At 37.2% G+C, this 72,089-nt stretch overlaps 4 protein-coding genes and 1 pseudogene across 4 annotated transcripts; 2 read left to right on the top strand and 3 right to left on the bottom strand.

Annotated features, from left to right (window-relative positions):
• Positions 1-23,082: 23,082 nt before the first annotated feature.
• On the bottom strand, positions 23,083-23,182 carry LOC113343572 (annotated as a pseudogene).
• A 27,259-nt stretch (positions 23,183-50,441) lies between these two features.
• On the top strand, positions 50,442-53,244 carry LOC113343547. The gene is made up of 3 exons (XM_026587703.1): positions 50,442-51,207; positions 52,691-52,754; positions 52,980-53,244. Exons 1-2 carry the CDS (start codon positions 50,570-50,572, stop codon positions 52,749-52,751), a joined length of 699 nt encoding a protein of 232 aa, XP_026443488.1. The 5' UTR covers positions 50,442-50,569; the 3' UTR covers positions 52,752-52,754; positions 52,980-53,244.
• A 1,485-nt stretch (positions 53,245-54,729) lies between these two features.
• LOC113343441 (transcription factor bHLH113-like) lies at positions 54,730-56,832 on the top strand. Its single transcript, XM_026587618.1, has 9 exons — positions 54,730-54,780; positions 54,913-55,065; positions 55,154-55,244; positions 55,336-55,457; positions 55,548-55,666; positions 55,782-56,039; positions 56,121-56,198; positions 56,269-56,400; positions 56,496-56,832. Exons 2-9 carry the CDS (start codon positions 55,032-55,034, stop codon positions 56,592-56,594), a joined length of 933 nt encoding a protein of 310 aa, XP_026443403.1. The 5' UTR covers positions 54,730-54,780; positions 54,913-55,031; the 3' UTR covers positions 56,595-56,832.
• A 13,820-nt stretch (positions 56,833-70,652) lies between these two features.
• On the bottom strand, positions 70,653-71,384 carry LOC113343479. Its single transcript, XM_026587646.1, has 2 exons — positions 70,933-71,384; positions 70,653-70,800 (listed from the first exon to the last, which is right to left on the bottom strand). The coding sequence occupies exons 1-2, from the start codon at positions 71,382-71,384 to the stop codon at positions 70,653-70,655; spliced, it is 600 nt and encodes a 199-aa protein (XP_026443431.1).
• LOC113343478 lies at positions 71,385-72,005 on the bottom strand. The gene has a single exon (XM_026587645.1). It carries the CDS (start codon positions 72,003-72,005, stop codon positions 71,385-71,387), a length of 621 nt encoding a protein of 206 aa, XP_026443430.1.
• Positions 72,006-72,089: the final 84 nt, after the last annotated feature.

The raw sequence follows: 72,089 nt of genomic DNA, 5'->3' as shown, positions 1-72,089 counted from the left end.
TGTCCTCAAGTAAAACAAAACTAAGAAAATCCTAACTATACCACTGTCGCTGGTCTCTCGAATGCATTTAGCGTATGCACTAAGCCTTTTAAACCACTAAGTGTCCCTAGTGGACGAGTTGAAGTCTCGTGAAGGTTTGCTTAGAACGTACCTACAAAGTTCTAGGTCAAAATATAAGCTCAGATTCCATCAAATGTGACATGTGCAAAACAGTTTAAGCTCACAGCAAAATGGAGATGTCAATCTAGCTATCAAAGGCACAATCCTAGCACTGATAACAAAAAAAATAGACATGTGATAAGAGTGTAAAGTGTATCTACACATGTGTAAAGAAAGATCTGAAGTTATGACTACTAATCACCAAGAGATAGTTTCTCAGGCTAAGAACTGAGGTCGAAATCTAGCTAGCTGTCCGGACTTTACGAGAATTGTGAATGAGTTGGAGGTATTTCACAATTACTCGCGTTGTACATCAATGGCATACACCCTCCTTGCTTATTACAATGAAACAACAAAAGATGACTCTTTACATGACTCTTATTTACATTGACTACTCTCTTTTATTTTTGGAACAAGAGATGATGGAATTGATAAATACTTGATTTTTTTTTGTATTTTTCTGATATTTTTTTCTGAATATATACATCTTTTTTTTTTTTTTTTTTTTTTTTTTTTTTTTTTTTTTTTTTTTTTTTTTTTTTTAACAAAGAAACACTTTTGATACAAATACAAAAGGAAACAAAAATTACATGACACTTTGCAAGAGGTAGCCCTTTTTGATGCACCAGTTAATTCGATGGTTGTCTTTCTTAATGTAACCTCACCTTCTATCCCAACCAACCAAAGAACAAGCAGTCAAGTTTCGTTCAGTATTCTAAAGTGATTGGCAATCGTAACTTCCTATCAAACACCTTGAAGATCGAGGCCATACATGTATTGGTAGATCGTGCGCGTGCAAATTTCTTATCACTATGTGAATTGTGCTAGAATCAGGGTGTCTAAATATCTAGACTAAGACTCCTAATAATTACATATTTGCACAAGAGTCAACATTTCAAGGTAAATGAGCTCCATTTTTATGATTTTTTAATTTTTTAATTTTTTTTTGAATTTTGATTTTTCAATTTTTTTGGAATTTTGATTTTTTTCAAAAAGAAGAAGGAGTTCGTTTTCAATTATGGCAAATTATCATGGTATCTACTCTATACCCCCAAACCTAAACTAAACATTGTCCTCAATGTTTCAAAATATGGAAAGAATTAAAAAAAACAATATATGGAAAGGGACATGTGATGAGTGCCAAATATTGTATATATTTATCCCTTTTTGTTGGCATTTTAACTCATCTTTTATGCATTAATTCTACATTTTATCCCATATTCTGTATTTTCATTGTTTTCAAGAATAAATATTTTTATTAATTAATTTTGCATTTTTAGGTAATAAATAAAGTTCGGATGAGTCGCGGAGCGAAAAGAGCAGAAAAGTAGTGAAAAGCCGGGAGAAATTACGCAAGGAAGCCGCGAAGAATGGTGCGCACAACCTCATTTTCTACACACAAAAGCGCCTCCGTTATCAGCCATCAGATCATTTCTCAGAAGCATCCGACGGTCACTCCTTGCTGATCATCAAAATCTGATGTCTCTGCCAAGCACCACAGCGCTGAAATTCCAAGCCTTCAGATTAGATGGTATTGAATCCAACGGTCTCTCCCTTGCTGTTCATCAAAGTTTGATATCTCCGCCTAACACTACAACACCTAACTCCATCTGGCATCGTTGATTTGTTGTATCATATAATCCAACGGTCGCTCATCGCTACCTCCGCATCACCGTCCGATCTACCTACCATCTTCGCATCTCGCGGCTCAGCGTCACAGAACATCAAGATTGGATGAAGCCGCCTAACACTCTATCACCCGAGCACCATCCACCTAACCAAACAACCCCTTCTCCCAACCATCGAACCCATTCTTCTCCACCGTACCCCTCTGCAGAGCCACCTCCTGCAACTTCCCCTTCCACCTGCTCCACCAACTCGCTGCCACCACCACCAACTCCACACAGCCCTCAAATCTTTCCATACGAAACCCATCACTACCCTACCCCTCTATCAACTTATTTCATCATTTCTCAACCCTTTTTCTCTGAAACCACTAGGATTAAGGGATGATGAAATAAGTTAGGTTAGAGAAGCAATTGAGAGTAGCAGGAGACACACTAGAGGAAATAGAAGCATGGGTCGAAGCTCTCAAGTGTTTTCAGATTAGGTATGCATTAATTTCAATTTCTTATAACCCTAATTTCATAATTTGGGGATAATTGGGGGAACATAATTGTACGTCTAATTGAAGCATGGGTTGGTTGATTGGGTTGATATCAGAAGGTTAGGTGAACCAATTTTGGGTTTAATTGTATTTTTTTCACCAACCCTAGCTACTGTCAGTTTGGGTGAGAAATTGGGTAGAACCCTAATGATGTAATGGGTATATAAATGGGTGTGGGTGTGTTGTAGAAATTATGTTGGGATTAGCCCACATCCAGGACTCTCATGTCCTGTTAACTGTTAATTTTCAATTTCAATTTACAAGCTCATTTCAGTTCATGTTGTTCTAATATTGTTTCCTGTTAATTACTGTCTTGTGATGTTTGCTATGTTATGTTATCTCCTGTTAATGTAGTTCACTTGTTATGATCATTTCAGTTCAGTTCAGTTTCACATTTCTGCTATGTTTATGTTCATGTTATAATTGCATTTATCTCCTGTTAATGTCTTAGAAGTTTGTATGTGTGCATTGTTAGTTCAGGTTATGCTAATTGTATGTAAGTGAAATTTCATAGAACTGATTTTATCTACTTGAATGACTGCATCTGTGATCAGTTGTGCTGTAAGAAGACTACTGATTCTAGGGGTGAAAGAATGATAGTAGAACTCAGTGTGAAACATGTTTAGATAGATGGAGTAAACCTTGCTGCATAGTGTGAATTGAGTAGTGGGAAGAAACTAGTGCTCACTAGTGACAATGAGCAAGCTAGCTCTCTTCCCACTCTAAAAGAGTGCTTTAGTTCAGCTCCATGTTAGCTTAACCTTCTTCCCCTGCCTAGGCTAACTGCCTTTGTGTTATTTTCATTTGCTTCTTTGTGTTTTGTTCACTGTAATTTTCATTTGCATCTTGTGTTATTTTGCTGTGGTTTGCTGTTTTCTTGTCTTCTGCTGTGCAGTCTTGCCACTGCTGCAATCTGTTGCTGCTGCACTGCTGTGCAGCTCTTCCTCTGCTGCCCTGCAGCACTGCTGCATTGCTTCCTGCCACTCTGCCAAGCCAAGTGCAGCTCTTGCTCCTGCTGCTGCTGTCAGGCTGCCACTTCTTCTGCTGTGCAGCTCTTGCTTCTGCTGCTGTTGCAGCCACAGTTCACCAAGTCCATTTCCTTCCCAAAGGCCTAGCTGAAGACTAACTGAGGCCCATTTCACTAAGGCTCAAAGCCCAGTTTAGGTTAAGATTAAGACCCAATCCAATTCAGGCTTAATCAAAAGCCTAAGTTTAAGGCCTAAGCCCATTTGCACTTCAAAGAACAAACTGAGCCCAAGCTCAGTTCCTTTTATTAAGAACAAACCCATTAGCACATTGAGCCCAACACTTCCAAAGGGCTTCTAAGCCCAAAGCAAATTTAGGAACCCAATTAGCTAAAACACATTTCCAAAACACACCCGATCTCTGTGGATCGACCCGTACTTGCACGAGCTACAACTGACGACCGTGCACTTGCGGTTATAATTTGTAGGACCTTTTAGAAGCCTACCAAGTTTTTGGCGCCGCTGCCGGGGATTGGTGCTGTGTTTTATCTGTGTTTTTCTTAGCTATTTTGTATTTCATTTCATAGCATTTGCATCTGCATCTGCTTCATTTCATTTGCTGTTGGACCTGCTAATCTGAACCTGTTTTTCCTCTGCTGGGACGCCGCCAAGGAAAAGAACCAAAACCCAACTGGGTTTTTGCAACAATATCAGAGCAGCTGGGCTGTGCTAAAAAGGTAAGCCTAAACCCATTCATTGAGAGAACCCAACCTGTGGGCTTCCAATTTTTTTAATTGTGGGCTTGTAATAATTAACCCAATTTTTTTGGGCTTTTTATTTTTCTATTTTGGGTTTGTAATAATTTATTTGTGGGCTTGTATTTATTTTTGTGGGCTTGTTTAAATTCTTTCATTGGACTTGTATTTTGAACTCTGGGTTTAAACCCAGCTGAGCTTGTAAGCATCAATTGGACTTGTATTCCACTCGAAAGTGGACCTCGAAACCAAAGTTTTAAAACAAACGTCGGGCCTTAACCAACTGGGCCAAATTAAACTTTCAAATTAAAACTTAGTGTTTCGTGGGCCGCAGCCTTCCATCCATTTCATTAGAGGCTTGCACAGTGGGCTTGCTCCCATACAAAAACCAAATTTTATTTTACTTATTTAAAAAAAAAAAAAAAAAAAAAAAATTTACTTTATTTTTCCCGTTTTTTTAAAAAAAAAAAAAAAAAAAAAAAAAAACCTTTTGTTCCTTTTGTATATATTTGCTAATCCATTGTGACTCGGCTAATATGTTGGATTTTTGCCTTGAATAACGGAGTTTTAATTCTGCTTTCGCCGACAATCGGGTATTCTCTCTCCTTTTACTCTACTCAGCATGTCCCTTTCATATGTTTTTTAATTCTTTCCATATTTGAAACATTGAGGACAATGTTTAGTTTAGGTTTGGGGGTATAGAGTAGATACCATGATAATTTGCATAATTGAAAACGAACTCCTTCTTTTTGAAAAAATTGAAAAATTCCAAAAAAAATTGAAAAATCAAAATTCAAAAAAATTAAAAAATTGAAAAAAATCATAAAAATGGAGCTCATTTACCTTGAAATGTTGACTCTTGTGCAAATATGTATTTTTATTAGGAGTCTTAGTCTAGATATTTAGGCACCCTGATTCTAGCACAATTCACATAGTGATAAGAAATTTGCACGCGCACGATCTACCAATACATGTATGGCCTCGATCTTCAAGGTGTTTGATAGGAAGTTACGATTGCCAATCACTTTAGAATACTGAACGAAACTGGACTAGCTTGTTCTTTGGTTGGTTGGGATAGAAGGTGGAGGTTACATTAAGAAAGACAACCATCGAATTTAACTGGGTGCATCAAAAAGGGCTACCTCTTGCAAAGTGTCATGTAATTTTGTTTCTTTTTGTATGTATCAAAAGTGTTCCGTTAAAAAAAAAAAAAAAAAAAAAAAAAAAAAAAAAAAAAAAAAAATCAGAAAAATACAAAAAAAAATCAAGTATTTATCAATTCCATCATCTCTTGTTCCAAAAATAAAAAGAGAATAGTCAATGTAAATAAGAGTCATGTAAATAGTCATCTTTTGTTTTTGTTGTAAGCAAGGAGGGTGTATGCCATTGATGTACAACGCGAGAAATTGTGAAATACCTCCAACTCATTCACAATTCTCGTAAAGTCCGGACAGCTAGCTAGATTTCGACCTCAGTTCTTAGCCTGAGAAACTATCTCTTGGTGATTAGTAGTCATAACTTCAGATCTTTCTTTACACATGTGTAGATACACTTTACACTCTTATCACATGTCTTTTTGTTATCAGTGCTAGGATTGTGCCTTCGATAGCTAGATTGACATCTCCATTTTGCTGTGAGCTTAAACTGTTTTGCACATGTCATTTGATGGAATATGAGCTTATATTTTGACCTAGTTTGTAGGTACGTTCTAAGCAAACCTTCACGAGACTTCAACTCGTCCACTAGGGACACTTAGTGGTTTAAAAGGCTTAGTGCATACGCTAAATGCATTCGAGAGACCAGCGACAGTGGTATAGTTAGGATTTCCTTAGTTTTGTTTTACTTGAGGACAAGTAAAATTCAGGTTTGGGGGTATTTGATGAGTGCCAAATATTGTATATATTTATCCCTTTTTGTTGGCATTTTAACTCATCTTTTGTGCATTAATTCTACATTTTATCCCATATTCTGTATTTTCATTGTTTTCAAGAATAAATATTTTTATTAATTAATTTTGCATTTTTAGGTAATAAATAAAGTTCGGATGAGTCGCGGAGCGAAAAGAGCAGAAAAGTAGTGAAAAGCCGGGAGAAATTACGCAAGGAAGCCGCGAAGAATGGTGCGCACAACCTCATTTTCTACACACAAAAGCGCCTCCGTTCTCAGCCATCAGATCAGTTCTCAGAAGCATCCGACGGTCGCTCCTTCATAGAGCATCAAAATCTGTAGTCTCTGCCAAGCACCACAGCGCTGAAATTCCAAGCCTTCAGATTAGATGGTAGTTGAATCCAACGGTCGCTCCCTTGCTGTTCATCAACGTTTGATATCTCCGCCTTACACTACAACACCTAACCCCATCTAGAGCCGTTAACTTCGTTGTATCAAAAAATCTGACGGTCGCTCCTCGCTTGCCTCCGCATCACCATCCGATCTACCTACCATCTTCGCATCTCGCAGCTCAGAGTCACAGAACATCAAGACTCGATGGATTCGCCTCACCCTAGCGACCGAACCCTACACCTAACCAAACACCCCCTTCTCCCATTCTATCGACCCATCTCCTCCATCACCCCCCCTCTGCAGAACCACCTCTTCCCTGCCGCACCACCATCATCACCACCACTCCCTGACGCCACCAAACACCACCAACACCCAAACCAAACCCATCACTACTATCATCACCCCCCTCTTTCTAGCCCCCTATTTGATTGATTTTTCTTCTCACCCTTTCTCTGAAACCCTAGAAGAAAAATCAATCGATTAGGCGAGTCTAGAGTAGCAATTGGCGCGTGGGAATGGAGCAGGAGAGTCAGAGGAAGGATGGGTCGACGTCAATTTGAAGATTAGGTGAGTTAATTTCACTGTTGGAATTTGGGGATTTTTCTATAAACCCTAATTGTATAATTTAGGGATTTGGGGGTATAAATATGTATTGTGGGTTGAACTGTAGACATCTCTGGGCTAGCCAGTGAACAATGTTTTAGTTTTCATTTTATTTCATATCAGTTACATTTTCAGTTCATGTGGAATGTTGTTTTGCATAAAATTGACTGTGAAGTGTGTACTGTTATAATGTGGAGCATGTGTGTATGTGTTAATATCATGATTATAAGCATGTTCATGTTCTAATTCTTTTGCTAGGGCTTAGAGGAAGCTCTTGATCATATGCTAGGATAGTAAATGTATATGTATTGTCTTGAATGCTTTAACTGCCTTAGGATTAATGAAATGCCACTTGAGTTACTTCACTTGTGATCAGCTGTGCTGTTAGAAGACAGCTGATGCTAGGAGTGCAGCTAGGTCAGTGTGTAAGAATTTAATCCATTAGAGAGATTGCCTTAAGCTCAGTTAGCTAGTTGAGCTAAATACTTGTGATCAGTTGTGCTGTTGAAAGACAGCTGATGCTAGGGGTCATTTAGCTAGGTTAGTTACTCTATTCTTCTTGTAATCTTTCATGAAAGAACAAGACATACATTGCATCACAATTTCCTTAGCCTAGGGTCAGTAGTGGAATCAAAAGCCTTAGTACCCTCCCTTGAACTCAGATAATTAGAAACTCCCCAAAGAGAACTTTAGCAAATCCTCCAAGTCCCTGTGGACAAACCCTTTCTTACTCCACCTATCTACAACAACTCTGTATACTTGCAGGCTAGTTTGTAGGTTCTTTTCCCTTCACACCAAGTTTTTGGCGCCGCTGCCGGGGACTCGGTAGCGGTTTGCTTGTTTTCTGTTGTTTCCTGTTTTGTCTTGTTTTTGCTTCACTAAGTGCATTGCCTTGCACTACCTTGCACTGCAAGTGCTGCTGCTGCTGCTGTGCAAGTGCAAGTGCTGCTGCTGTTGGTGTGCAAGTGTTGGTTTCTGCTGCTTTTTGCTGTGTTGGTGTGCAAGTGTGCAAGTGTGGTTTCTGCTGTGCTGCTGCTGCAAGTGTTGCTGAAGCTGCTGTGTGCTGCTGCAGTGCTCTGTGCGCTGCTGTGCTGCTGCTGCTGCTGCTGCTGTGGAGCTGCTGCTGCCAAAGCCAAAGCCAAAGCCTGCTTTCTCTGCTGCTGGGCTTGTGCCAACTCTCTGCTGCTGGGCTCTGAACCAACTGAGCTGGGCTTGAACCAACTGCTGGGCTTCGCTAGATTCTGCTGGGCTCTGCTCCACCTTTGCTGCTGGGCTTGAACCAACTGAGCTGCTTAGGACGATCCTAAAGCCCAACTGGGCCTGTGCAACCAAAAAGGGATAAAAAGCCCAAATTTGGGCTCCCTCCAAAAATCAAGTAAGCCTAACCCATGAGCTAACCCAACTGGGCCTCATTAAATTTATCTGGGCTTGTATTTAAGTGTTTATATTTGGGCCTGTAATAATTTTATTTTTCTTTTTCTTTATTTTCTATTTGGGCTTGTAATAATTTTTTTTTTCTTTTTCTTTTATATGCTTGTAATTATTTGTTGTTATTTTTCTTTTCTTTTGTGGGCTTGCATTTTATTTTGGACTATAGGTTTATACCCCAATCATTGGGCTCCTAACCTTACAAAAAAAAAAAAAAAACCAAGAACCAAAAGCCTTTTTTTTAGTTGTTTGGGCTTTTTGTCCCAATTAATCCAAAATTTCTCTAAACCCATTGTGAAACCAAAACCCAACAAAACCAAATTTTAGGTCGTGTTTTTCATTGACTGTGGGCTTGTTAGATGTTAGTTCATCGATCAATGATCTTGTTAGGATATGGTTGTGACCTTTAGAGACCAATCAAACCGACTAATTAGAGTCAATCCAATAGACCCAATTGACATACCCACATCCTCTGAGGAAAACACACCGGACCAACCTGAGATAATGGAAGAACCCCGTAGCCTCAAGGATTACATGTACCCCACAAGGACAAGCCAACCCTCGTGCATTGTTTTACCAGAAGCTACTGGTCATTATGAGCTAAAATCGAGCACAATACAAATGCTTCCCGTGTTTAGAGGAATTGAAAATGAAAACCCTTACCATCACGTGAGAGAATTTGAGGAGATTTGTGGAACTATACGTTTCACTCAGATGTCTGACGAAACCCTAAAATTGAGACTATTCCCTTTTTCTTTGAAGGAAAAGGCCAAGTCATGGCTGTATGCCTTACATCCACAGTCAATTAGGACATGGGACAACCTCACGAAAGAGTTTTTCAAAAAGTTCTTCCCTAATCACAAGACTGCGACAATTCGTCAAAATCTGAACAGCTTTGTACAATTAGAAGGTGAAACCTTAGCTAGATATCTTGAGAGATTCAATGAATTGTTGCTTAAGTGTCCCCATCATGGTTTTGAGAAATGGAGACTTGTGCAAATTTTGTATGAAGGTTTAGATGTCTCCACCCGAACAATTGTAGAGTCTATGTGCAATGGACTCTTCACAGATAAAAGTGCTGATGACTCTTGGGCTTTCCTAATTGAAGTTGCTGAAAAAACTCAACAATGGGAGTCCATTCGTGAACCTAGAAAGACTACACCTGTAGATAAGGTCCATAGAATTGAGTCTAAATTTGAGGAAAATGCAAAAATGGCAGCACTAGCAAGAAGAATAGAAGCATTAGAACTTCAGAAAAACGTAAAACCTTCTACCACTGCTTTCTGTGAACATGTCGAAATGGCTATCTGTGATATATGTAACGGTTCTGACCATCAGGTCAGTGATTGTCCGGAAATGCATGCATTCCAAGAATCTAGGCTAGAACAGGCACATGCTATGTTTCAAAAACAAGAGCATAACCCTTATTCTCAGACCTACAACCCAGGATGGAGGAACCACCCCAATTTTTCATGGTCTAAAGGACCCATCCAAGGAGGACCATCTCAACCCACTCAAAGCTATCAAAACAATCAAGGCTATCAATACCCTAAAAATCCTCAACAGCAGTCGTACCCTCAATACACTGCTGACAAGAAATTGTCTAGCATTGAAGAGAGTATCAATCAATTGACCCAACATCTGATGAAGAATGAGAAAGCAACTGATCAACGAGTCTCCGCTCTAAACAGATGGGTCAAATTTGCGATGCACTGAATACAAGAGAAAAGGGTAAACTTCCTAGCCAGCCCCAACAAAATCCAAAGAGGATATTTCAAGCAGGAACATCATCTTGCAATGAAACCTCACCCGATCAAGCCCATTCCATCACCACTCTCCGAAGTGGTAAGATTGTTGAGAACAATGTAGGCATACCACAATCAAATGAGTCTGAGCCAAGCATATCATTGCCTACACCACCAAAGAACACCTCCAACTTAGAAAAGGAACCTGAGTACATTAGCAAAGCCGACAATCCCACTGTTGTGAATACCCCTCTAACTCCTAATGTTGATGTTGCTCCATATCCTCAGAGGTTAGTTCGCCAACAGATAAGCACCCACTACAATGAGATGTTAGAACTGTTCAAAAGAGTCAACATCAACATTCCTTTTCTTGAGGCAATTAAGCAAATCCCTGCATATGCCAAATTCCTCAAAGACTTGTGCACTCAAAAGCGCAAGATTAATGTGCACAAACGTGCTTTCTTAGCTGAACAGGTGAGTTCCATCATTCTGAACAAAACTCCACCTAAGTTTAGGGACCCAGGTTGTCCAACAATTTCTTGCACTATAGGAAACCACATGGTCAGTAAAGCTTTATTAGATCTAGGTGCAAGTGTGAACCTCCTGCCATATTCTGTTTATGCGCAGTTAGGTCTTGGAGAATTGAAGCCAACACCCATAACTCTCCAATTGGCGGACCGATCCGTCAAAGTCCCTCGAGGTGTAGTTGAGGATGTCTTAATTAAGGTTGATAAGTTCTACTTTCCTGTAGACTTTATTGTCTTAGACACTCAACCTGTACAAAACCCGGATAGTCACATTCCTGTCATTTTAGGACGTCCTTTCTTGGCGACATCTAATGCGATCATCAATTGTCGTAATGGAGTGTTGAAGCTGTCTTTTGGGAACATGACTGTCGAGCTGAATGTGTTTAATGTTAGTCAACAGCATGTGAATCTTGATGAGGATGTACATGAGGTCAATATGATTGAGAGTTTGATACAAGATTCATTGACTGGCATTATGTCAAAAGATCCCTGGCAAGCATGTTTGGAAGATGTTAACTTGGAGTTGTATGATGATGAATACATTGGTGAAGTCCAATCTTTGCTCGAATCTGTACCTCAAATGGACATCACTAAATGGCAGACTACAGTGGAACAACTCCCACTTTCTGAGAAGTCTGTTATATCTTCGGATGAGTCTCCTAAGGCCAAACAGGAATTGAAACCATTACCTGATACTTTGAAGTATGCATTTCTAGGTCCTTCTGATACTTTACCTGTTATCATTTCTTCACGATTAAACATAGAACAGGAAAACAAGCTTTTAGGAGTACTTGAGGAGCAGAAAGAAGCCTTAGGATGGACCATCTCAGATCTCAAAGGGATAAGCCCCACCATTTGCATGCATCACATTAATCTGGAAGAGAATGCCAAACCATCTAGGGAAATGCAAAGGAGACTTAATCCTAACATGAGAGACGTTGTTAAGAGTGAGATCTTGAAGCTACTTGATGCGGGTATCATATATCCGATTTCAGATAGTAAATGGGTTAGTCCCATTCAAGTTGTGCCTAAGAAGTCAGGCATTACTGTAGTTCGGAACGAAAAGAATGAGTTAGTCCCTTCACGTACAACCACAGGATGGCGAGTATGTATCGACTACAGGAAGTTGAACACAGTAACAAGAAAAGATCACTTCCCCCTTCCCTTCATAGACCAAATGCTAGAACGTGTGTCTGGACACAGTCACTACTGTTTTCTAGATGGCTTTTCCGGTTATAACCAAATTCACATTGCACCGGAAGATCAGGAAAAACTACATTCACGTGTCCATTTGGGACATTTGCTTTTAGACGTATGCCCTTCGGGCTGTGTAATGCACCTGCTACTTTCCAGCGTTGCATGATGAGCATTTTTTTCAGACATGATAGATAGTTTTCTCGAGATCTTTATGGATGATTTTCTCTGTGTTTGGCTCTTCTTTTGACGAATGTTTGGACCATCTAGTCCTTGTGCTATCAGATGTAAGCAAAAGAATCTGATTTTAAACTGGGAAAAATGCCACTTCATGGTGAAATCCGGCATAGTTCTAGGACACATCGTATCGAAAAAGGAATTGAAGTAGATAAGCTAAAGTCGATCTCATTCAACATTTTACCCAACCCACCTGTGAAGGGGATTCGATCATTTTTAGGTCACCGCCGGATTCTACCGGAGATTCATCAAAACTTTAGGCCAAATCTCTCGCCCTTTGTGTAACCTACTTGCCAAAGATGTTGTCTTTAAATTTGATGCTGCGTGTTGAAGGCGTGGGAAGAACTCAAGACTCTCCTCACCTCAGCTCCTATTGTCCAACCACCCGACTGGGAATTACCGTTCGAACTCATGTGTGATGCCTCTGATTACGCCGTTGGCGCTGTTTTAGGACAGCGTGTTGATAGACTACCATATGTGATATACTATGCTAGTAAAACTCTTAATGATGCTCAACTCAACTATTCGACTACCGAGAAGGAGTTACTGCCGTGGTATTTGCATTAGACAAGTTTAGATCTTACTTGATAGGATCTAAGGTCATCATATACACTGACCATGCGGCTTTGAAGTATCTTCTTCTAAGAAGGATGCTAAAGCTCGCCTTATTCATGGATACTCTTATTACAGGAATTCGACATCGAAATCCGTGATAAGAAAGGTTGTGAGAATGTGGTTGCTGATCACTTGTCCCGATTAACTAGTGAGTCTATTGATGAATCTGAGCTGATTAGAGAATCATTCCCTGATAACACTGATGTCTGTGACAACCTTCCTTGGTTTGCCGACATGGTTTAACTACCTGCTACAGGTAGAATGCCCTCACATTGGTCGAGACAAGACCGCTCCAAGTTCTTGGCTGAAGTTAAACATTTCCTTTGGGACGACCCATGTTTGTTTAAGTACTGCCGAGACCAAATCATTAGGAGATGTGTACCCAACATGGAACAGAAAGATGTGATATCTTTCTGTCATGACCAAGCATGTGGAGGCCATTTCAGTGCCAACAAAACCGCTGCAAAGATCTTGCAGTGTGGATTCTATTGGCCATCATTGTTCAAGGATTGCCATGATTTGTGTTGCGTGTGAACGCTGTCAAAGCTAGGAAGCATTTCAAGGAGAAACATGATGCCATTGAACCCCATTTTGATTGTGGAGATTTTTGATGTTTGGGGGATAGACTTCATGGGTCCATTTCCCATGTCTGACAGCAAGTTGTACATCCTAGTCGCAGTTGATTACGTTTCTAAGTGGGTAGAAGCCATAGCAACCAGAACAAATGACCACAAGGTGGTACTTCATTTCTAAAGGAGAACATATTTTCACGTTTTGGTACCCCTAGAGCTATCATCAGTACGGCGGTTCACATTTTCGTAACAAGTACTTTGAGTCTTTAGTACGCAAGTATGGCATAAGTGGAAGTGTTAATAGGCGTCCTACGTACCACCCTCAGACTAGTGGACAAGAAGTGTCCTAATAGGGAATTAAGCCATTCTGAGAAGACGGTCAACCCGTCCAGGAAAGATTGGTCATTGAGATTGAATGATGCTTTTGGGGCCTATAGAACGCTTATAGACACCCAATTGGCATGTCCCCCTATCGTCTAGTGTATGGAAAGCCGTGCCATCTACCTGTGGAATTAGAACATCGTGCCTACTGGGCAATCAAAGAGCTGAACTTCTCTCTGGACGAAGCTGGAACTCAACGGAAACTCTCAACTCAACGAGTTGGATGAATTGAGAAATGAGGCTTATGACAGTGCCAAGCTGTACAAGCAAAAGATGAAGATATTTCATGACAAGCGTATTCTACGCAAATCCTTCACTCCTGGTCAGAAAGTCTTGCTGTATGACTCCCGATTACATCTTTTTCCAGGAAAACTGCGTTCCAGATGGAAGGGTCCGTACCTAGTACGCACAGTTTTTCCTCATGGAGCTGTAGAGTTGGAGGATGTCTCCAACAAGAACGTTTTCAAAGTCAACGGGCAGAGATTAAAGCCATTCCTTGAGCCATTTCCACCCGACATTGAAACAACCAACCTGGAAGACCCAGTCTATGTGGACTAAACTGGTCCACTTTTTCCCTAAATAACCAAACAGTTTTCCAAATGTTTCCCTAAAAACCAAAATTTTTCGTTTTCCCATCAAAACCAAATGTATCCCAACAAAACCAATTTTTTTCCAAAAAGTCCAATCCCATTAAAAACCAAATTTTCTTGTAGATAATGTGTTAGTTAAATTTCCTTTTGTATATATTTTGTGCTCATCCATTGTGAATGCTAATATGATGGATTTTTGCCTTGAAATAACGGAGTTTTAATCGAGCTACCACCGTACAATCGGGTATTCTCTCTCCTTTTACTCTACTCAGCATGTTCCTCTTCATATATTGTTTTATAATTCTTTCCATGTTTTGAAACATTGAGGACAATGTTTAGTTTAGGTTTGGGGGTATAGAGTAGATGCCACGATAATATGCTATAATTGAAAACGAACTCCTTCTTCTTTTTGAAAAAATTGAAAAATTCCAAAAAAAAAAAAATTAAAAAAATCAAAATTCAAAAAAATTAAAAAATTGAAAAAAAAATCATAAAAATGGAGCTCATTTACCTTGAAATGCTGACTCTTGTGCAAATATGTATTTTTATTAGGAGTCTTAGTCTAGATATTTAGGCACCCTGATTCTAGCACAATTCACATCGTGATAAGAAATTTGCACGCGCACGATCTACCAATACATGTATGGCCTCGATCTTCAAGGTGTTGGATAGGAAGTTACGATTGCCAATCACTTTAGAATACTGAACGAAACTGGACTAGCTTGTTCTTTGGTTGGTTGGGATAGAAGGCGGAGGTTACATTAAGAAAGACAACCATCGAATTTAACTGGGTGCATCAAAAAGGGCTACCTCTTGCAAAGTGTCATGTAATCTTTTGTTTCTTTTTGTTATGTATCAAAAGTGTTTCCTTATTCAGTGAAAAAAAAAAATCGATGTATATATTCAAAAAAAAAAAAAAAAAATCAGAAAAATACCAAAAAAATCAAGTATTTATCAATTCCATCATCTCTTGTTCCAAAAATAAAAAAGAATAGTCAATGTAAAAGAGTCATGTAAATAGTCATCTTTTGTTGTTTAGTTGTAATAAGCAAGGAGGGTGTATGCCATTGATGTACAACGCGAGAAATTGTGAAATACCTCCAACTCATTCACAATTCTCGTAAAGTCCGGACAGCTAGCTAGATTTCGACCTCAGTTCTTAGCCTGAGAAACTATCTCTTGGTGATTAGTAGTCATAACTTCAGATCTTTCTTTACACATGTGTAGATACACTTTACACTCTTATCACATGTCCTTATTTGTTATCAGTGCTAGGATTGTGCCTTCGATAGCTAGATTGACATCTCCATTTTGCTGTGAGCTTAAACTGTTTTGCACATGTCACGTTTGATGGAATTTGAGCTTATATTTTGACCTAGAACTTTGTAGGTACGTTCTAAGCAAACCTTCACGAGACTTCAACTCGTCCACTAGGGACACTTAGTGGTTTAAAAGGCTTAGTGCATACGCTAAATGCATTCGAGAGACCAGCGACAGTGGTATAGTTAGGATTTCCTTAGTTTTGTTTTACTTGAGGACAAGTAAAATTCAAGTTTGGGGGTATTTGATGAGTGCCAAATATTGTATATATTTATCCCTTTTTGTTGGCATTTTAACTCATCTTTTGTGCATTAATTCTACATTTTATCCCATATTCTGTATTTTCATTGTTTTCAAGAATAAATATTTTTATTAATTAATTTTGCATTTTTAGGTAATAAATAAAGTTCGGATGAGTCGCGGAGCGAAAAGAGCAGAAAAGTAGTGAAAAGCCGGGAGAAATTACGCAAGGAAGCCGCGAAGAATGGTGCGCACAACCTCATTTTCTACACACAAAAGCGCCTCCGTTCTCAGCCATCAGATCAGTTCTCAGAAGCATCCGACGGTCGCTCCTTCATAGAGCATCAAAATCTGAAGTCTCTGCCAAGCACCACAGCGCTGAAATTCCAAGCCTTCAGATTAGATGGTAGTTGAATCCAACGGTCGCTCCCTTGCTGTTCATCAACGTTTGATATCTCCGCCTTACACTACAACACCTAACCCCATCTAGAGCCGTTAACTTCGTTGTATCAAAAAATCTGACGGTCGCTCCTCGCTTGCCTCCGCATCACCATCCGATCTACCTACCATCTTCGCATCTCGCAGCTCAGAGTCACAGAACATCAAGACTCGATGGATTCGCCTAACACCCTAGCGACCGAACCCTACCACCTAACCAAACACCCCCCTTCTCCCATTCTATCGAACCCATCTCCTCCATCACCCCCCCTCTGCAGAACCACCTCCTTCACCTGCCGCACCACCATCATCACCACCACTCCCTGACGCCACCAAACACCACCAAACCAACCCTAAACCTAAACCCATCACTACTATCATCACCCCCTCTTTCTAGCCCCATATTTGATTGATTTTTCTTCTCACCCTTTCTCTGAAACCCTAGAAGAAAAATCAATCGATTAGGCGAGTCTAGAGTAGCAATTGGCGCGTGGGAATGGAGCAGGAGAGTCAGAGGAAGGATGGGTCGACGTCAATTTGAAGATTAGGTGAGTTAATTTCACTGTTGGAATTTGGGGATTTTTCTATAAACCCTAATTGTATAATTTAGGGATTTGGGTATAAATATGTATTGTTGGGTTGTAACTGTGGACATCTCTGGGCTAGCCAGTGAACACATGTTTTAGTTTTCATTTTACTTCATATATCAGTGACATTTTCAGTTCATGGGGAATGTTGGTTTTGCATAAAAATTGACTGTGAAGTGTAATGTTATAATGTGGAGCATGTGTGTATGTGTTAATATCATGATTATAACCATGTTCATGTTCTAATTCTTTTGCTAGGGCTTAGAGGAAGCTCTTGATCATATGCTAGGATAGGAAGTGTATACGTATTATCTTGGAATGATTTAACTGCCTTAGGATTAATGAAATGCCACTTGAGTTACTTCACTTGTGATCAGCTGTGCTGTTAAAAGACAGCTGATGCTAGGAGTGCAGCTAGGTCAGTGTGTGAGAATTTAATCCATTAGAGAGATTGCATTAAGCTCAGTTAGCTAGTTGAGCTAAATACTTGTGATCAGTTGTGCTGTTGAAAGACAGCTGATGCTAGGGGTGATTTAGCTAGGTTAGTTATTCTATTCTTCTTGGTAGTCTTTCATGAAAGAACAAGACATACCTTGCATCACAATTTCCTTAGCCTAGGATCAAGTAGTGGAGTCAAAAGCCTTAGTACCCTCCCTTGAACTCAGATAACTTTAGAAACTCCCCAAAGAGAACTTTAGCAAATCCTCCAAGTCCCTGTGGACAAACCCTTTCTTACTCCACCTATCTACAACAACTCTGTATACTTGCAGGCTAGTTTGTAGGTTCTTTTCCCTTCACACCACAGTGCAAGTAGTGGTGGCACTAAGCCAAGGTAACAGTGGTAATGAGGCAATATAGCAAAGGCAATGCAGTAAATAAAACAAGACAATGAAGACAATGAAGAAAACAAGCAGAGAACAGTGCAAATGAACCAAGGCCTAAGCCAAGGGCAAGGGAGATGGTGAAGCTAACAGAGCAAAGCTAAGGCATTCATCTAGAGTGGGAAGAGAACTAGCTTGCTCATTGTCACTAGTGAGCACTAGTTTCTCCCCACTACTCAATCAACACAATGCACCCAGGTTTTAATCTAACATTCCACTAAACTAACATTACATGGAACACAAACATCAACAGGAACATGCACATTTAACAGGAACAACAATTTTAACAGAACACATGATTAAACAGGAGCAACAATTTTAACAGGAGCAACAATTTTAACAGAACAATTTTAACAGAACACATGAAGAGAAAAAAACATTAACAGAACATAGTTCTGGACACTGGCTATTCCAGCATCAGTCTTTACATCACACCCACAGTCCCAATTTATACCCAATTACAAAATTAGGGTTTTAACCCAAAAAATCCCCAAATTGAAAACATTAAAATAATTGGGATTTCTCACCTAATTCACCTAATTCGGCCATACCCATATCATCTTTGTTCTTCTCTAGGCTTTCCCTATCAAAAATTAGGTTTGCTAGAAAAACCCTAAAAATTAAGAAATTAGGGTTTGAAATTAAACTCACCTAACATGTGATTTGACGAGTCTTCTTTCGACCCATTCTTCTCCTTAGTCTCCTGCTCCTCTCCATGTCTTCAATTGCGTCTTATAGCCTCACCTAGTTTATTGATTTATCACCTAGGGTTTCAGTGGTGAAAAATCAATAAGTTAGATGGCTATAGAGGTAGGGGAGGTAGCTACGGCGTGTAGATGGTGTTTGGTGACAGTGGAGGAAGTGGCGATGGCAGGGTGGTGTGGTTCAGCGAGGTGTAGCTGGTGGAGGTGATGGAGTTGCAGAGCAGCTCTCTGCAGACGGAGTGGAGGAGAAGAGCTCGATGTTTTTGGGAGAAGGGTGCGTTTGGGTAGCTGGTATAGGGTTTGGTGCTCTAGTGTGTGGCGGCTTCATCAAATTTTGATGTTTTGTGACTCTGAGCTGCGGGATGCGAAGATGGTTGGTAGATCTAACGGTGAGATAAGAGATGAATTGATGCAACCGTTGGATTTTGAAACACAACGAAGTCAACGGTGTTAGATGATGTTAGGTACTGTAGTGTTAAGCGGAAGTATCGAGATTTGATGCGCAGGCAAAGGAGCGACCGTAGGATCTAAATGTGATCTAATCTGAAGGCTTGGAATTTAAGCGCTGTGGTGTTTGGCAGAGACTTCAGATTTTGATGCTCTATGAATGAGCGACCGTAGGATGATGAGTTGGATCCAATCTAACGGTTGAGAATGGAGGCGGGTATGGATATAGAAAATGGGTTTGGGTAAGGGTTTTGGGCCTTGGGTATGCCAAGCCCATATCTTCTTTAAGAACAATTCTTCCTTCTTGAGCCCATTTCCAGCTTTTTGGACGTGCGCTCCATTCTTTGCGGCTTCCTTGCGTAATTTCTTCCGGCTTTTCACTACTCTTCAACTCTTTTTCCGCTCCGCAAGTTATCCAGACTTTATTTATTACCTAAAAATGCAAAATTAAGTAAGAAAAATATTTATTCTTGAAAACAATGAAAATACAGAATATGGGATAAAATGTAGAATTACTGCACAAAAGATGAGTTAAATGCCAACAAAAAGGGATAAATATATACAATATTTGGCACTCATCAAAGGGTACCAGTGGTCGATAATCCTAACTCTAGGTCAACACAACTGGCATATACAAGGGTTCCAGTGGTCGACTTTATTGAATGTATTCCAGTTGGTCTGATGGTCTGGTCTCAATTTCTCTTTTTTTTTTTTTTGTATCTCAATCACTCTAATTCACCCTATCATTGGTAACAACTTGAATCCGAGCCCCATCTAATCACTTAGAGAAACATAGTTTAAAAACAAAACAAAATAAAAACAGAAGTGAAAAGGACTCAACGAGATATAGTGAAACTATCATGTTATTTCTAACACCTGAGCTCTGTTCTTTTATGAATAGACTCTTTAGATGTTGCCATCTAATCAGATTGGTTCCTCAACTCCTACAACCAAAATGCTTCCATCCACTTAGATTGGTTAGTGCCATCCTTAATAGGGATAAATTTCTAGGCTCTGGAGTTTATTTATTGCAACGAAAAGGTAACAAAAAGTTCTACCCCACCCCCAAACTTAAATCTGCTGATAGACACATTTTTGTGTCCGATTTGTCTCGATTCTACATACTGTTAGGGCTCATTTTTGTACTTATTATGGTGTTTTATTTATTTGTAGGTATTTTTGGCCAATAAACATTTTTGGAAAAAATTGGCTCGAAAAGTTGTTGGAAAGCACCCGGAGGACATTTGCTATTCGGACTCTCACTTTGGATAAGGGGTAACCTAATTACTAAGGGCATCCCATTTCCAGGCAGTTGCTAATTGCATCCCTACCCTGGATAAGGGGCAATCATCTTCAACTTTTCAAAAACCAGTTTTTGGCTGGAAAATAGGTGCAGCGAAGAACATTTTTGGAAATCGTGATTTGGAGGAGTTTGAGGTCGATTAAACCTCTGATTTTCATAGGATAGACTCCTTATGGGTCTAGGAATCTGATATGGGTGTTTAAATCGATTAGACTGGGCTCAATCGACGGATTTTTCTCACAACTGAAAATATGGAAAGTCACGTGTGTGTGACCTGTTTTAGGGAATTTTAGAGAGATTAAAGTGTTGTAAACTTTCCCAAAGATTTGTATTTATCTAAGGAAGAGTTTAGAATAAAAAGGAAAGCTCAGAAACGCGTAGAAATTTTAAAACAAGAAATTGCCGCAACTAGGCCGTGAAGAGAAGGAAAGAGATTTTGGAAGATTTGAGACAGATTTAATCGGTATTTTTGATATAAATAGATGTCTTGGGTCATATAGAAGAGGTGTCGAGAGTTTGGGAACCTAAGGAGAGCCAGAGAAGAAGAAATCAGAGCTTTACCAAACTTTGTTTCTGCTGCTGCTGCTGCTGAAGAGGAAGAGCGCGAAGAACATTGACGCACGGGAAACAGTCGCAGAACAGTGTCGTTGTTTAACAGCTGAAGAACATTAAGCTGTGCAGGGCAGTCGTATTCTAGGGTCTTAAAATCAGCGACAAAGCAACAGTACTTACAACAGTTTTCTGTAACAGTTCCATTGTAACAGCTGTTTTGCAACACCAATACACTGTTGCAAACAGTCTGTGTTATTACTTTTCACTCTTTTAATCATCTTTTGATCAACGAACACATATTTTGAGATCATGATTAATATGAGGAGCTAAACCCCATTGTTGAGGCGATAAAGGAAGCTATTTTTCCAACAAAAAGTGGTATATTCTATTTTATCTTTTTATTTGCAATAATTATATGATTATTTGCCTTGAACTATTATTGAATATGATTTTTATTTGAGTGATTGTGATCTATTTTGATGGAGTATGCTTAGTTTTAATACTTTTGATGCTTCATACTTGGTATTTACAATTACTACTTTTGAAGATCTACTTGTTGCAATATTTTAGAATCAAATTAAACGAGAAAATTGCATAAATATAAGTATTGGTTTAATCACTTTGAACTTGGAAAATAGTGGAATCTTAGCCTCAGTGTTTCTTTTAGTATTGATATCATATTTGATTGATTTTGCTATAATTTTTAGTGAGTTTTCTATTATAATATTAGAATTCAAGTATAATTAATATCCTTCACAAGTCTGAGAATAGAACCACTTTTACCACTATCTACAAATCACACCAATTTTTGCCACCACCGACGCGGACTTGTTTTTAGGGTTTTATATTTATTTTTATTTATTTATTATTTTTGTCCTGTTTTTATGTTTTTGGGTATTTATCATAAAGAAAATTGAGCCAAAGAGTTTGGTGATTTCATAAAGACTTGGAGCAAAATATTAAAGCAAAAAGAACAGAAAAGAAGACAATTTTATTTTAGACAATTTTAGTTTAGGGTTTGTTTATTTTATTTAAAAAAAAAAACTGTATTAGGGTTTATTATTTTTGTAAATTTTCTTTATTTTTTTGGACTTTTGGACTTTGGTACATTATTTTTTTTACTACCCTACGGAAGGGTACTTTAAATATAAACTGTTTGCAGAGAAGGAGGACAATTACGATATTTTCTCTGCACCTTGGGTTCGTACATTAGACATCGAAGTCAGTGGCCCGAGTCGACTACAACCGATTCATCCCCCGTCTGGAACGGGAGGTAAGATTCTAAACACTCGCGAATCCCCTGTCAGCGAATTACTGGACTCCTTCGTATGCATATATGTTGAGGACTGAATACGGACATTTATTTTTCTTGGAAAGGGCAAGGCCTGGCCATACAAGATAAGGGTTCGGATTTCATCACAGTTCTCTTCTTGCTCGCTTTAGGAACACGTAACCTACGCGAACCTAAGCCTAAAATTTTGACTAGAACGAGACCGATAGGGTAACGAGCTTCACAGGAAAGTCATTCGAAAAATATTGGTTACTCTTTTAAGCATACTTCGAAGTTCTTGACGGTTTCTGTAAGTTGAATGCGTGACTGCGCCGCCTTGTAATACCGGTGAGGCCTTGGGTATCAAAGCTCCACCGAGCTTCCCTCGCCTCTATTCAACTTACGTTAACTCGGATTAATTCCAGAGGGGTTTTCTTAAATTGTAACGAATTCCCGTTCGAAGGATTAGAAGCTGGTCTAGAAACAATCTAAGTGGAGCCATCATGCTTTTTGTTTGCTAGAAATCAATAGGTTTGATTTGGTTGAGTCGGCCTTGATCTGTGTTTGCTTACCCTTCCAATTTAGAAAATTCTATTGTATGCCTGAACGTAAAAGAGACGCACTAGGTAGATTTGTTAAAGAGAACCTAGTAGTTCGAAACGTCTCGATTACCTTAATCTAGAAAGTCCGACTTTTTAAGAGTCTGTTTTTGAACGTCCTTTGACTGAGGAGAGAATCCATGTTGCTCCGATAGCGCCAGAAATGGCAACTTTGAAAGCTTTGTTCCAACTAGGACTACCCGTCCTTCGTGTATTAAGTTAGCTGAAACGGAGGCACCCTATGAACTGAAACCTGGGACCTTACAGATGCTCCCAATCTTTTTAGGGAAAGAAAATGAAAACCCTTATTACCATGTTAGGGATTTTGAGGAAATTTGTAGTACTCTAAGAATTAGAGGCTTAGATGATGATGCTTTGAAACTTAGGTTATTCCCATTTTCCCTGAAAGATAAGGCCAAGTCGTGGCTGTATAGTTTGGACTCCGAGTCAATTGAGACATATGAACAACTTACATCTGCCTTTTTCAATAAGTTTTTCCCTAGGCACAAAACATCGTCTATTAGGACGCAAATATGCACATTTTCACAACAAGAGGGAGAATCTTTATATAGGTATTTGGAAAGGTTCAATGATTTATTATCCCAGTGTCCTCATCATGGTTTAGAAAAGGTTAGGCTAGTTCAGATCCTTTATGAGGGTTTAGATTATTCCACAACGACCATGGTTGAGTCTCTATGCACTGGTGGATTTGAAAACCAAACTGTTGATGCGGCGATGGAATTTTTTAATGAAATCGCCGAAAAAACCCAGCAATGGGAAAATAGTAGGGCACCCCAGAAAACAATTCTTTTAAGTAGAAAACGTTAATAGGGTAGAAGGAGGCTATGAATCAGATGCCAAAATTGCTGCTATAGCAAAAAGGTTAGAAGCCTTAGAAGTGGGCCAGACTAGTGGTAGAGTGGAGCCTTTTTGGGAAGGCCAGAATATTGAAGAGCAGGCCAATGCTCTTTATAATAACACTAGATTTGATAACCGTCAAAAGATTGACCCATATTCAGAAACCTATAATCCTGGTTGGAGAAACCATCCGAACCTTTTGGTCTAAGGGCCAAAGTCAAGGTCAGTTTAGTAATTCTAATGCTCCCCCAGGTTTTGGCTATACTAAGAATCCTTCAGGACTAGCTCAGTTTCAGAATCAGTCAGATAAGAAAATCCTAAGTTTAGAGGAATCTCTCGCCTTGTTAACTCAGCAAACTGCAAAATTCCAGTTATCCGTAGAACAAGTCTACAAGCTAGTAACAGGATAGGACAAGAAAATAGTCAGGCTATTTCCGAGTTAAAAACCCAGGTTGGTCTGATAAGTGATTCTTTGAGAGAAAAAGGTAAGTTTCCTAGTCAAACACAACCCAACCCTAGAGGAGTTCATGAATTAGGTGCAAAACCATCGAATCAATTGAATGCTGTTAGAACCCTTAGAAGTGGTAGAGTTGTAGACAATAAGGTAACCATGCCCTAGTGAACATACTGTAGTTCACCCCTCAGGATCTCACCTCTCAGGACCAGTAGCTGAAGAGACTGATAAAGTTTCTGATGATGTGAATTCGGTTCCTGAAAGGTCTGATTTTAGGCCTAGAGCCCCATTTCCTCAGCTATTAGTACCAACAAAGAAGGAATCGAACTTTAATGACATAGTGGAGGTTTTTAAGCAAGTTACCATAAACCTTCCCTTATTAGATGCAATTAGGCAAATTCCTGCTTATGCCAAGTTCCTTAAGGATATGTGTACGCGAAAGCGAAAACTTAGCGTCCATAAGAAAGCCTTTTTAGCTAGTCACGTAAGTTCAATCATTCAGAACACCACAACTCCAAAGTACAAAGACCCAGGTTCTCTTACCATTGCTTGCACAATAGGTAACTTCCGGGTAGAAAAAGCTTTACTTGACTTAGGAGCCAGTGTGAACTTACTGCCATTCCATGTATACTTACAGCTAGGACTTGGTGAAATGAAACCTACTCAGATGACACTGCAGTTAGCTGATAGGTCTGTTAAAATCCCTCGAGGTGTTATCGAGGATGTTCTTATTGAGGTCGACAAGTTTATTTATCCAGTGGATTTCGTGGTCCTAGATACCCAACCTGTCCCTGACCCAGAGAACCAGATACCTGTGATTTTAGGTCGCCCATTTTTAGCTACGTCTAATGCGATCATTAACTGTCGAAATGGTGTGATGAGTTTATCTTTTGGTAATATGACTATGGAGATGAACATTTTTAATGTCAGTAAGCAACCTCATGAGCTAGATGACACATGTGTTGAGGAGGTGAACATGATAGAAGCCTTAGTTCAGGAGTCATTACCAAACATCTTGTCTGAAGACCCATTAGAAAGTTGTCTATCCCATTTTGGTTTAGATTTTGACGACGATAGCACTATTGAACAGGTGAATGCTCTATTAGATTCTACCCCGTGTTAGACACTGATAGGGAAAGCTAGGTTCGAACCGTTACCAGTTTCTGAGACTACCCTAATTCCTTCTTTAGAAGAGCCCCCAAAGTTGGACCTTAAACCGATACTCTAAAGTATGTGTTTTTAGGCCCATCTGAGACTTTACCTGTGATTGTAGCTTCCAATTTGGATAGTGATCAGGAAAGTAGGCTAGTAAATGTACTTCAAGACAATAAGGAAGCTTTAGGGTGGACTATAGCAGACATTAAGGGTATAAGTCCTACTGTGTGTATGCATCAGATTCATTTAGAGGAAGACTCCAAACCTTAGGGAGATGCAACGTCGACTGAACCCTAACATGAAAGAGGTAGTTCGAAAAGAGGTGCTTAAGTTGTTAGATGCGGGTATTATTTACCCAATTTCAGACAGTAAGTGGGTCAGCCCTGTTCAGGTTGTCCCCAAGAAATCAGGTATCACTGTAGTCCAGAATGATAATAATGAATTAATCCCAACCGGAGTGACCACGGGATGGCGTGTGTGTATTGACTATAGGAAATTGAACAAGGTCACAATGAAGGATCACTTTCCCCTTCCTTTTATCGACCAAATGCTAGAGCGATTAGCTGGACATAGTCACTATTGCTTCTTAGATGGCTACTCCGGTTATAATCAGATCGTTATTTCCCGAAAAGACCAAGAGAAAACCACTTTTACCTGTCCCTTTGGTACCTTTGCGTATAGACGCATGCCTTTCAGCTATGTAATGCCCCTGCGAGTTTTCAACGTTGTATGATGAGCATATTTTCTGATATGGTAGAATGGTTCTTAGAGGTCTTTATGGATGATTTTTCAGTGTTTGGTTCATCTTTCGATGAGTGCTTGCATCATTTGACATTAGTGTTGACTAGGTGTAAGGAAAAAAATTTAGTGCTTAATTGGGAAAAATGCCATTTCATGGTTAAATCAGGAATTGTGTTAGGGCACATTGATAGACACATTTTTGTGTTTAATTTGATCTCAATACTATATATTGTTGGCACTTGATTTTGTACTAATTTTGGTGTTTTGTGTGTTTTTTAGGTATTTTTTGGAAATAAACATTTTTGGAAAAATCAGCTCGAAAAGTTGCCAGGGGCACCCTTGAAGGTCATTTGTTATTCGGACTCTCATCATTGGTTAAGGGGCACCTCATTTACTAAGGGTCACCTTATTTACTATTTACACCCTAGGACAGCAACTGCTATTTGCACCTCCAGTTTGGTTAGGGGGCAGTCATCTTCTTCATTTGAATTTAGATTTTTGGCGGGAAAATATCTTTTCTCTTAGGCAGATTTACCAATTGATTTTTGGGCGTGCTGGAGATCGATTCAATGGCTGGAATCTTTTGGAAAGATTTGATTGATATTAACAGAGTTAACATGCATGTTGGAATCAATCAAAATGGGTTGTACACGCTGTTTGATTCAAAACAGGAAATAATATTTTCATAAAACAGAGGAAGAGATACAGGGATTTTTTTGGTTGTATTCCGGGAAATATATATGCAGTAAAAGCAAGATATTGATTGTGGATTATACATTATTGATGGGGAGATATTTTGAAGTACTTTCCAGCGTAAAAATGATTCTCGTGAACTGGCAGGAGAAGAAAATATTGAAAATATTTTCTATAGTAAAGAGGATGATTCTCGAGTTATTGTGAATGATTTCTTCCTCCTATTGTGTATAAATAGCATCTTGGGTTGGTAGAGAAGGTCTGTCGAGAGTTTGGGGAAGCTTTGGAGGCTACAGAGTGAAGAAAAATCGAGTTGCAGAGCCACCATTTCTGCTGCTGCAACTCAAGAACACGAAGAACATTAGACAACCAGAGACAGTCGTTCATGCTACAGTAACAACGACTGTCACGTGAGGGTCGTAGTATTCCTATACTACAACACTTTTCATTTATCGTTCTTTGTAACGGTGTTTGCAACAATTATAAAGTTGCAAACACCCGATTTTCATTATTATCTCCATTTCATCGTTTGTACACCTCTTTTGAGCAATGAAAAATTCCTTTGAGCGCGTTTCCAATATGCGGAGCTAGAACCCATCACTGGGACAACGGAGGAAGCAACTTTTCATGATTGTGGTAAATGAATTAATTCTCTATATGAATTTTTGCATAGATTTAATTGTTTAATGATTTTTATTAATCATTTGTTATTTTGTCTGATGTCACATGCTTAGTTTAAATTACTTTTGATGCGTCATGCTTACGACTTACAGATAATGTTTTATGAATCTAGTTTTGGCAAAGAATTAGAGTCACAACTTCTTTTGTTTGAGCTATATTGTCTAGAGTTAATGACTGAACCACAAGAATATGAAAAGTAGTGAAATCCATCGTCCTAGTGTCTCTCACCATTGTTAATATTTTTGTATATATAATTTTATCAAATCTTTAAATTTAATCTTCACAAGTCCGAGAGTTTGAACCTCATTACTACAACCCACAAAAAATTATTAATCAATTTGGCGCCGCCGACGCAGATTTGTGTTTAGGTAGAATTTTTAGGTTTTTATTATTTTTTATTATTATTCCATTTGTTCTTTTTACGTCTCTTTGGTTGTGTCTTTGTATTACAGGTTTGAAGTTGGATACTAAAGACCTTGGAATCAAAGCTTAAAGCTAAAAGAGAAGTAAAAAAGACAAAGCAAAAAAAAAAAAAGAAGAAAAAAAGAGAGAAAAAGAAAAAAAAGAGAGAAATATTTTTTTTTAAGAGACTTTCCATTTTTTTTTGTAATTATTATTATTTTTTATTTTTTTTTCTTTTCTTTCGACTGGACAATCGGGACATTATTTTTATTTATTTTTTTAAACCCTACGGAAGGGTACCCTTAAATACAAACTGTTTGCAGGGAAGGACGACGATTACTATATCGTCTCGGCCCCTCGGGTTCGTATATGACATAAGAGTCGTGGCCCGAGTCGACTTCAACGGTTCATCCCCCTCTGGTACGGGAGGTAAGTCCATCGAAACACTCGCGAATCTCCTGTAAGCGAGTTACTGTATTCCTTAAGGTGATTCATTGATTGAGGATGAATTTGGACTGTTTTTTTTAAATTCCTAGTAAAGGGCAAGGCCTGGCCAATACAAGATAAGGGTTCGGATTTCATCACCGCTCCCTTCTTGCCCGCCTTAGGAAAACGAAACCTAACGCGAACCCAAGCTTAAAATTTGATTAGAACGAGACCGATAAGGTAACGCGCTTATTAGGAAAAATTTTCGAAGGATATTGGTTACTTTCTTAAGCACACCTAGAAGTTCATGATGGTTTCTGTGAGTTGAATGCGTGACTGCGCCGCCTCGTGATAGCGGTGAGGCCTTGGGTATCAAAGCTCCACTAAGCTTCCCTCGCCTCTATTCAACTTACTTTGACTCGGATTGATTCCAGAGGGGTTTGCTCAAATTGCAACGAATTCCCTTTCGAAAGGTAGAAGCTGGTCTAGAAACAATCTAAGTGGAGCCATCATGCTTTTTGTTTGCTAGAATTTATAGGTTTGATTTGGTCGAGTCAGCCTTGTTTGTGATTGTGTAGAATTCCTCTGTAGTTTGTGTTTCCTCGGTGATGAATCCTTTTCAGGAGACGCCACCTGAGATGATGTTACGAGAATATATGAGTAGAAATTCTCATTATCAAGAGACGTCTTCGAAAATGACTCTTGGTGAATATATGCAAGGGAAATGACATTGGGATGTTCCAACGGTTAGCGATGAATCACCTCTAACGATCTACGAGAAGTATTATAAAAATATACCGCTTAGTTTGGAACAAAGATTGAGAATTATTAAATGTTAAAAATTATATTATGATGATGAAGATAGTGCTGATGAAGAATCGGAAATGTGTGGGAATAGTGATCAGGAATTTGTTACCCCAGTTGAGCCTTATAATGATTATATTATTTCTGGTTCAGATCCTAATAATTTTAAAAATTATTCACCTATTCAAAAGGACGAGGATTTGACTAGAGATACCCCCGTTTCAGACGATGTAGTATGTCTTGTTTACGAAACCAAGAAAGGTTTAGAGGAACCGATTTATCCTGAGAATACTGTTTTAGAGTCATACGATTTAGAAACAATAGTCTTAGATGAACTCGTAGAGGTGAGTGAGGATGCACCGCAAGATTACAACTTAGAAGAATCAATTGCCCATTTTCAAGAATCTGATGACCTAAAAACTAGGGAAGTTGTGACTAGTCTATCTAGAGACACTGAAAACTCTAAGTTTGGGGGTGAGTATCATCCTCCATGTGCTTTAACTCTTAGTAAGGTCCCTCACTTGGGACTTGACATCAATGCCTCAACCATCTTACAAGATTATCTTCATACTCGTTTTCCAGAACCTAATGATATCCAACAAGAGTCTCAACTGTTAGAAACTCATCCTCTGGTTGATGTGGTTAACCCAGGCAATAATACCAAGATTGATTTTGTTTTCCCACCAAATAGTTTTCTTCCAAATGTGGGAACATATAGATTTAAAATGTGTTGAATATTAAGTTGTGAGACTAAACCTAAATGCCTTAGGAAATTAGAATCGACACATTTGCTTAAGAATGACCACTACTCTCACTATGGTCAATTATGTAAGTCAAACCTGATTAACTTAGAGGATCCTCAGTTATTTAGGTTATTATTATTTTGTGATTCTAAGTTCTTATTTGAGTTTTTCCAGACTCTAGGACCTAATAATTTGGATCCAACCTATGAGGAAATGCATCCGAGGAAAATATTTTATTTAGACCCTTTCATAGAACCTGAACCTGAACCACAATTAGCGATAGTTTTCAGGAAACTAGGTAAGGGCATGCTATTCTTGTCCACTTTCTTGGTTCATTGAAGTTTCTTTTGGTCATCTCTATTTAGTTTTGAAGACCCACAGTTATTTCGACTGTTACTTTATGGTTCGAGTTGACTAATCCTTTCCTAAGTCTGGCTGAAGACTTTAAACTTAGCACTTCTTGGGAGGTATCCCATGCTCATGCAACACGGTAATATCTTTCCTTAACTCTTTCGCTTCAAATGGTAACAGTTTCTCCTTATTCATGCTTTTAGTTTCATCTTTAGAACATTGAGGAAAATGTTAGATTTAAGTTTGGGGGTATGGGATAAATTTTTTAGTTGCAATTAGTAAACTCCAGAGCCTAGAAATTTATGCCTATTAAGGTTTGCACTAACCAATCTAAGTGGATGGGAACATCTTGGTTGTAGGAGTTGAGGAACCAATCTGATTAGATGGAAACATCTATAGAGTCTATTCATAAAAGCACAGAGCTCAGGTGTTAGAAATAACATGATAGTTGCAACATATCTCGTTGAGTCCTTTTCATTTCTTTTTTTCATTTTATTTTTTCATTTTAAACTATGTTTCTCTAAGTGATTAGGTGGGGCACACGATTCAAGTTGTTACCACTGCTAGGGTGAATTAGAGTGACTGAGTTACTAAAAAAAAAAAGACCGTACCAGTTATACCAATCGGAATAAGTATTAACACTTGGATAGCAATATGCGTGTGTTCTCCCTGTTTCCGTCGCCTAAGCAAGCGTGGAATGCATGACCCGTGGGAACTATCGTGTAATCTGCTGACAAGAAGCATGTGCTTGGATCAAAAAGATCTATTCATGCCGTTAAAAAAAATGGTTATTGTTCTGTGTAGTCAACTGCTGGTTCCCTTGTATTTTCCAGTTTGTTGATATAGATTTAAGTTATTGACCACTGGTTCCCTTGTATATGCCAGTTATGTTGATACTAGTCAGACTGATATCTCAGTCCATTAGGATAGGTTCATTCTGGCAGTGGCCCTTCAGACAGATATGTGAAACATCGATCATTTGGTTAACATCAAAACCATCTACATTTTTCTATTTCCATCTCCTTTTTCTATCTATATGATTAGTTTGACTCCGAATATGATGTCCATAGTGCAACTATCTGAGTAGAACTCTGTCACTTTATATGAATTTTAGTATGCTTGAGTGCAAACTCGTGTACAACAATTGGAATTTCGCATCAGGGTACTTCCTCCTATAGTCAATAAGTATGCCAACCAAGGAGATTCTTTAGTGCCTTCCAAGGTTCTGCATAGATAAGCTAGGGTCTGGAGTAATGGATTTGTGGGCACACCTCTGGTAAACCCTCCCGAGATTAACTCGGTTTTATTTATTTTTTATTAGTTTTTCTCGAGGACTAGCAAATAATAAGTTTGGGGGTATTTGATAGACGCATTTATGTGTCTATTTTGTTGTCAATTTTCTGTATTGTTAGACTCGATTAAGTCTTTATTGTGTTATTTTATGTCTTTGTAGAAAATTTTAGAGAAATAAGCCCTTGCGGCGAAATGGGCTCAAAAAGTGGTGTTTTACACCCCGGAGAAAATTACTAAAGGCACCCCAGAAATGCACCGGAAACGGCCCAGAAATGTGCTTGAGGAACCCAGAAAAATTACTATTTCCACCCCGATTGCTATTCGCACCCCAGCTCTAGTTAAGGGGCACCCTTCTTCTCAAATTCAAAAATAAATTTTGGCGGGAAATTTTCTTTATACACTGGTAGATTTTCCAATCGATTTTTGAAGGTGTTATAAGGAGATTAAATCGCTGAAACTTAAGGGGTATATGTGATATGGATATAAGAAGATATTGTGGTGGTTGGGATCGATCAAATTTGGCCAGATAATCGATTCTAGATTAAAGCAGGAAAGAAGAGATATCGGTTAAACTTGGAAAGAAAATTACGTAAAGATGCTGCATGGGTTGTGGAAGTTAAGTGCAGATATTCTCCTAGGTTGCATATCAACAGATTGTGGAAATTATCAAGACAATTAACGCATGCAGAGAAAAAAAATAAGAAATTATTCCCAAGAATAATTTTCCTTTACTGTGAAGATTTTGAGGAATTAACGGCGAGATTTGATGCGCCTGGAACGTATAAATAGGAGATACATGAGTCCTAGAAGGGGTGTCGAGAGTTTGGGGTCGAGAGGAGGTCCAGAGAAGCAGAAATCAAGAGTTGATGAAACTCTGTTGCTGCTGCTGCTGATGATGATGAAGAACACCTAGAACACGAAGAACTGACCAGCTACAACAGTCGTTTTTCTACAGTAATAACGACTCACACCTGTGGATCGTACATCAGGCAGTCTTATTTTCCACAGCGTTTGCGACACAGCGGCAACAATCTTATTTTGTCACTGAGGGTCGTAGTTCTCTGGTTTTATTGTATTTCTCATATTCTCATCATTTGTAAACCATTTTTGAGCCATAATAAATTATTTGGAGAGCATTTTTACTATGATGAGTTAAACCCCAACACTGGGACGATGGAGGAGGCTGAGCTTCATACATGGGTAATTTTATTAATTCTTTTTAAGACTTTTTCATTAAAAATTAATCGAAATATGATTTGATTAAATTAAGTGTTATTTGATTAGATGGGTCATGCTTAGCTTAGGTGATTTGATGTTCCATGCTTAACATTTACAATCAATGTTTTGAGAATCTACTTTGGCAAAATAAGAGTCCATATATGTTTTGAGCGATTATTGTTGAGAATAAATCATTGAGCCCTATGTTATGAAGATTGGCCGAATCATTAGTCCCAGTACCTCTCTACCCATTGTTAATATTTTTGTATATATTTTTTCTATTAAGTCTAAAAAATTATCCTTCACAAGTCCGAGAGTTTGAACCTCATTACTACAACCACGAAATATCTTTAGTGCTTTCCAAGGTTCTGCGTAGATAGCTAGGGTATGGAGTAAAGGTTTTATGGGTACACCTCTGGTAAATCCTATGGAGACAACACTCCGCCACTAGGGATACCTAGGGGTTCAAATGATTTTCCTTTCAAGAATAAATTTGCTCGAGGACTAGCAAATAATAAGTTTGGGGGTATTTGATAAACACATTTTTGTGTCTAATTTGATCTCAATACTATATATTGTTGGCACTCGATTTTGTAATAATTTTGGAGTTTTGTAGGTATTTTTTGGAAATAAACATTTTTGGAAAAATCAGCTCGAAAAGTTGCCAGGGACACCCTTGAAGGTCATTTGTTATTCGGACTCTCATCATTGGTTAAGGGGCACTCATTTACTAAGGGGCACCTTCTTTACTATTTACACCCCAGGACAGCAACTGCTATTTGCACCCCCACTTTGGTTAGGGGGCAGTCATCTTCTTCATTTGAATTTAGATTTTTGGCGGGAAAATATCTTTTCTCTTTGGCAGATTTACCAATTGATTTTTGGGCGTGTTGGAGATCGATTCAATGGCTGGAATCTTTTGGAAAGATTTGATTGATATTAACAGAGTTAACATGCATGTTGGAATCAATCAAAATGGGCTGTACACGCTGTTTGATTCAAAACAGGAAATAATATTTTCATAAAACAGAGGAAGAGATACAGGGATTTTTTTGGTTGTATTCCGGGAAATATACATGCAGTAAAGGCAAGATATTGATTGTGGATTATACATTATTGATGTGGAGATATTTTGAAGCACTTTCCAGCGTAAAAATGATTCTCGTGAACTGGCAGGAGATGAAAATATTTTCTATAGTAAAGAGGATGATTCTCGAGTTATTGTGAATGATTTCTTCCTCCTGTTGTGTATAAATAGCATCTTGGGTTGGTAGAGAAGTTCTATCGAGAGTTTGGGGAAGCTTTGGAGGCTACAGAGTGAAAAAAAATCGAGTTGCAGAGCCACCATTTTTGCTGCTGCAACTCAAGAACACGAAGAACATTAGACAACCAGAGACAGTCGTTCATGCTACAGTAACAACGACTGTCACGTGAGGGTCGTAGTATTCCTATACTACAACACTTTTCATTTATCGTTCTTTGTAACAGTGTTTGCAACAATTATAAAGTTGCAAACACCCGATTTTCATTATTATCTCCATTTCATCGTTTGTACACCTCTTTTGAGCAATGAAAAATTCCTTTGAGCGCGTTTCCAATATGCGGAGCTAGAACCCATCACTGGGACAACGGAGGAAGCAACTTTTCATGATTGTGGTAAATGAATTAATTCTTTATATGACTTTTTGCATAGATTTAATTGTTTAATGATTTTTATTAATTATTTTTATTTTGTCTGATGTCGAATGGTTAGTTTAAATTACTTTTGATGCGTCATGCTTACGACTTACAGATAATGTTTTATGAATCTAGTTTTGGCAAAGAATTAGAGTCACAACTTCTTTTGTTTGAGCTATATTGTCTAGAGTTAATGAATGAACCACAAGAATATGAAAAGTAGTGAAATCTATCGTCCTAGTGTCTCTCACCATTGTTAATATTTTTGTATATATAATTTTATCAAATCTTTAAATTTAATCTTCACAAGTCCGAGAGTTTGAACCTCATTACTACAACCCACGAAAAATCATTAATCACACATCGTCTCTTCAAAGGGTATAGAGGTAGACAAAGCCAAAGTTGACCTTATTAAGACTTTACAGGTCACAAAAACCGTAAAAGATATTAGGTCATTCCTAGAGCATGCAGGTTTTTACCGTCGATTCATTAAGGATTTTAGATTGATTTCTAGACCTCTTTGCAATTTGCTTGCAAAAGATGTTAAGTTTTTCTTTGATGATGCTTGTTTAGAGGCTTTTGAGAAGCTTAAAACTTTACTCACTACTGCCCCGATAGTCCAGACACCTAACTGGAAATTACCCTTTGAGATTATGTGTGATTCTTCAGATTGTGCTATAGGCGTCGTTTTAGGACAACGAGAAAACAAATTACTTCATGTGATTTATTATGCTAGCAAAACTCTGAATGATGCCTAAATGAACTACATAACTACCGAGAAGGAACTTTTATCCATCGTGTTTGCCTTGGATAAGTTTAGGTCCTACCTATTAGGTTCTAAGATCATAATCTATACAAATCATGCTTCTTTGAAATACCTTTTATCTAAGAAGGATACCAAACCTAGATTGATTAGATGGATCCTATTGTTACAGGAATTTTCCCCGGACATTAGAGACAAAAAGGGTGCAGAAAATGTAGTAGCAGACCACTTGTCTAGGCTAGTTGTTAGTTCCCCTAGTGATTCCCTTCCTATAAGGGATAGCTTTCCTGATGAACAATTGTTCTCTGTTTCCCAATCACCTTGGTATGAAAATATAGTGAATTATCTTGTTACTGGTCGAACCCCTCAACATTGGGGTAAGCAAGATCGTTCTAAGTTTTTAGCCGAGGTTAAGAATTTCTTTTGGTACGATCCTTATCTGTTTAAGTATTGTCCGGACCAAATTATTAGGAGATGTGTATCTGAGAGTGACCAGTCTAGTATTATCTTCTTTTGTCATGAACATGCATGTGGGGGTCATTTTAGTGCTAAGAAGACTGCTGCTAAGATTTTGCAGTGTGGATTTTACTGGGCTTCGTTGTTTAAAGATTCCCATAGTCATTGTGTTTCTTGTGAGAGTTGCCATAAGTTAGGAACCATTTCCCGTAGAAATATGATGCCTTTGAACCCTATTTTAGTGATTGAGGTCTTTGATGTGTGGGGCATTGATTTTATGGGTCCATTTCCTATTTCGTTTGGTTATCTTTACATACTTGTCGCTGTAGACTATGTGTCTAAGTGGGTTGAGGCGGTTCCGTGTAAAACGAATGACCACAGGGTCGTAGTCCAGTTTTTGAAAGAGAGTATACTTACACGTTTTGGTACGCCGCGAGCTATAATTAGTGATGGAGGTTCAAACTTTGTAATAGATGATTAATGATTTTTCGTGGTTGTAGTAATGAGGTTCAAACTCTCGGACTTGTGAAGGATAATTTTTTAGACTTAATAGAAAAAATATATACAAAAATATTAACAATGGGTAGAGAGGTACTGGGACTAATGATTCGGCCAATCTTCATAACATAGGGCTCAATGATTTATTCTCAACAATAATCGCTCAAAACATATATGGACTCTTATTTTGCCAAAGTAGATTCTCAAAACATTGATTGTAAATGTTAAGCATGGATTATCAAATCACCTAAGCTAAGCATGACCCATCTAATCAAATAACACCCAATTTAATCAATTCATATTTCGATTAATTTTTAATGCAAAAGTCTTAAAAAAAATTAATAAAATTACCCATGTATGAAGCTCGGCCTCCTCCGTCGTCCCAGTGTTGGGGTTTAACTCATCATAGTAAAAATGCTCTCCAAATAATTTATTATGGCTCAAAAATGGTTTACAAATGATGAGAATATGAGAAATACAATAAAACCAGAGAACTACGACCCTCAGTGAGAAAATAAGATTGTTGCCGCTGTGTCGCAAACGCTGTGGAAAATAAGACTGCCAGATGTACGAACCATAGGTGTGAGTCGTTATTACTGTAGAAAAACGACTGTTGTAGCTGGTCCGTTCTTCGTGTTCTTGGTGTTCTTCATCATCATCAGCAGCAGCAACAGAGTTTCATCAACTCTTGATTTCTACTTCTCTGGACCTCCTCTCGACCCCAAACTCTCGACACTCCTTCTAGGACTCATGTATCTCCTATTTATACATTCCAGGCGCATCAAATCTCGCCGTTAATTCCTCAAAATCTTCACAGTAAAGGAACATTATTCTTGGGAATAATTTCTTATTTTCTGTCTCTGCATGCGTTAATTGTCTTGATAATTTCCACAATCTGTTGATATGCAACCTAGGAGAATATCTGCACTTAACTTCCACAACCCATGCAGCATCTTTACGTAATTTTCTTTCCAAGTTTAACCGATATCTCTTCTTTCCTGCTTTAATCGAGAATCGATTATCTGGCCAAATTTGATCGATCCCAACCACCACAATATCTTCTTATATCCATATCACATATACCCATTAAGTTTCAGCGATTTAATCTCCTTATAACACCTTCAAAAATCGATTGGAAAATCTACCAATAAAGAAAATTTCCCGCCAAAATTTATTTTTGAATTTGAGAAGAAGGGTGCCCCTTAACCAGAGCTGGGGTGCGAGTAGCAATTGGGGTGGAAATAGTAATTTTTCTGGGTTCCTCAAGCACATTTCTGGGGCGTTTCCGGTGCATTTCTGGGGTGCCTTTAGTAATTTTCTCCGGGGTGTAAAACACCACTTTTTGAGCCCATTTCGCCGCAAGGGCTTATGTCTCTAAAATTTCCTACAAAGACATAAAATAACACAATAAAGACTTAATCGAGTCTAACAATACAGAAAATTGAGAACAAAATAGACACATAAATGCGTCTATCAATAGACCGTTTGCTCTTTTAATAAAACAATACTGTATTACCCATAAAGTAGCAACCCCATATCACCCTCAGACTAGTGGTTAAGTAGAGGTTTCCAATAGGGAAATTAAACGTATTCTAGAGAAAACAGTTAATCCAGATAGGAAAGACTGGTCGTCGAGGATTACTGATGCCTTATGGGCTTATCGTACTGCGTTTAAGACCCCCATTGGAATATCACCTTATCGTTTAGTGTTTGGAAAGGCATGTCACCTTCCTGTTGAGTTAGAGCATCGAGCCTATTGGGCTATTAAGAACTTAAACTTTTCACTTGACAAGGCAGGAGCTCAAAGAAAGCTCCAGCTCAATGAGTTGGACAAGATTCGTAGAGATGCATACTATAGTGATAAGGAGTATAAGAACAAAATGAAACTTGTGCATGATAGGAATATTTTACGAAAGTCATTTTCTCCAGGTCAAAAAGTTCTCCTGTATGACACTTGTTTGCATCTATTCCCCGGGAAGTTGCGCTCTCGGTGGACCGGTCCTTTTGTGGTCCGTACTGTTTTTCCTCATGGCGCTGTTGAGATTGAGACACCAGATGGTAGTAGTTCTTCGAATGTTAACGGTCAGCGATTGAAGCCATTTTTAGAGCCTTTTCCTACAGGTGATGTTGAGGAGGTCCCTCTGTAGGACCCTGTTTACCTTGATTGACCATCGAGGCGATTTTGTATGTTGTATAATATTTTTGTAGGCTTTTGGTTACACTTCACCCAGGTACTATCTTTCCGACTTCTCTCTTTACTATTTCCTCATGTTACTTATATTTTTGGTACTGTTCTTTGATTAGAAACATTAAGGACAATGTTAGATTTAAGTTTGGGGGTGGGGTAGAACTTTTTGTTACCTTTTCGTTGCAATAAATAAACTCCAGAGCCTAGAAATTTATCCCTATTAAGGATGGCACTAACCAATCTTAGTGGATGGAAGCATTTTGGTTGTAGGAGTTGAGGAACCAATCTGACTAGATGGCAACATCTAAAGAGTCTATTCATAAAAGAACAGAGCTCAGGTGTTAGAAATAACATGATAGTTTCACCATATCTCGTTGAGTCCTTTTCACTTCTGTTTTTATTTTGTTTTGTTTTTAAACTATGTTTCTCTAAGTGATTAGGTGGGGATCACGATTCAAGTTGTTACCAATGCTAGGGTGAATTAGAGTGATTGAGATTAAAAAAAAAAAAAAAGACCAGACCATCAGACCAACTGGAATAAATTCAATAAAGTCGTCCACTGGAACCCTTGTATATGCCAGTGTGTTGATATTAGTCAGACCGGTATCTCAGTCCATTAGGATAGGTTCATTTTAGCGGAGGCCTTCAGACAGATATGAGAAACACAGTTCACCTAGTAAACATCAAAACCATCTATGTTTTTCTATATCCATCTTCTTGATCTATCCATGTGATTAGTTTTAACTCCGGATATTGATGTCCATAGTGCGACTACCTTAGTAGAGCTCTGTCACTTCATACGAATTTTAGTATGCTTGAGTGCAAACTCGTGTACAACAATTGGAATTTCGCATCAGGGTACTTCCTCCTATAGTCAATAAGTATGCCAACCAAGGATATTCTTTAGTGCCTTCCAAGGTTCTGTGTAGATAGCTAGGGTCTGGAGTATAAAGGTTTTGTGGGTATACCTCTGGTAAGCCCTCCGGAGACAACACTCCGCCACTAGGGACACCTAGGTGTTTAAAGGCTTATTGCATACGCTAAATGCAATCGACGATGTCTGCGACAATGAGTTAGGATTTTATTTCTATTTTATTTTTGCTCAAGGACTAGCAAATAATAGGTTGGTGGGTATTTGATAGACACATATTTGTGTCCGATTTGTCTCGATTCTATATATTGTTAGGGCTCATTTTTGTACTTATTATGGTGTTTTATTTATTTGTAGGTATTTTTGGCCAATAAACATTTTTGGAAAAAATTGGCTCGAAAAGTTTTCGGAAAGCACCCGGAGGACATTTGCTATTCGGACTCTCACTTTGGATAAGGGGTAACCTAATTACTAAGGGGCATCCCATTTCCAGGAAGTTTCTAATCGCACCCCTACCCTGGACAAGGGGAAACCATCTTCAACATTTCAAGAACAGTTTTGGCAATCGTGATTTGGAGGAGTTTGAGGTCGATTAAACCTCTGATTTTCATAGGATAGACTCCTTATGGGTCTAGGAATCTGATATGGGTGTTTAAATCGATTACACTGGGCTCAATCGACGGATTTTTCTCACAACATAAAATATGGAAAGTCACGTGTGTGTGACCTGTTTTAGGGAATTTTAGAGAGATTAAAGTGTTGTAAACTTTCCCAAAGATTTGTATCTATCTAAGGAAGAGTTTAGAATAAAAAGGAAAGCTCAGAAACGCGTAAAAATTCTAAAAAAAGAAATTGCCGCAACTTGGCCGTGAAGAGAAGGAAAGAGATTTTGGAAGATTTGGGAGAGATTTAGTCGGTATTTTTGATATAAATAGATGTCTTGGGTCATATAGAAGAGGTGTCGAGAGTTTGGGAACCTAAGGAGAGCCAGAGAAGAAGAAATCAGAGCTTTACCAAACTCTGTTTCTGCTGCTGTTGCTGTTGAAGAGGAAGAACGCGAAGAACATTGACGCACGAGAAACAGTCGCAAAACAATGTCGTTGTTTAACAGCTGAAGAACATTAAGCTGTGCAGGGCAGTCGTATTCTACGGTCTTAAAATCAGCGACAAAGCAACAATACTTACAACGGTTTTCTGTAACAGTTCCATTGTTGATAGACACATTTTTGTGTCTAATTTGATCTCAATACTATATATTGTTGGCACTCGATTTTGTACTAATTTTGTTATTTTATGTATTTGTAGGTATTTTTTGGAAATAAATATTTTTGGAAAATTCGGCTCGAAAAGTTGATTTTGGCACCCGGAGGACAAGTGTTATTCGGACTCTCACTTTTGGATAAGGGGTAACCTAATTCCTAAGGGGCACCCCCAGGTCACCCCAAGGCATCTGCTATTCGCACCCCAGTTCAGGATAGGGGCATATCATCTTCAACCTTTTTGAATTTCAAATTTTGGAGGGAAAAATGGTAACAAAATTAGGGTTGAAGATTTGAAGGTGTTCCAGTGAGATTCAATCGCTGAAATTTAATGGGTTTCTTATAATTGACCTAACAGAGCTGGTATGGGTGTTGGTTTTGATCAAAATTGTCTGGATAATCACCAGGTGATGAAAACATCAAGAACAGTTTTGGCGGGAAAAATTGTTCTTGAACTGCCGTGACTAGGGTTGAGGATTTGAAGGTGTTCCAGTGAGATTCAACGGCCCAAATTAAATGGGTTTGTTCCTAGGGCCTAGACAGAGCTGGTATGGGTGTTGGATTCGGTCAAATATGGTTAGATAATCGGTGGGAATCAAAACAGGGAAGATATTCTCAAATAGGGAAGATATTCTATTTTTGGAATTGTTGGATGGAAGAGACGTGCATGGGTTAACTCTATTGGCTGGAAACTTCTCCTACAGCTAAGAGATGATGCGTGAAAGAGATAAACCAGGAAACAATCCGTAACAAATCAGAGAAATAAAGAAAAAATATTTCGGAAAATATTCTTTTTATGGCCGGATATTCTTGGAGTTATTACAAGGATTGGAGTGACCTGTTGTGTATAAATAGGTCCCTAGTGTCGAGAAGAAGGAGTTAGTCAAGTTTAGGGAGAGTTTGGAAGAGAATAGAGGCGTAAAATCGAAGAACCAGGCGCTGGAAGAAGAAGTTGTTCTGCTGGTGCTGCTGAAGAACACGAAGAACATCAACCCACGGTCAACAGTCTCAGAATACTGTCGTTGTTCCACAGCACTTCGCTATACGACAGTCTTATTTCTTCTGTGTCGTTGTTTCTGGACGCCTTTTGTGGGTCGCAGAATCCTGTTTTATAACATTTACTTATCTTTCTCTTCATTGTAAACACTTGTGAGCATCAATGAAATCTTTTGAGATGAATTACACCATGATGAGCTAAACCCAATCCCAGAGGTGACGGAGGAAGCCATTCACACAATATTTATGTGGTAATTGTTATTTATTTAATTTTTACAATATTTTTATATGATTAATTGCATTGAAAAAAAATGATTTAAATGGTTTTTATTAATCAATTGTATTTTCTCTTGATAATGCATGCTTAGTTTTATACTCTTGATGCATTATGCTTGCGACTAACATTTGATATTTTGGAAATCCGCTTTTGGCAATTATTAAGAATCAAATCAATTGTTTAATTTGCATAATTAAAAATTAAATAACATTACATAAATATTATTGAATGGTGGAATCTTCACCTCTATTTTTCTCCTAAAAATTCACATCACTTTATTTAATTTTGTTACATTTCTAAGTTTTAAAAAAAAATCTATGTTCACAAGTCTGAAAAGAACCCTGTTTTAAAACCACTATCTACAACAACTTTTGAAAATACATCAATTGTAACAGCTGTTTTGCAACACCAATACACTGTTGCAAACAGTCTGTGTTATTACTTTTCACTCTTTTAATCATCTTTTGAGCAACAAACACATATTTTGAGATCATGATTAATATGAGGAGCTAAACCCCATTGCTGAGGCGATAAAGGAATCTATTTTTCCAACAAAAAGTAGTATATTCTATTTTATCTTTTTATTTGCAATAATTATATGATTATTTGCCTTGAGCTATTATTGAATATGATTTTTATTTGAGTGATTGTGATCTATTTTGATGGAGTATGCTTAGTTTTAAGACTTTTGATGCTTCATACTTGGTATTTACAATTATTACTTTTGAAAATCTACTTGTTGCAATATTTTAGAATCAAATTAAACAAGAAAATTGCATAAATATAAGTATTGGTTTAATCACTTTGAACTTGGAAAATAGTGGAATCTTAGCCTCAGTGTTTCTTTTAGTATTGATATCATCTTTGATTGAGTTTGCTATAATTTTTAGTGATTTTTATATTTTAATATTAGAATTTAAGTCTAATTAATATCCTTCACAAGTTTGAGAATCGAACCACTTTTACCACTATCTACAAATCATACCATCTGCTACTACATTTTCTGCACCCTTTTTGTCTTTAATGTCCGGACAAAATTCTTGTAACAAAAGGATCCATCTAATCAATCTAGGTTTGGTATCCTTCTTAGACAAAATGTATTTCAAAGCAGCATGTTCAGTATATATTACGATCTTCAAACCTAATAAATAGGATCTAAACTTATCCAAGGAAAATACCAAGCATGAAGCATCAAGAGTCTATAAACTAAGCATACTCCATCAAAATAGATCACAATCACTCAAATAAAAATCATATTCAATAATAGTTCAAGGCAAATAATCATAATAATAATTGAAATAAATTAAATAAAATATATTGTACCGCTTTTTGTTGGAAAAATAGCTTCCTCTATCGCCTCAACAATGGGGTTTAGCTCCTCATATCAAAAACAGGTTTAAAATAATAAATCATGGCTCAAAAGGTGTTTTTATTGAAGAGAATATATAAAACAGCAGATCTGCAATGGTGTATAGATGTTACAGAAGTCACCGTTACAGTTGGTGTTGCAATACTGAAGATATACGTTACTAATCAACTGTTACAGGATCAGAAATTTAAGACCCTGGAATACGACTGTCCTGCACAGCTTAATGTTCTTCAGCTTAGGGTTCTTGAGAACGACACTTTCTATATGCCGTCTGCAAATCTTCTTCTTCCTATTCTCTGCTGCTGCTGCAACTCCACCTGCAGCGTGATTCTCTGCCTCTAAACCTACCCCCAAACTCTCTATCTTCTTACGGTACTCTAACCAACACCTTTTATACCAAACATGCCGATTAGTTCTCAAGGAAATCTCGTCTTTTCTTTTCCTCAAAGTCACGGAAATAACTCCCTGTTTTCTTCTTCTACGCGTCATTCTGTCAAATCCGACGTCCCAGAATCTCTCAAGGATAGCACTAAATCAACATAGAGTAATCTTTCCTATTATTTTCACGTAACTTCCACAAATATGTCAAACATAAATCCCGTAGAAACTTTCTTCCCTGTTTTCTCCAAGTCGCGGAAATCTCCCTTTGTTTTCGATTCTAACACACCTACCCATCCTGTTTCAATAGATCAAGCCCAAACCAAACCATATCTGTGAGGAAATCCGAGTTAATTCAGCCCAAATCTTTCCCAGAAGCTCAAACCCGAGAAAACTCATTCCACAATGTTGCCGAGACCAACTATCCATCCCAATTTACACCATCAAATCTCTTATACCAGCTCTGTTTATCCCATTATTGTCCATCCAAACTATTTCTGTTGATTAAATCTCTTTAGAAATCCCTCCGAAATACAACCCTAATCTGCCAGTTTAAGCTTAAACTTTCCCGCCACTTTTCTGTTCAAATAAGGAAGAACAGGGATGCCCCCTAACCAGAGTAGGGGTGCCTTTATCAGTTGCCTTAAGGGGTGTCTTGAGGGTGCCCCTTATCCAAACCGGGGGTCCGAATAGCAAGTGTCCTCCGGGTGCTTTCCGACAACTTTTCGAGCCAATTTTTTCCAAAAATGTTTATTGGACAAAAATACCTACAAATAAATAAAACACCATAATAAGTACAAAAATGAGCCCTAACAATATATAGAATCGGGATAAATCGGACACAAAAATGTGTCTATCAATATACTTTTAATAGGATTGAGTCTACTGTGTAGTTGGTTCTCTTAAAAGTATATTGGAGTTAGTCCATACAGATTGGTAATCGAAATATTGGGTGTGGTTGTTAGACCCCCGCTTTTTCAGTATTTATCATGTATTTAAAGGTTTTTTTATTTGATATAACTCTCATCTGAGGGGTTATGAAGTTTTTATTTTTCTGATTTTAGTGCATGCAAGGCAACTTGGAAAAATCGTTAACTCGTTTTGCTCAAAAACCGAACCAAATCGCCCGCCTTAATCGCTAAAAATCAGAAATGGCTTGGAATCGAAAATGGTTAACTCAGTCATATAGCCTGTAGCGATTACTCGGCGAGTAATCGGCATTGGAGAGCCGTTATGACTACACTGGTAGTAGTTAATTGTGGATTACATGGAGATTTTAAGCCTTATTTTGCCAGATGAAGCTGACTTAAAGCAATCAAACAATGTGACTAGCATCATATAAGTTTAGAACTAACTCGCGATCTAAATATGGATAGGCATTTGGTTCAGGAAGAGTCGTATGTCATATCATTTTTATTTATTTTATTTTATGATTCCTGACTCGAGGTCTGACTCTGCTCGTATAGCCCATGCTGAGTTATTTAAGTTAGGTATCATTTTGTGCCTGATTCGTCGGGTACATATCTGACTGCGATTAAAAAAAATATCTACTATCTTATTATATTTTAAGTTAGATATAACGAAAAAATGTAAGGCCCAGCATTATGGTAAGGTCATTTTTCTTAGCTATAACTTAATGTAGCCGAGGGAAATGAGAATGAGGTACACCTATTATGGAAGAGGAGCATCGTTTAGTCTATGCAGATGGAAACTGTTTTTTTTTTTGTTTTCAGGGTATAAACTCTCAGGAGAAGCGCGGGTTTGTCACTTCTTCTTCATCACTCGCTCTTTTATTTCTCTCCCAACTCTCGTATAGTTTTCTTCACCCTTTTAATTTTAATGGTGGTTAAGCTTGATTCGCTATGTGGAACTAAAAGGGATGATCGATATTTGAAGGTGGATTTATTGCATCTTTCATTTTGGAATTCCATTAACATAATCAAAAGGTAAGTCAATCTACTTTTGGGGTTTGTAGTGAAACTTTATTTTGTTATGAAAATTCTTGATACTAATTTGATTAATAATATTGTACATAAGTCAATAACAATATTAGGGCATATATGTAGTTAAAAGTCGATTATTATTACTTATTTTGTGATCAATATTGAATAAAGTTGTTATCATATTCAAGTGTTGATTATTGCTTGTTGATTGAAATGAATTCATGATAATTTTATGATGATACTGGGTTAAAATGTGAAGATGTATATGTGTTATAGGATTAGATGCATTCAGAATAATTTCATCAAGTTTTGAGTTCTAAAAATCGGGATTCTTCGCCTGATAATGATAAGAATAAGTCAAAATGCCCTAAGGGAGAAGATAATAGTAGCATAAGGAAACATAGAGGTAGTACAGGAAATGTATGTGAGTTGTATGCCATTATTTGTAATGATTGTGATGCTAGAGAACTTGTTGACAATTGTGGGTTTGGATTCGTGTTTCGAATTAAATACCCAAAACTTAACGACTCGGTTTAACTAGTGGAACATCCGTGAAATGGTGGCATGCCACTAATACATTTCACTTCCCTAGTGAATTTTGAAATATGATTTATACCATCAGACTTCACATAACTATCAAGAACTCAAATTCTCCAAGGAACCCACATCCATTTACAACCATTGGGTAAACAGTACAATACCTTGAATTTGCTCCTGAAACTATAGATTGTTTTCTTCCTTGCATTTGCATGGATACGAAAAATAAAGTGAAACAAGGAGAGGGAGAGGGAGAAAAAGATAGTGGAAAATGAAAAGGTCTAGAAGAGCAAAAGGAAGTCAGGCAACAACAACGAGAATGTAAACAAAAAGAAATACAATTAAAATAAGTTATAACAGAAAATAGAGATATGTTAAGAAAGAAACTTGTCAAACGAAGCCAAGGGATTACTTTGAGGGTGATAAAATAATTTCTTGACCATATAAAATACAAAGTAAACAATGTCATGTCGGTGTATAGGGAATAAATGGAAAAGTGGTTTTTGACGTGGGTTGTGTAATGTACTTTTCCCAAACAAAAATAATGTTATTGAGAAAATTTGGCTAACGATGTTCAGTGATTTGTATGTACTCTGTACTTATGATTAGGATTTAGCCAATTATATGTAGTCGTATGTTATGGGGCTTGAGTACATGAATTCAGCACCGTATAACATCCAGTTATTTTGGTATCTATTAATGATAAAATATTCACACGCACTTGTAAATTTACTTTATTGTGTTATTATTACACCGCTAGCAATAAATAATCCTTAACCTTCCATGATTTGCAACTTTGGTTTTGGACGTATTTGCAATGTCTATCATTCCCAACATAAAAAAGAAATAGCAGACCGTTACCAAATAAACAACTACTGATCTTATCAAGTAACATAAGTGACGTGGTTAGATAGTCGTTGGGAAAAGAAGGATAAGGTGAGACTTGCAAAACAAATATTAACACCTAACGTCTTTATTGATCCGTTGGGGAAAATTTCCTTGTGCTTGGGGTAACACGGTGTCCCAGACAAGTTGACAGAACTATAGCAGTACTAGAGAACCCGCCTAATGCATTCGTAAACATCGTTACCGAGTACTTGCACGACAACCCTATTCGTAATTCCTTGCATTTCAATAAATTATTTGATAACGAGTATACGAAATGGTGGGGTAGAAGATTAACCGGAAAGTATTCCCAAATAATTAAACACCAAGGAAACAGAGATGTGTATGGTTTGCAAGATCCTAATGCGTATATTTGTCCCCCACCACCTTAGTAGGAAATCCACATATAAAAATGAGTTGTATTCTGTTGATCGACATTTCTTCAACATCCACCATCTGCTTTTGTTCGATTTGCCGACGACGATGTTAGGCCGTTCACGAGACTTATTGGAAATAAGTATTTGAGTACGAGTGCAGTACAGGAACCCCAATCCGATATCTGTTGAGGTACTCATGTGAGTATCACTTGTCTTATTTATACTTTTATGTTATCTTTGTAACGTAGTTTGGTGTTGTCAAAATGAGAAATTAATCTCTTTTGGTGTTTGCAGGAGAAATGGTACCCATTGCCTGTGACAAAGTGATGGCATAATAATGTTGTAAGTCAAATCACGTTCGACTTTACAGTGGAGTTGCAACATTAACTCCATCCCAAAAAAGACCTTCCACCTCATATTACTCTCGTCAAAGGTGTGAGCCAGTATGTACTTGTGACTCGGGAACCCGATCCACTCTTGTGATTTAGGTGCATCGGGAAGTTCCTTTGTACCAAATAGTACAAATGACCCGTTCTACCATTATCAAAACAAATCTCAAAATCCCGCTCAAAGCATAAGACGTACAAGATCAAAGTCATCGAGCAACCGATTATGCAAGAGATAATCCAAAACCCCGAGCCAGTCTCGTGATTCAGGTGCATCGTCAAGTTTCTTTGTACCAAACATTAAAGATGACCAGTTCTACCATCCTCAAAACAAGTCTCAAAATCCCCCTCGAAGCATATGATGTACAAGATCAAAGTCATCAAGCAACAGATTATGCAAGAGATGATCTATGGTTAATTATCAGAGTATCCAGGTCAATACTACGGTGGTTGAGTAAAATTACGTTAATCAAGTACCAACAATTTTTTTTTTATTTAGTAACGACACTTTTATGTATAACAGACTATTTTTACTGTTTAACATATAGTTTTTTGAATTCTAGATACTTTGATGATTTCTTTATATAAAGAAAATTATTTTCCCAATGAAATTATCCAAATATTGTATTTCATTTGTTGAAAAAAATATACAATGATTTAAAAGAAGATGTTGGTCTTGTGCAAGCATGGATAATGGTTAAAAAAGATCTAGTTCATGGATGTCAACCGCGCAACAGTTTTTGAATCCATATTTTTGAAATTTTTTCAATACAATAACCTATAATGAAAAGGCTAGAACTAAACAAATTCTTGATACTAGGTTTAATTGCATCAACATGGAGGTGAAATTTTTTGTCATGATTGAGGCTGAAGTTAACACACTTAATCCTGAGATGACGTATGAACAAAGAGTGAGTATTTGTTCAAATCGGATGATTTGATCTATATTTAAAATAAACATATCTAACTTGGTTTTCTGTAAATCTTCATAATATTGCAGCTCGTTAGAGTATTATGAAGAGATGTACAAGCAAGGATTAATTTTAAGCATGATGAATGCTATGAACTCTTGAAATCAATTCTTGGGCACTAAAATCCTGACGAATGATTATATATAAATACAATATCAGATGTTAATCAAGTGTTGGCCAGTACAATCTTGACGAATGATTAAATTTGAATGCAATTTTTTTTTATGTACTCTCCATCAGATATTAATTAAGAAATAGTACGTTGTTTGAAAATATGTTAAAGTCGAAGCAAATGACACCATTATTCAAATAAAAACAATACAAATAACCTATTTAACAATTCAAATCTAAACTTAACAACTTAAAACTAACAAAATTGTAATTAGATTTCGTATGGGTGTTGTTGAAATGACGATAATGGGGGAGGTTCATTAAAACCCAACTGCTTAGTCAAAATGGATTTCTGTTTTAATTCAAAGCATACTCCTGCTGTTGGAGACAACATACTGAGATTCTTTTCCATTATAAGCTTTTCATGTCTCCCTAAATTGATATCAATTTTTTGTTCTGTTATTGCTAGAAATTTTTTCATAATTTAGTTTTGTTATTGTCGATGAGGTGCGACTGCTAGTGGCCTTTGTGTAAGAAATCAACAAGGTTACTTCCCGCGTCACTCATTTGTATGAGAGCCCTTTTTCTTGGCCGTGGTATTTCTTATTGGAGCTTTTGACTTGCGTTTATCGGGTACATCATTGGTATCACGTACTCCACTAAATGATGATATATGCATTGTATATTGGTATGTACTGGTCGGATATCCTGGTTGAAAAGGGATACCACAAGGGATGCTAAATGGGTTTGGGAATTGATTTGCAAATGAAGTTTAGAGAAATTGGCTTGAAGATGGCTTTTGAGATTTTGGGGATTGCCTCAAAAATATATTTGGGGATTGATTTGGAGACGTAGTTGAGGTATTAGGGTGTTAGATTGATAAAGGATGTGCTTCTTCCTCCATATATTCATCTTCATCCTCTCTTACATTTATGATGCCTTTAACTCAAATTCTTCTACGCAAGTGAAGGTTTTCGTGTATGCCTTGAAATATTCGGTCCTCTCTTTTATAAACTACATTAGAATAAAACGAAGCATAGAAAAAAAAAGTTTTGTGAACATGTTTTATAACATATCCGGTTATTCTTATCAAGTTCGGATAATTTGTGTCAACAAAGACATCCCCAAAAAAAAGTCCACTTCTGTCTTGATAATGCAAAATTTACTTTGAACTCCAGATATAATGAGCTTATATGGATTTTCCACCACAAGGTTCTACAATTTTTTCAATTTTTGTCCACAAAAGAGAAGGACAAGAAAAATGAAAAAAAAAAAAAGTTGAGAAGATGATTTGAAGATAGTTGAGTGGAAAAATCAAGTTGTATGAAGATTTTTTGGAATGATTTGAGAAGAAAAACTAGTTTCTATTAAAAAAGTGTTTGTTGGGATTCTTTAGGAATGACAGATATGGTTACGATCGGGTGTGAGAGGTGAGTGTAATTAAAAAAGGTCAAACAATATAAATATTGAGAGGAAAACTAGTATCCATACAAAATTACACGAAAACTTAGTCCAAACAGAAACTTTGTATGTCGCTTTAACTCAGTTTCTGTTTTGACTAGTTTCCGTAAAATAGTATTTCAAACGGCAACTCAATTTCCATGAGGCAAAGCCAAGCGAAATAATCAGATTAAAACCGTGCGATGCGCTGAAATATCGCCTTTCAACCTATTTGAGTTATAATTAAGAGAAATTGCAATCCATCATGCTTGGCCTAACGAGTTAGATTCAAATGAGTCAAATCCAATCAAGTTAGTTGAGCCAGAAAAGAAAAAACACGGTCGCGGTTACCGGCAAAGCCAGCTTAAAACATGGTGTGTAACTGCACAACCAGCCCAGCCGGCTCCCAAACCCATTTTAACTCTTTTAAACAAATTTTCGGCCATTTTAGCCATTTTGCACCCCCTCAAGGCTCCAATCTTTTTTGTGACTAGGAAAAGTTTGTATAAATCAAGCACAGGTGACGAGGAGAGAGTTTGAGCCTTGTTTTGTCATATGAAGCTGACTCAAAGTAGTCTGACTTAGATGATTCTGAGTTAGAAGAATCTGACTCAGAAGAGTTCGTGGGTAAAACAAACACTACCTTAGAAAAGTCAGTGATAAACTCATTAGTTATCTCTTTCTAAATTCCATCGCTTCTAAAACCCTGAAAAAACCCTTAAATACCAATTCTTCATCCCCATCATCATCAATCATTTTTCTCAAAATCAAACACCCAGAGACTTATTTCCAAACCCCAGAATCGAAAAATGAGTTCTTTCAATGGAACCAATTCCAATTTCGATTCATTACTCCTCCAAAGCCTAATGGGAAGACTCCAACTTCGCCCACCCAACAACAACTCACCCAACTCAAATTCATTCTTAAATCAAAGCTTAGAAGATTTCTTACTCAACTCTGAAATCGATTCCGATGGAGAAGATGATGAATCAAAAACCCAGTTATCAAAAGAAGAATCGAAATTAGAAAAAGATATTATTAAGGTGATTTTGAGTGGTAAAGGTGAGACCTTGAAACCCAATTCAGGTCAAGCTGTTACTGTTGGTGAGCATCATATTTGTGTTGGGTATCATCAAGAGACTGGTTCTGATTATAGAGTTTGGGAATGGCATGGTCATATTATGTTGTTTGATGAAGAGAATGGGTATACACCTGAGTATATTTATGGGAATTACTTTGAAAGACCTAAGGTTCCGGGTTCTTCGGCAGCAGCGGAGATTCTTAGAGGATTGAAGAAGAAGAAAGAAGAAGTGGAGGAGGAGGAAGAGGATGAAGAGGAGGAGGAAAAAGTGGGGAATTTGGGGCTCAAGGAATTGATTGATGGTGGAGATTCGAGTACGGGTTGTAGGATTCTTCATCGGAATGGTATGAATGCCGGTTCCCCGAGGTAATAACATTCACTTCCTTGTACTGTTATCATTTTTGGGATTTCAAATCAATGTGGATGCGAATTCTGAAAGTAGATATAGTATAATGGGTGTTTTGCAAATGATGAATTTGTTTGGTTGTTCAGGAGATTTTAGATTAGAAAATGAATGTTTTGTGTTTGCTTTGTCAATTATTAGAAGATATATTTGTGTAACATGTTGCATATGGGATGATCACATGGTGCATTGGTAATATGTGGAGTGATTAGATGGAAAGTTATTGTTTGATAGAGTTACGGTCACTGTTGTGGTAGCTTGTGGTTGTGGAAGGGAAATCTAGTAATTGAAACTTTGGTAGGTTTTATTTCGAGTTCACAACAATTTGTGTAGTTGACTAATTAGGTGTCACTCTAATTGGTTGTTTATTTTTCTGTCTAGAAACCTACGTATATTATTATCTGAGTAAAGATTGGTAAACTTGCATTTACATTAGATATAGGTCAGTCCTCGATTATAGATTCAATGACAGTAAAATTGTATCGAGAAGACGCCATAACGTATGGGCCAGAAGCAATTACTTCTAAACTCGGTATATCATAAGTTGGATAAATTGCTCTAGCTAGCCCCTTGTCCATTTACCAACTGAAGGTTTGCGTGATAAATAATGGAAGGACTACGCTTCTACTGTGTATGTTAATTTCTGGGTGAAACCCATGAAACCGTTTCCCTTTTCCCAACGAATTTTATGGAGTTAACTCATATTATAATTAAGAAATGTTGCAACAACTGACCTAGAAATTCGTCACTACAGCAATTGAACAAGTAATCAAAAGCCTATTACTGCATTTCAAGGAATGTTGGACGGTGAAAAAAAATGTGCTTCCACTTAGCTTGGTAGGAAATTGCACGTCAATTATGTAGTAGTTGCATACTGAAAGGTGCTCGTCGCCAGTTGTACTGTTAAACTTTGAGTTGCGCGCTGTTGTTTTTTCCATTTCGAAGTAGTTTATTATTCAAGTTTATTCATCACGGATTGAGATACTTTTGTTTGGTGTATCGTTACTTGTGCTTCATTTGGTTCTGTATCATGATGTTTTCATGGATTTTAGACTTTTGGTTAGTTTTTCTAGTTTCTGTAATAAGCCAGTTCGCTTATTGACGAATTGGAAGAAGTACACCTTTCTGTCTGATTGCTCATTATTTGGTTTCCTCATGGACTGATGTTCTGTTCAGTATTTTGTCCCTTCAAATTTTTGCTCCCCACCTATGAACAAAACAAAAGACCAAAAACATCTTGTGACCATCTCTTAGGTGGTTGAATGATACATGCACTGCTTTACGATCATTGTTCATTGTAAGCCTCATAAAAGAAAATTCGCAAGTGATGGATGACAAGTTGCGTCTCTGCAGTGCTTGGGAGGAGAATCTGTGTCTCTTAACTTGCATAATCATTTTCGCCATCTCAGTTTACCATTGTGATAAGTTTCATCTCAAATCTTGCAGAAAAGAACTCAGTCCTGCGGGAATCCTGCGTCGCGCTCAGGTTCAAGGTTCTACTTTGTAAGCGGTGAGTTTTTATTCTTGCAAACAGATTGCAGTTATCTTGAATTTGCATGTTTTGGCAGCAAACAAATACTTTTTTATTTTTTAGTTCAGATTGTAAGAATCTGCCTACAGCCTACCTAAGATTGTATTTTTGTCCTTGTATGTTTTATCTAGTTCGGTAATCGCCTTTTGGTTTTTACCATCCTCTGATTTTTCCAATCTGTTTTATCCAATCAAACTTTGGCAGGATTTGCAATCGGGTAGAAGTTGCAAGCAAACGTGTGGGAAGAAGGGAAGCGGTTCTCGCTTATCAATCCTACTTCTTTAAAGATAAGGTTAATCAACAGAGAACTTCTGGGACTTCTCTCTGTCTCCAATCGTTAATGTAATAATTTCAACTTTGACTTTCGTCCAAATGCATTACTTACCATGATGTGACTGCAAAAACATTCTCATAAATTAAGTTGAAACTTTTAGATTTTGGTTGTGTTTTTGAAACACTTCATGCACAATTTTGCTTTTTGATTTTGTTCTTTTGGTTCCTAGAGCTTGTTCTTTTGCTTCTAAATGTAATGTTTTTCTATCTACAATATGCAATGCGTGAGTTTCTGTGATAAATGTCATTAGTATTTGCCATATCAATGACTTAAGAGTGACGTGATGAACTCGGATCTCACCAGCTGTTTGAAATCGACAAGTCCTTGGATGGACGGCACGGCATGCTATGTTCTTCATGTACAGGCTGCATGCTGAATGGGATTAACATATGCAGCGTGTTTAAGAAGGAATGGATTTTCTTAAAGTGAAAATCTGGCAGACTTATTTGTCAATGCCTGCTCGTTTTTGGGTTAAAAGATCATTGAACAAGAATGAATTTTGAACTTTTAGTTAGTAAATGCATTTGCTTTATAGGCTTCAGGTATGAAGTCTCAGTCTATGCTGTGTCAAGTTAACAGTGGCATCTTTGACTTTACTAATTGGTTTGCTTTTTCATTTATTATTATTTGATAACCCATGGATATCTGGCAATACTGAAGGTGGGAGGGCGAATGCCCTCTGCCCTCAGATACCAGTCTGAAGGGAGAGAAGCAGTAGGTGCCACCAGAATGTGAAGTCATGACTGACCTAGTACTTCATTGGCTTTTTAGTTTGTTGCTTTTGCTCTTACTGGTTCCATTGGATTTGTCAGTACCTGGAATTTTTTGCAGAAGATCCCTACCTTAGATGTAAATCAGGGAGGTTAAGATTTTTCGCACAACATTTATGTAAGTCTAGAGGTCCTGTTAGGTACGATATGCCAGATAATTGAGACCTAATTATAGATTAGTTCTCTAACTTTAGGTTATCACCCATTTAAATTTCAACTGCATGTTTCCTCAAATGAAAGGCTTTAGCTGTGCAGTCTTAATTGATTTGTATATTTGGCTGGCACCCTTCTTAAAGACTAATTTCATTTACTAGTACAAGACAAAGCCACAAACCTATAAAGTTGTTAGGACTTTGGGATCTTTTTCTCCGAGGCTGTTGTGCCCCTTGCAGAATTTTATGCGAGGGAAAAACTGTGGATAGCCGTGAATCTCCGGCGAGATTTACAACAATAGGCGGCGATGACAAATAGAAAGACGAAGTTAATGCCTTTTAACCATCTATTTATTTAATCGAATGAAAGCGAAAGCAAACAATACTCCTCATTTAACCTAAATTATTGAAACTGAATTCTACTTTTTTTTCAAAAAATTGTGTTGATGGTTTTATTAAGCTTTCCTTAATCACCATCTTTTCTCTACAACTCAACATTATTCTGTCAGCTCAAGTTTCCTACAAACAGGAAAGTCTTTGAAAGTGAAGGTTCCAGGTAATGCAAGAACAATTAATGAATTCTATGCCTTAACTGGTAGAACAAAATGAAAGCTTAAACGTCGAGACAAAATCTATTTTGAGAAATATGCTTTTGTATATAGAGGGCTCCCTAGGTGTTCATTTCTTCATCCCATCCTCTGAGAATTTGTTTGAAGAGCATACTCTTCTCTCCGGCGGCAGTAACAGCGGTGAGTTCACTACTTTTTTACGTGGTTTTAGTAAAATGTTGACTGATATCTCTGTCTTTCTTGCATGCATGCTTAAATTTTTTTTGTTCCAAGGCCTTGTTTGTATTGCAATGACAATGTTGTTTAACGTAGGTGCATGAGATCGGCTGACAAATCTTGGAATTCCGGCCAGTATTCACTTCTGCTCCGTGGAGTTAGATTCTGTTTTCAGGTGTTGGCACCACAAAAGTACTTGCAAGTTAATTTGAAGGATGAGGAATACTGTATATCCTACGCTATATGTTGGTACGATTAGCCCTTTTTGTCATCATCATCGAAATATTGTTCAACAATTGGATTTAATCACTCAATAATGGATATTTTTGTGTGACAGGCAACAATGATGATCAAATGCTCGACTCGGATATCTCACTGCATTCAACAAAGCCAAATCACAATTCCAGCGATTTACAAGAGCAAAATATGTATGGTTAACTTCCGGTTGCGAACACGAATTATCGATTAATTATAATTTGTTTTTGATTTTTCTAAATATCTTTCTTGTTTCATTTGCAGAAGTGTTTGTGAGTACAATTTCTTTCACGAGTCTCAGCTCAGTAATAATCAAGTCCTTGGTAGCTTTTCTCCATTATCAGCCATTGAGATACCTTCACCTCTTAACTACCTTACTCTCCCAGGTTCTCTATTTCTTAAATGATTTTCATTTTCATTTCACACATTTTCTTCTTCTTAATGGTAAGAAAATTCGACTGAAAATGCACTTGTAGGGTTGCACCCAATTTCGGATGCATCTGTTAGTAATATCATTTCAAGTACTACTACTGCAATGTATCGCGATGCTACTGTTGAGCAACTATATGCTCAAAACCTATTTTCAGCTTCACTTGTAAGTTAGTGCGACAATTCAAGATTATCAATCAAGTTAGAAGATCCTTCCTTCAATTTGTGGCTTCGTTAGCACTTATCGGCAAACTAATAATCCAGCTACGAATTTCTTTCAGGATAATGATAGAAAACGAAGTATAGTTAAAAGTGACATTGGTTCTGCAACTGTTGAAGGGTCCATTAAGAGAATGAAAAATGTTGTGCCTATTGCTATGGAAGAAGACGACAGACACCCACAAAGCCAATATTTTGTTGACAAAAGAATGTCGGAACGAACTCGAGGAAAACAACCGAAGGCACAAGAAAAATGGTTATTGGAACTAGAAGAAGCCAAGGCTAAACAACAGCAGTTCAAAGGCACACAAACAGAAAACGTATGTATAACTTCATTATTTGGAACATAATTTTTTTTTAAGCATTTCACTCAGAATTTTTACTTGTTGTTGATGCTGTAGCAAATTCGGCCGAAAAGGAGCCAAAAGATAGGAGATAGAATAATAACACTTCAAAAGTTGGTGTCACCATTTGGAAAGGTAAATTACACATTCACAGAACCGAACTCATCCTATACCATGAATTGTGCTAATGTTATTAATGATGCAGACTGATACAGCTTCGGTACTTAAAGACACTTCTGATCATATCAAAATGCTTTATAATCAAATTAAGATGCTCACTAATTCTTACTTCCAACCCGATGCTTTTCTCCATTATTACCATAAACATGATCTGCAGGTAAGTAATCAGAAAGTAATTAGATTAGCCATATTACATTTACTGCTTCATGAATTTTGGTTCATAATCATAAGTATTTACTATTTGTCAATCAGGTTGGTGTTGGAGAAATGAGCAATGGCCTGGCAGAAAGAGGACTTTGCCTAGTCCCTGTCTCTTTCACTCAAAACATCACTAAAGAAGAAAAACGTTAACTTTCTCTTTTACTGCAAACTACTCAGACGTCTCGACTCCGTATATCAGCTAATAGGAGAATAACCAGCTCATACATAACCTTACATTTTTAGTTTCATACTCCTAGCCTAATTAAAGTCTCAAGCTATATATAAAGAGAGATGTTAAATGATGATTAAATAAAGGATATTAGTAGATGATTCCAGGCATATTTCTTTCAATGTAGTAGTTGAAATATTATTAGATTCACATATCATTTTCTGCATCTGAGTTAAATTTATATATATTAACTTTAATTTTATTTTCACTCGCTGTAATGCCAGTATGCCACAATCAACTGTGCAGACATCGAAAGGGAAGTTTTAGACTTCCATTACACAAGCAAGCTCAAATGTCCAGTTCTAGTGAAACTCAAACAAAATTGCCACACCATATACTGTATATGATATACGTATACTCACCAGAACTACTTACCAATTACCAATCGTGTTAGTGTTAGTCTCGATTACATAGAAAGATTCAACTATGAGACTCTCCAAAATCACATCCCGATTCTCATTAAGCTACCCTTTCACAACAGAATCTCCTTTCGCTTATGAAGCTACTAGACACAATCTAACGGCTAACAAGAGACCATGTGTTCATATCCCAACCCCTCGTTACAACTGGAAATTTTTTCGAAGAAAGTTACAACTGGAAATTAACTGACTAATTACATAATTAAGCCAATCAATGCAATCTACTACTAATAATTATAACCACTGTACTAAATACTGATAAAAGACGATAAGGGGTACACTCTTCTTAGCTAGGTACAGGATACAATAACATCCTTCCGAAACAAGAACGATTTCTTGGGGACCATGGTTTACTTAGCGCACCCACCCCATAGTTATAAGGGGTGTCCTAAAGTTATAAAATGACTTAGTTACCCTTTAGTTAAATAAATAAATATATTCTTGTTTAACTTTTTCAAATTTATTGTTTTTTGTTTTGTTTTAGTTACTTTTTCCAATTTTTTTTTTTTTTTTTTTTTTTTTTTTTTTTTTTTGTATTTGGTTAGGTTAGGGGAAAATAAATAAAACGTAGTCGAACTATGTGAGCAAAAAAGTTTGGTTAGGGGAAAAAAATTGCGAGCTAACCGAACTAAATAGAGAATAGTTCGGTTAAGGAATTTTTTTTGCGAACTAACCGAACTAAACATATGGGTTTACAGAGAAGAGTTCGGTTAAGGAATATTTTTCTTTTTGCAAACTAACTAACCGAACTCTGCATTTGGTATTCTATACAAAAGTTTGGTTACAAAAAAAAAATGTATTAGCCGAAGTGTTCTTCATGTTCAGAAACTTCGGTTATCAAGATATATTTTTTCAAAATTTCTACCAACCGAACTTGCTACTGTATTTTCCATCTCCACCCTATTTTGATGATTACTACTCAATTTTTTCAATCAAAAACGAATCAAGAATAATGTGGGACATTTACTACTTAATTTTGATGATTAATACTCAAACCTATTTTGATGATTAATACTCAAACCTAATAAAAGAAAAGAAAAAATATATTTTTTTTAAAATACTCTTTCCATTTCAAAAAGACCGTCTACTTTGACTTTGTCAAAATGTTAAGGAGATTATAATATTTTACTTAACTACCCTTAATTACTTACCTATTTTATTTTAATAAAAATGCTAGCATAAAAAACTATCTAAAATTTTTAGGAGGATTATAAATACGAAATATAAAAGAAAAATAAAAAGATATTGAATTTATGGAGTCTAAACTTTATAAGGAATTTAATTTTTGGAACCAAATATGTATTATCTTAAATGGAATGAAAGATCTATTTTTTTTCTTACTTAAAAAATTTTCTTTAACATTTTAGATCGGTCCCGTTAAAAATAAATCTATGAATATAAAAAATTTAAGGGTATATATTAGAGAGTTCGCTAGAAAAATATGACTTCAAACACAATCTGAACACAATTTTGAAATAAACGAAAATGGAATAGAGGACAGTCTTTTTGAAACGGAGGGAGTATATATAAAAAAGGTTAAATATTAAAAAAAATCATTAAATGGTAATTTATTTAAATATTGAAAAAAAGAAAATTTAAAAAAGAAAATTAAATTTTTTTTTAAAAAATAAATTAAAAATAAATGGTAATTTTGGTATTAACATAAATGTTTGGATAAGGGGTTGCTTTGATTTACTTATAAATGTCTTACCAAAAATAAAATCATGGTCCGCCAAAAAATCCATGATCCCCAAAAAATCGTTCCAAAAAAAACCTTGTCCTCGAGGATGAAGATCAGAGCCGACTATTTTTTGTATGATAGCCCATAGAACTAATGCACAACTTTCTTGTTTACTTTGACAGTTGGTGTCTCATCATATTGTTGGGCCTTGCAGCTCCACCTGTTGTGTAAGGTTCCCTCTAATCTCAGAAAGTAAGCCTAACTTCATAAAGTGTTTTAGTAATATCTGGACCTCCATTATCTGCCAACCCTATTATAAGGGCTGAAGGAATTATTAAAGAGGCTGAACCTAATAGGACAAAAAGGGTCATTACATGGTAATTTTAAATTCCCTTTATAAAAAAAAGATGAAAATGACTAATTAACCGTTACATAGTTTAGTGTTGATAATTTAGTTTAATGTTAATGATTAGGTTTCACTTACATTAACTCTAAATCAAAACAAAATCAGATTTTAGAGTTTTAAAAAAAAAAGAAAATTTTGAGTAGAAGAAAAGAAAAACTTCTGTGATATTTGTGAAACCCTAGATTTTGATTCACTCAACCAAAATGAGTGGTTCCAGTGACAAATTTGAGATGGGTGAATCTCTATATGATAGAGAAAAAAAATACTACATACCTCTTGATTGAGATTTGGATATGGAGTATTTGTTAGATGGTAGAGATGTTTTAACCCAAAGTGAAAGTTAGTCTCAATCGATTGAAGAAATTAACCAACAAAGTCAAGAACCAGTGCCTGAAAATGACCAGGTATACTTCTAAATTAGTCCCAATTAACTTTTTTTTTGCTCAAAATTATCTAAAGTACGTAAAAATTCAATTTTTTTTACATTTTGAGAGCTAATTATGGTTGGAAGTTTGCTCGTAACCAACCGTAAATTCTAGTTACGGTTCGTAAAAGATGAACTATCAACCGTAAATGGTTAAATTTGGGGAAAACCCAATCGTAATACAAGTTGCGGTTGGTAATGAATTGCTAGAGACGAACCGTAATTCAGTTACGGTTGTTTATGTCGTTAAGTTGTTACTAACGGTAACATATCATGTGCATGGCAGTATTTACTGCACTATTTACGGTTGGTAATCTGGAAATCGCTACCAAGCGTAACTTGTTTTACGGTTCATTTTTTATTTTAGTTTCCAACCGTAAATGACTCTGTATGTTTTCAAATTATTGCTACGGTCGGAAATGTGTAATTACGATATGTTTGATTTATTTACGGTTTGTAAGTAGAGGATAGAGACCAACTACTAGGGTACCATTTTTCTACATATGTCATGTTCCATGGCAGAACCCTTAGCATTGATCGACATCATCTATACCAAACCTTAATTCTCACGCTACCGTGCCAATGGAAAACCATGCCATCCACGTCTCCGCGCCAAGGCATGCCAACCATGCCAGCCACGTCTCAGCGCCAGGGAATGCCAACCATGCCAACAACACCACGGTGCCAATGGCAAACCATGCCAGCCACGTCTCCGCGCCAAGGCATGCCAACCATGCTAGACGCACCACCGTGCCGATGCAAAACCATGCCATCCACGTCTCCTCGCCAAGGCATGCCAACCATGCCAGTCGCACCATCGTGCCAATGAAAAACTATGCCAGCCACATCTCCGCACCAAGGCATGCCAACCATGCCAACCGCACCACCGTGCCAATGGAAAACCATGCCAGCCACGTCTCCGTGCCAAGGCATGCCAACCATGCCATCCACGTCTCCGTGCCAAGGCATGCCAACCCTGCCAGCCGCACCTTAAATGGGTGTAGAACCTTAAATGGGCCTAGAATCAGTCTAGAATCATTAGAAAGACTTGTATGATTCTTGTATGAGTCTTTTGGCTAGATTCTTAGACTTCTTGTGTGATTAACAATTAGTCTATATTAACAACGATCGATTCAAAGGATGAACCAGTGGATCGTGGATCTCGAGGTAGGCGTGGCTTGTCATCAAAAGAGGTAGGAATATTTTTAACTCTTTTGAAACCATCTTTTACAAAAGTTTATGTTTTACAAACTCATGCATTGTCTATTTGTGCATTTCATACATTGTTTAGTTTGTATTATGATTGTTCTGTTCATTCTTTGAATCTTTCCATGAATTGGAAAGGACCTGTAATGTTTTGTATGTCATTATGAATTGTTATGGGAAATAAGAATTTCCACGTGCGGTATATAGGATGCACTCCTTCATTTATATCTACATGAATTCAGCTTTTATGCTTATTAGGTGTTGAACAACCCGACATCAATATAGCTATGTAGGTGTGGAAAAACCCGGCATCAGTAATATATATTGTTTGAAGAAGGAGTTTGTCCATATACATGTTTGTGCATTTCCAATGACTTAGTCACTTTGATGTTTGGGAAAACATGAATTGTTTACCAAATCTTACTCATGATTTCTTTAAAGTTAAATGTTATTCCTGCTGGGCATCCCTTTTAGGAGTGATGTGCTCATCCTTTCCCACTTTCAGTTTGAGAGACAGATCGGAGTTGCGAAGAGAAAGCTCCGAGAAGTTGACTTCGTTAGTTGGTTATATTCTGATATGTTTATTATGTCGTATATTCTTTTTGTAAACCAAATGATTATTGTATATGTATCATTTGAGAGAAGTTCTTGTATATATATACGTTCTTGTATTTTAGAGAAGTTCTTGTATATGTACCAAATGATTATTGTATATGTATCATTTGAGAGCATGAACTCTACAACATCATTGAGTCCTTCTCTAAGAACACTGAAAAACTTCTCCAAGAAACTACTCAACAACGTGAAAATATTAATGTTCTTGAAGATATTGTTAAGGAAGACTCAATTAGAGAGAAACAGTTGATCGAGACTCATTCATCAGATCTTAACAGACTTCGTGTTGAGAAAAAGAAATGATCGGTTCCTAATAACGCATATTTCTAGATCATTTTGTTGTCGTTTATCACATCTCAAGTGCTTTAGTGTCCCATTTTAAGTCAAATTATGTATTTTGTGTCTTGAGGCATCAATAGTATTATTGTTGTAAATATTGATATATCATGTCTGTTTTATATCTATAGGATTGATAAATTTGGGAGGTTCATAAACCAAGCAGGTGATTGGAGGTCAGAGTGGTAACAACACAGAGTGGAGTTAACGTGTGGACTAAAGGATCAACTAATATGTTTGGAAATTGAGGAAACAAGTTGAAACTTCATTTATCCACATATACCTAAGATAAGGAAGAATCCAAACACTTCCCATCCTAGTTTTCCAGGCCCAACAAGGTGTAGAGAGGGTGAATCTTTAGATGACAACACAGTCTTTCTATACCAAAAAATGGTGTTTTCATCAAATGCATGGTTAGCTGCAATCTCAATTCTCATCGAGTGAGTTCAGGACTGGTGATTGACTCAATGACATGCAGGATTTCCTTCTTTAACATGCATATTGGACATTATGACATTGTTCCAGGCACAACAAACTTCATAGCCAGGATAATCGACAAGTTTTGAAGGGACAAACTAAATAGTTACAAGTAATATGACGAAATCTCTTGATACAAACATGATTCAAGAGCTGACGCAAGTCGGTAGACATCTTTAGCTCATACCGTTACATACTTGACAAAAAAACTTAACTTGAACATCTTTAGCTCATACCGTTATAATATCCTTGATGGGGTAGATTACCCAAGTTCTTATTTTTTAAGTCTGATTCATTAGTATGGATTGGCTAAGTTATTATAGACTGTTTACAGATTAAATATTTGCCAAGACGACTTGGATGTCATGGAGGTAAAGATATGTGATGAAGCATTGATCGTGGTTACCGAAGTGAGCGAGGTTGTGTATTTTCCTTTGGTGGATCTTCTATATATGTCGGTGATTCAAATATTCGCGGAGATGATGCGCGCCGTTGTGAAGAAGTGGATAAGTTGGTAATTTTTATCATGAGTATGCACCAAGGGAAGTGTCGAAAATTAGTGCATCTTACTTTCATGGTTTCTAGAACATTCTTGAGACAAGTTCGTTATTTCGTAGTTGAGATGGTTTCCTATTCCAAGGAGACTAATGCTTGGGAATCGAGTTTGTGATTGCTATATAAGGATGTCTAGTTTGTGAGTTTAGCTATGGAATTCTCAATGAAGTTGTGAGGGATTCCATCCCACCTCTTAGGGTGGTTACCTTGTGAGAGTTTTGATGGCGAGACTAGAGAGATAAGGGTGGATAACATACGAAGATATTATTGTAATTGTTCTTTGGATATTCTCAATATAATGGAAGAGTCATCGTTGAAAGTGGACGTAGGCATATTGCCGAACCATTATAAATCTCATGTCCTGGTATGCCTTTGTTGTTTACTCATTAATCGCTTTGTGCTTGTTTTCTATGTTATATCTCTATATGAGTCGTGCAGGTCTACTCTCCTCTATACCTATTTTCCGACAATACTAGTTTCATCATGTTTCAGTCATGATAAAATTGTTTAAATTGGGTTGATGTTTGGTTCCATGATTCCATCGATGTTTAAGTCCGGATGAAATTAGTTTTTAGATTGAGATTTGGTTTCATCCTGTTTTGGGTTGGTATTAGGGAAACTCCTATGGAACAAAAAGTCATCCATATCTTTGTGATAGTCCACATCTTATGGACCAAAACGTGCTACTATGGGTGATTTTAACATCCATATGTTTGTGAGGTCAAGATGGTACTCCTCAAATGTGGGGAGGGTGTTGTGGAGAGTCCATCCGGTCATAGAAAGACTGGATACCCCATAGTGTCCGGATCAAATCTTTTTATTATCTTTTGACTGAAATTAATTAGTGACGGATATAAACGTTGCTGATTAAGTTTAGAGTCTTAAGGAATGAAAAGTATTACATTTTGCAACCTATAAGTGTACTGATTCAATTTAGTGTTTTCCTCAAATCAGGAACACGTATATCTGTTGCAAAATGTCATATATTTCAATCGAACCACCTGTTGACCGGATGGATTAATCTTTTTAATTTTCCACCATAGTGAGTTTTAACTCCACTCTTCGCTGAGGGTCCACATATATGTGGATACTCTTTTAAGTTATGGATGATTTTACCTCCATACCATAGGAATTTCTCTTACTGCCCACATTTTTTCACAAAACCTTCACAAAAGCCACGAAGTATTAGATATCCTAATGGCTAATACCCGAGCCGAAATAGAATATCGAAAGAGAATGCAAGTAGTGAAATTAAGAAATACTCTATTGAAGTAGTTATATTGCATCTTGCTCTTTCGTAGTTATCAAAATCCATTATTAACTGATAAAGATTTATTTATACTTTTAGCACAAATAAACACTACAAAACAGAAGGCCTCTTGGGACGGCCAAAAAACGTCCCAAGAGGACAAAAAACCGTCCCAAGAGGTATTAGGGACGGTTTATGTACCGTTCCCTGTTCCACCGTCACTAATACTATTGGGCCATGTTTTCTTTTCGGGGGACATATTTTAGCCTTGATTTAAATATTTTATGACTATTAGGGATGGTCAGGCCATCACCGTCCCAAATATCCTTCTTTAGGTACGGTTTTTTCAAAACCACCGTCCCTAAAAGCTACTTGTTTTGTAGTGAAAGTTGTACATGTGTAGTTGTATGTATCTTTACTATGAAATAGTTGCCTTAATACGAAAACAAACTAAGTATTAGTAATACACAATCATCTTCTCGTGATTCCATAGTGGAACCTATTCACAAGAAGTAATAATCAATTTTGTAAGTTTATATCCTACTGCTGCTTTCTTTCTTCTTGAGACGGATGTTGTTTGTACGGTTAGAAATACAAGCAATTACAATTAGAATAACAAAAATTGATAAAATGGAAGTTACAGCAACAATCGTCCCAACAAGATTGCCAAGAAGAAGAATGGATGACGCTGAAGTGAAGGCCAAAAAGAGAGTTGCGAAACTAAAGCATATTGTCAAACGGATAATCAGAATTAAGCATGAAATATGCGGCTGGTATAGGGTTAGGATATAGACTGTCGTGGTTGCTACTAGTGAGGAATAGCTCAAGGCCATGTAGGCACGCAGAACTGCCTGGTGACCACTCTCTTTTCCTTGTACTTCGAAAATCAGAACCAATAGAGTTATCATGTTTCCGACTGCAAGTGGAAACAAAGCCGAAGAAATTTTTGATTCCCTTCTTAATTCATCTGCCTGGCCAGTTTGAGGTCCTCTTTGATTAAAAGAAGATTTTGATGGAGGAGGAGGATCAATTTGATCATCGACGGGCCAATTAGGTTGAATAACAGGAGGGTTGTGGGCTTTCTGGATATCGATTTTGTGATCTCCACCGGCTTCATGGACAATTTCCTGCACGCATTGTTAAAAGGATATTCATTATATGGAATTAAATTTCCCGTCTGGGAACTCTTATCACATAAAATGTTGGCTTACTTCCACAGGCACGACGGTTGTTGTAGAATCAGTTGCTCTGCTGAGTACAACCATTGATATGGTGAAGCTGGAATCCGTTTTGTTGCTTAATACCTGCATAACGACCATGCCTTTTTATTTATTGAAAAGAAACACTGTATAAGAATTTTGCATTTGCAACCAAAAGCCCATCTTTCATCCTAGGATCGATCGAGGAGTACATAAATATGCTGTACGAGACTCTTATATGGCACGCATGCCAAGCCTAATATTTTGAGTTAGTACTATGCTCTATATCTTTAGCCTCCTAAATGTATAGAAGGGATGGAATATAAAATGAATTTGGATTCAATTTAAAAAGATTTGGACTGATGATGACATTAAAATTTTTAACGAATCCGATATTTGCTATCAGAGTAAGAACCGATAACTCTGTTATTATAACTAGGTGGACATCAAAGATTCTGTTTTATTACGTCACAGATTAAAACTGCTTTGTACTTTTGACCTGTGCCTAGCCAAATTTGGCAAATACAAAATTCGTGCCTTTTTATTATGCCTGTAGTAAAACTGTAAAACTATTTTTTAGCTATCCGACTATGATTGAATATTAAAAAGAAAATGCCAATTTAAGCTACACTGTGGATGAGTAGTTTGTGACACTACTAGAAAGCAAACAAGGTAGTTTGTCAATCAATATATCTTAGACATTCCAAAATAAAAGTATTTTGAACTAGAACTATCTTTTATCAAAAAAAAAAAAAAAAAAAAAAAAATCTGAATTCTAAACTATGTATCCCCACTTGTTCGTTCCGTCAGTGGGAATATTTCTGTACGAACCTCTATCCTTAACTATGGAATCTCAGAAGTTCTATGATCATAGTAAGTAGCTCAATGTAAACTACTTTTTCCTTTTCCATTAGAAAGCTAAAATACATTCACAGAGGCTAAAAATGAATGAAAAATTAAGCCCCATTACGGTAGTAATATTAACAATGAACGAGCAAAATCAAAACAATACCACTTTGGCATATCTTTTGATAATTACAGTATAAATAGGTTAACAGGTATGCTGAGCTTACCAGACTCATAATCTACTTAATACCAAAACAAGCAGTAGCACTTTAAAACTAAAATTAAAAAGTAATTGGATTTATCGTTGATAATCTTTAACTGGAATAAAATTGGAGAAGAAAACTTACCAAAAGATGTAACTAACTACTGACAGATTTGGGTTTGAAGACTAGAATGAAAGGGGATAGATTGAAATCAGACTCAGAAAGTGTTATCAGAAACTTGATATTTCTAACAAAATGACTATCGCTTCTCGGATCGTTTCTCTGCTTCCTCTTTCTAATCTTTTTTTTTTTGCTTATCAAAAGTTTTCAGTTTTGCGGATAGTATCGTGGTTCTTATAGAGAGAAACACATTTATCCACTTGTTTATAAGAAGAATATAACGAAGGAATTGTTAACGAGTTTAAACTTTAAACATGGGAAGTCGGTGTTAAAGTTGGTATTTATCTCAGCAGGACTCCTTAGTTTTTACGCGACTCGGCCGTGCACTAAAGCCACTAATAATTCTGTAAGTTTAATTACAGTTTTTATTGGTCCCACATCACATTCGCATCGTCATGATGTCATCACATACACAGATGAATCTTGAACATTACCAACAGGGGTACTAAATTAATCAATGGCGTACCAATCCAATGCTTGGGAATATCGGTTATCGGTAGACCCCAAACAATTTCTTGGTATACCTTTTATTATTAGCGACATAGATGGCAAAAGTGTTCATCAGATAATAAGATAGTGGTAGTCAATGTCGTCCCATCATTGTTATATCCACGTTCGCATTATCATTGTTTAAAGAATAACTTCTCCCACTTCTTTTTTCCTTTTTATAGGTCTTTTGTAGTTTTATTTTGGCTAATTAAAGAGTTTCTTAAAATAATCATGATACAATATTCATTAAGATTATTAGAGTATCTCTACAAACAATCCTGCATTTCTACCATTTCCGATGATCATACCATTTCGAGGTGACAAATTATTTTGTTTAAAACTAAACAAAACCAATTTATAAAGTCACTGGATACAGCAGCAATGGGGTCTCGGTACATACTAGTACTACCCAGTTTTCTTAAAGTAAGTCGAAGTAAAAGAAATTAAAGTTATTAAAGTGTTAAAGGAAACCAACACCAATATCTTCAGAAAGAAGAAAAGTATTTTCATGCGTATGGCAAATAACTTTATTTAGAGGGACCATTTGAATCTTAGGAAGTCATTTAAGCTCTAAATAACCGATCAGATGAACCTGAATTTTGAATGAAGTTGATGTTACATAGCAACTGGAGAGAGACCAGCGACACGGATTCCTTTAACCAGAGAGAAGGTCATGCAGATTTCCACAAACAGCCATCTAAATACTCTGTTTCAGATTCCCAAATGTGTTAAAAGAACCACGGCTGCCACTAATTTTCATACATAAATTCTCTTTCAGAGAGTGAAAGGTTAATTATTTTTATGGAACAAAAGGGGTTTGAAACGCGCGTGCACACCACTTCAACCTTGTAAATTGTCTTTCTGGATGTTGTCTTAAGCAAATTCGTCAGCATACATGCACAGGTTTAAGAGATTTGCAAAAGTTTGTGGAGTAGCCCGTAGCCGTCACAGTTATGTCTTCTGCTTATTGAAAATGCTAACGGTGGGACAAAGGTAAAGATGAAAAGTGTGGGACGGATGTGGGACTAAGAGAAAGGCTAAGAAAAGTGATACGGCGGCCATCCAGGATATCGTACAGAGACAAACCGGCTAATTTAGGGGAAGATGGACTTGCCTAAAATGGTCACGTGTTGGTGTGAGATTCGTGCCCTACACTTAGAGGGTAGATTTATTTATTTTTAGTGACACATAGGATTTTAGACCCTCGTTTGGCATAAATTCATCTCCAACAATAGGGTCCTATAAATTAGGAGGGACCAATTATTAAATATGAAGGTGTTCAGGAAAGTGTTATCTACACCTCCGGTTGCATGCACCTCGACGTCATGTTTTTAACTAATTTTCTTTTAATTCTAAGGTTTGAAATTCTCACTGTTGGAGATGGTATTTTAGATACGAGGTATTATATTTACTCTATGTATAGACCCCATAAATAAAAGGACTAAATTAAAAATACACGTAAAATTTTTTGCACCTTCTCTTGGAGATGCTCTTAGATGCGCAGGTCTTTTTGTCCGGCATAACGAGAGGCAACACATGCTTACGTAACCCACTATTTAGGGCCAAGCACTATGGTCCTCCATTTCTCTTCCCTATCTCTCATTTGTAGGGATAAATCCCAAAACGCAACCATTATGATCTCTCATATTCTTACAATCCAAGGAAAATATTTTTCCTTCCCTACAAAGTAATCGTATCTAATACGCTTTGTAGGGAAGGGAAATATGACAGAAACTCGGTTTCCGTCAAAATTTCTGCTTTAGGGAAACTCAATATTCATAAAGTCGTTGAGACGGAAACCGAGTTTCCGTAGCATAATTGACAAAAACTGAGTTTCCGTATCCGAAAATATATTTGTTTGATATTTTTTCTTTACACCTCTCTCACACCCCATCCTAACCATCCATCACTAATAATGGCTTTATCCTCTCCACCGTCGGATTGCAGTGGTCATATTTTCAAAAATTTATCAAAAATCCCCTATAAATACAACTCTTACTCTCTATTCAAATCACTCCAAATCCTATTATTATAAATAGTTTTTTTCACTTAAATTTCTCAAATCATCTTCTTTAAGAGTTTTTTTAATTTTCCTTTGCTCATCTCATCATAATGTGGAAACCTCAAAGGGAAAAAAAATAAGGAGTGAGATTTACTACTTTGGAAGATCATCACATTGTTACTATTTCCTTACTTCTAGATGGAGGTAATTCTAAAGATATGAATGCGTTATATAAAATCCTTTTTGACAAATTTGTATTTTATATATGAAAGAGAAATGAAGCATCTTTTTACAAATTTTGGCGCAAACGAATTATTTGATACTCGTATACTGTAATAAATACTGTAATACGCATTTTTCCCCCTTGTTGTATTAGTATAATAACAGGTTTTGTCGGTGTACCTCTAAGTAAGCCCTCACGAGACACAACTCGTCCTCCATTGTCACCTGGGGTTTAAAGGCTTGTTGCACGGGCTAAGTGTAATCGTGTTTCCTGCGAGAGTGTCATATTTTAATAAATTTGTATTGTTTCGTTTTTTGGAATCTTTTTTCAATAAACGTACTAGCCTTCATAGATCAAATCAATAGTACCTGATTGGATCCTTATGGTGTTGTCAATTCGCTTTGTGTCATAGAACAGTGACATCAATAATTAATAAACCTTGACAAATAGGATCGTTATTTTCACAATAACACACATCCAACCAAGACATCTTACTATCCGAGTTACAAATTATACTCATCCTGTGTCTCGTCTACACTATCATTTTCGTTTAGTTTTTTCTTCCTCCATAATAATGGTGAACTATAGCACACGAGAATAGATTGCCTTTATCAGTTCGTGGGTGATCGTTGCACAGCAGCGTGATTACATAATTTTTTTGGTTACCAATAACGTGTTTTGGGGCCGAGTTATGGCTTTGTTTACACACTCTATACCAAACCACCAGAAAATTAGCCAATCCATTCAATGCAGAGTGAACACGATCAAGAGAGAAGTCCGACGTTATTTAGCAATTCAAATAAATTTATATCGAACAGAATCCTCTAGACTTAGTTGCGCAAACATCGGAAGTGATTATCATTTCCTTTACCCAATATCTCTTGGGTGTTATATCAATGTCCATACTTATTTGATATTTTAATATGATGTTGCAGGAACGCCGGGCAAAAGAAATATATGTGCAAGAAAGAGGACACGAGTTTAGGTTCTACAACTGTTATCTCATTTTGAAGGCCAACTTACGGGAATACAACCCAGAGCTAACACCAAGGCCTGATCACAACCCCCGAAGTTCGGATGAGGATGATGAGTAGTTTATAAATTTAGTTTTTGTGGGTATACCTCTATGTAATCCCTCGCAGGACTACAACTCGTCCTCTAGGATCACCTGGGGGTTTAAAGGCTTGCTGCACATGCTAAGTGCAGTCCTGCCCGGCGACAAGGGTTATGGTTTACTAAAGTGTTATCTTGCATTATATGTTAAACCTCAGTCCATATCCTTTGTTCCTCAACACAAAATAAATCAAGCAGTGTTAAAACAAACATGCTAAAACCATAGTTTGTAACTAATATTCCAAGACACACCTTACAAACATAATCTTACTGCACCATAAATTAAAAGAAATACTAAAACAACAAAGGCAACATACCAAATTACATTTGCAAAGTATTATAATAAAATCTTGTTGTTACTCCCCATCCTCGAAAAAGTTCCCGTATACCTCTCCTTCGTCTTCAGGAGGATAAGCATCATTTTCAGGGTCAACGTCTTCTGAATCCATGTACACGTCTACAGGGTTTTCTATAATAATCGGTGCATTTTCTTGGAAACCATCCCTATGACGTTCCCAAATGTGCTTTGTCAGATCCAACCTCAGTCTTTTACATGTAATTGGGTCCGCGAGAGCAAAGACTGGCATTCTCAGTTCACCCACCACTGGTTGAGTTGGTTGTTCCTACACCATTCACCAATCCTGTGCACAATACTCATTCTCCACAACCATGTTGTGCATTATCATGCATCCTCTCATTATGGATTTCATATCTGATTTTTTCCAATACATACACGGATTATTCACAATAGCGAATTTGCGTTTGAGAGTACCAAAATCTCTTTCCACATCTTTCCTCTTGGCCTCCTGGTATTTGTTGAAGAGTTTCTTTTTTCGGCATAGGATCGATTCTTTGTAAGCAACCACGAGTACCTTATACCTTGGATATATATCATCAGCCAGGTAGTAACCTTCATAGTACATGTGTCCGTTTACAACAAATTCACACCGAGGGGCAACACTGTTATTGACGTCGTCAAGCACATCAGAATGGTTTAAAACATTGATATCATTGTTTGATCCCGGCTTTCCAAAAAATCCATGCCAAAACCATCTATCGAAAGAAGCAACCGCCTCTAAGATGACCATTCATGCTCTCTTATGGACCGAATAATGTTGACCTGCCCTGTAAGTTGGGCATGCCGTCCATTGCCAGTGGAGGCAAACAATACTTCCTAGCATCCCAGGAAAACCCCACGCAGCATTCTCCCTCAACAACCTATCTGTATCATCCTGTAACGGTCGACGCATGTATCTATCATTAAAACCATACATCAGTGCATCAAGAAACCTCTTCAGATTCCTGTAGATGGTACGGGCACCCATTTCCGTATAATCTTCAATGCTATATGGAGGGACGGCCTTGCACAAACACTTCATGACGGCAATCATTTTCATGTGCGGTGAGTGACCCATAATTCCAGCTACATCGGGACGTTGTTCGAACTCATGATCCATCTCTATATTTTTACTTAAGATACGAAGAAACAATGGTCGATACATACCAAAGCGATAATGAAATTTTTTATTCCCGTAAAAATAATTGAAATTGAAGTAGTCTTGCATCATCCTCACATCGGCGGAGACACGGTCCCTATGAGCCAATTCCTTGGATGCCACTTGAACGGGAACCGGTTGATATAAATTATGAGCACTTTGTACAATATATTTATATGCTACCACGACATTATCGTCTTCCGAATCATCCATTTCGTAATTAGCCCCCGCTTTCATTCTCAATAGTGTTTTGAAATAATCCATAGAGCACCGAAATTCAAACAACTTGGATTTGAT

This window comes from Papaver somniferum, unplaced genomic scaffold (assembly GCF_003573695.1).
Source record: "Papaver somniferum cultivar HN1 unplaced genomic scaffold, ASM357369v1 unplaced-scaffold_6, whole genome shotgun sequence".
Lineage (NCBI taxonomy): Eukaryota > Viridiplantae > Streptophyta > Magnoliopsida > Ranunculales > Papaveraceae > Papaver > Papaver somniferum.
Note: the sequence above shows the minus strand (reverse complement) of the source record. Positions and strands in the feature narration are given on the sequence as shown.

What these genes read in the sequence shown, in the direction of transcription:
- LOC113343547 (XM_026587703.1), top strand. Translation starts at nt 50,570, where the DNA reads ATGAGTTCTTTCAATGGAACCAATTCCAATTTCGATTCATTACTCCTC. An exon ending in ATGAATGCCGGTTCCCCGAG is followed by an intron (nt 51,208 to 52,690) that starts GTAATAACATTC and finishes CAAATCTTGCAG; the next exon opens with AAAAGAACTCAGTCCTGCGG.
- LOC113343441 (XM_026587618.1), top strand. Translation starts at nt 55,032, where the DNA reads ATGAGGAATACTGTATATCCTACGCTATATGTTG. An exon ending in TAACTACCTTACTCTCCCAG is followed by an intron (nt 55,458 to 55,547) that starts GTTCTCTATTTC and finishes ATGCACTTGTAG; the next exon opens with GGTTGCACCCAATTTCGGAT. An exon ending in TGGTGTCACCATTTGGAAAG is followed by an intron (nt 56,199 to 56,268) that starts GTAAATTACACA and finishes TTAATGATGCAG; the next exon opens with ACTGATACAGCTTCGGTACT.
- LOC113343479 (XM_026587646.1), bottom strand. Translation starts at nt 71,384, where the DNA reads ATGGTCATCTTAGAGGCGGTTGCTTCTTTCGATAGATGGTTTTGGCAT. An exon ending in GAGTATTGTGCACAGGATTG is followed by an intron (nt 70,801 to 70,932) that starts GTGAATGGTGTA and finishes GGAACGTCATAG; the next exon opens with GGATGGTTTCCAAGAAAATG.
- LOC113343478 (XM_026587645.1), bottom strand. Translation starts at nt 72,005, where the DNA reads ATGGATGATTCGGAAGACGATAATGTCGTGGTAGCATATAAATATATT.